Source organism: Magnolia sinica, chromosome 2, assembly GCF_029962835.1.
Source record: "Magnolia sinica isolate HGM2019 chromosome 2, MsV1, whole genome shotgun sequence".
NCBI classification, from domain to species: Eukaryota; Viridiplantae; Streptophyta; class Magnoliopsida; order Magnoliales; family Magnoliaceae; genus Magnolia; species Magnolia sinica.
The window spans coordinates 118,134,118-118,206,206 of NC_080574.1; the positions used below are offsets into that span (position 1 = coordinate 118,134,118).

A 72,089-nucleotide genomic window follows, 5' to 3' on the forward strand; every position below is an offset into this window, starting at 1 on the left:
CATGTAGATTAGGGTTTCCATCTGTGGCATAACAAAACAACAGTTGGTTTTCTCTCTTACTAGCCATATTCGAAGTTGTGGCAAACCATAACATCCGGGCCATTGATTTTCCATCCAACGGTTGTGAGGGTAGGTTATGTTATAAGAGATCAAAATCAGGCAGCAAGGGAGTTCCTTCTGTTTTCTTTATAAGAACCTTAGAAATTCGGCAGCCATCCTCCAAGCTCGAACCCATCGAGGGAACGACAATGGAGCTTCACTCCCTCACTCATACAAGCTCCCTTAGACCGGTCCTGACCACTTAAAAGCAACATTTTGAAAAACGATCATCGGGGGTGAATCTGCCATTAAAGCTTAGAGCATCTTCGTCGTATGCTTATGCCGTACTGAACGATTGTCGGGGATGCTGCTTGGGCTGAGAGGAGAGGTTTTGAAGAGAGGAAGAAGATAGAGAAGGAGAGAGAGAGAGAGAGAGAGAGAGAGAGAGAGAGAGTGTGTGTGTGTGTGTGTGTACGCGGTGGGTTGTCGCACTGACTGAAGCTGGATCGAGTCACTGGATCAAGTCGGGCTGAGTTTTGCCGAGTCAGGTTGAGCTTTGTCTGAGTCCAGAACTTGTGAAAATCCAAAGAGAGAGAGAGAGGGAAGAGAAGCAGAAGGAAGAAGAAAGAAAAAAAGGGAAGAGAGGGATTGAGAGTCGGGTCTTTACACCCTTCGAGTCAGCTTGACTCATTGTCGAGTCTTTAGGTCAGGTCGAGTTTGGCTGAGTCTAGGAAGGTGTTGGACACTCCAGCAAGAAGGAAAAGAGAACATGAGAGAAGGAGTTAGGAAAGTAGAAAAAGGAGAAGAAGAAGGAGAAAGAAAGAAAGAAAGTTGAGGGCGAGTCGAATTAGGGTATGTTGTCAAGTTTTGGGATTGGTTCAGTGGGGAGTGAGTTAGTTGGTGTAACATCCCGTACTTTTAGTACTTAGGTGTTACCATGAAGATCTAAGTTAATTTGCATGTGTGTGGGAACACACATGATTTACCTTTCACATCATCAACCAATGGTCCTCAAATCTCTCCATCTAGACCATCATACTGCCAATCCAAACGTTGATTTTTCATCCAAGTAGACTCTAGGACCGTTATTATCGTTGGAAAAAATCTCCATCCTTAAATCAAATGATTCATTCGTTGGTTCTCAAGATAGATCATCAAGTCATTCATCTTGTGAAACTATCTAAGGACATTAATTACCAACTTAAAACAAGTCAATCGTTGGTCCTTGAAATCGTCTATTAAATCTTGAGATTAGCTATTGGTTTAGATGATAAACCTATTTAGCCACAAAATTAACCATCTAATTGTCTGTTGTGGACTAGGAAGCGTCCTGATCACCCGAACAATCTCCAAAACTATTGAAGACCAAGCTAGAATCAATTTGACCACTGTATCAATATGAACTAACAAAATAGATAAAGAATCGCTTGATGTGGCCCACCTAAGCTTTGGATCTACCACATCTTCAATTCCATGTCCTAACAGGGTCTTGCAAAACGAGTTGATGGATTGGGTCATCCATATAATCCTCAGTACACCCCACCTAAGATCCATGATAATGTGAATATTGTTTGCAAAGAAATTTGACCACAAAACTCAATTAGTAGGGCCCACTCTAGTAATGGATCTACATTTAAATCGGCCTGGGGTCCTAATTTGAGCAAATGAAATGAATGAATGGATTGGATTTGTCTATTGCATCACGGTGGACCCCACATTAGTATGCATGTGAACCAAGGGTAGTACAACCATGGTGCACGTTCACAACCCCAAGTGCAGGGTCATGATGTAGTAATAACTCATGAGAACGAGGTCGAATCCACTGGGACTAACTTGTACATATTCTAAAGAGAACTAGAACTAGAAGATCTAAATTTGAATTTTGGAATAAAAGAGAGTAATTATGAATAATATTTAAACCATCAATTAAAGGTAGGAACTAGGGTGCCAAGGATCTACTTGTAGCTATCAAGATGCAACTTTACTTGATTCAAGGAACATAATTGGAATTGGAATCATATCCTATCCAAGTGAAAGATAAAACGATTTAAATCAAATCTAATCTTTTTATTGACCTAATTCTTAACGGAAGAGAATTTTGATGATTAGAAGGGATTCCACCACCCTACCATGCCCAGGAGATGACGGTGAACAACGGGATTTACCAATCTCACTATCTCAAAACAGGAAAAGAAGATATCCAAAGCTATCACAATATCTATTGTAATTTGAGTCACAATAGATCACAGAAAATTGAAAATATTCCCTTAATATCAAACTAAAAATCAATTAAGTTCAATAAGAACAAGAATCAAAGCAAAATAAACATCCAAACATGTTACAAGCTTCACCTCTTAGCCCTAGCCAAGATGTTTAGCCAACCATAGACATGGTTGAAAGCAAATCTCTTAAATAAAGCATGAAAAATATACTAGGGAAGAAGAAAAACTCTTTGGTGGCTTCTCCACCCTTGTGTATACTCCTTGAGACCTTTCCAAACCCTAGAAGATGTTTTGGAGCATCGTAGGGAGTCCTATTTATAGTTGTGGAACTCCAACTTTTACACAAAGTTGGAAAATTTTAAAAACCGCCTCAAATTTATGCACTCTACGCAGTTTTTGAAAATAAACTCGGAGTTTCAGAATATGCATTTTTATGACAATTTCAGGAATATGTTTGTTTTCAGGATAATCTCAAGATTCATTTTCTTCAGTTTAAATCTTTGATTCTCTTTATTCTTCACTTGGTTTTCTTGGATCTTTGGCATGTGAATTCTTCATTAATGACTTTCAAATCTCATAATCTTCATTTAGTAATCTTTTAAGTATAAATCTTCTTTTTGGCATCGATTTCACATTTAAGTTCTCAAAATCACCTCGCACATGAAAACATGCATAATTAAATCGATTAAGCATTATCATGTTTATAAAACCAAGGTATAAATAAGAAAAAATATGTAGTATTTCACACTCAACATACCCCCCAACCAGCATTTTTTTAGTCCTGAGCAAAACATGTGTGAAGTAATCTTCAATCTTCAATGTTCAAATCACTTTTAGAAAATAATATTTTATGCAATCAAGTATGAATGAGTACAATCTAAAGAAGCAAGAGTGCAATTTTGAAAAGCTAGAGCCGAATCACATGAGCAATCAGTCAAAATGTTTCTTTATCATTCATTTAAGAGAATAAGTTCATATATTAAAATTTTCCAATGTACTTAATGAATTCTATTTACTTTCTATAACATACTACTATTTCATAATGTTAGTCATGCTCATCACCTCAAGTTTTATTGAATAATCCAATACTGATTCTGAACTTGTAACGTCTTGGATTTTTGCCATTTTGAATTTTCAAAAACTCTTAAAAATTTTCATTATAATTAACCTACTTTGTCACTTACTGAACTTTGATGCTCAAGGTAAGCCTACATGTGGGTGGTACCATTAAAGAACTATACAAATTCAATTAATCAATTGTAGGAAGCCAATGAATCTGCCAAATCACTTAAACGTCGAGTTTAGCCTTGTAATTTGTTTATCTAGGGCCTAAATCTAGCTAACCTACCATTGACTAATCAAGACAATCGCAACTAAATAAATACCTACCAAAAGCAAAGACAATTAGGGTTCAGATCTTAATTAACAAACCAAATCAATTCAATTACTCTTTTAGCCTCAGAACCAATAATTTAGGGCGATTATGATTGAATCGTCATTTTCGCTAGTTACGAATAAGCCACACTGTGAAGTTACCTAATCCAAACTCTAATCATTGCATACAAGAAATCTCGATACACAAGTCATTTCAGAAATGCTCTAATTATCCAAACAGACTCTAGACCACTCATTAGTGGACCACTAAACCCGATGCTATAGAAATATATTTATCTTAGTGGGCTTAACGTCCATCGTGGGATATTGTGCCGAGATCGCGTCTTGAATTGTTCAACTTGGACTCGTAAGGGGAGTACTTGAGTTGTGCGAATACCTTAGATAAAAATCTAAAACTTAAGTGAAACTAACCTGTTGCCCTTTTGTGAAATTGTAACTTTCAAACTGTCAGTTCATAGCCAAAGTCGACGTACCGACTAAAGATATTTCTCCAAACATATCCATATAGCCGTGGCCCTGATCGACCATTGATGACCATTGAATAAACTTCTAATCATATCCGTCGATTGATGCATCCAAATGGTGGACCGATCATATCCATACATAGATCATCATTATGGCTAACTGTCATTATGTGTATATCGACATGTACACCCCATAATGAGCCTTAGAGGTTAGAAACACTCTCTCATAGGACTAGTATAATGAAAACCTAGCCCTTGAGGCCATTTGCATAACTTCTGGAACTATATAAGGGCTTCATTTGGGCACCCCATCTCTCCATACGAATTTTGCCCAAGAATGAAAGAAAGAAAGAGAGAAAGAGAGAAAGGGAGAAGGATGGAGATCTTGTGGGGGAGATCTTGGAGTGTTCTTGATGGATTCCCTTCGATCAAGCCTAGCTTTTATGTTCTACTCTATCGAATCCATCTCACTCACGATCGAGAGGTAAGAAACGAACCCTACTTCCAAGCCTAAGCTTTTCTAGATTAAATGCATGAATCTTACCTTATTATTTCTAAATAGGTCTAGGAATCATTTCCCCCAAATTCCTAATCCTAGAAGCGCTTTGAGTCAGGTGAATCATTACAAAGGTGTGGACCATTATTTCTAGGTTGCTTTTTATCGATCCTTGAGAGTCTTAGTTAATGATGTTTTGTGGTGAACGGTTTGTAAATAGTTAACATGTCTATATTTCGAGTTTAATTGTAATATATGTTATTGGCTGTTTATGGATGCTTACATGTTTGATAAAATGCCCAGGTGATTAAATGCATTATTCTAATGATGCTCACATGTTTGGTTGAATGCTTGATTGGATGTGTTGATTCGTCAATATTTACATGTTTGATTAAATGCTCTAGTGAATGTATTATTCCATAGAGGCTCACATGTTTGATAAAATGCCTAAGTGATTAGATAAGCGTTCGATATATGCTCTCATGTTTGATAAAATGCCTATGTGGTTGTATCGTTGAATCTATGTTGACAGCATGACGGATTACTAAGTTTGTAGTGATGCTTAGGTTGCTTATAATGTTGGGTCAGTCGGTAAATCACCCAAATCAAGGGGTGACCCTAGTTACGCCGGTCCTATACTTGTTTGATCGACCCGGGTGAACACAGACGACTGAAAGTAGCTGGACTATATGGGATGCTTACACCTAATGCCGGTTGCGTATAGGTTCTCCAAGGTCAATCAAATTAGTCTACTAGTCAACTGATCATATATGTTCACAATGTATGATACGATTAAATTGAATCTAGGATACCATGTTCCCAATGGATGGTTCATTCATAACTGTTAGTGCGATACGATCCCCCGAAGACTTATGAGCCGAGTATGGTATATGAGACACTATGTTCGAGCCGTTGGCCTACGCTGGGGTGGTGAGCCTCCCCGTAGTGACCAATGGGCACTAATGGAGGTGATAGGTTAATGTTCGAACGACCCCCGTTAAAGTACTCGGTAGATGGTTTCATGTCAGAGTACCGTTCGAAGGACCCAGGCGTGAATAGAATTGGGTGACGAGCCCTTTATGTGTTTTTGGTTTTCTGTGACAAGCACGCACCTCAGAACTGAGTGATCATACTCGGTGTTTGAGTGACGACCCATACCGGGTTGATCCTCATACCTTTGGGTATCATGCCATACCTTTAAAATTGTTGATTGGTGAGATAAACGGGCGATACCTAAAGTTAGATCAAGGGACACTGGTAAGGAACCGCTACGTGCGGCAACAAGCCACGTGATCCAGATAAGAACTCATGATATAACGTCAGTATCCTAACTTCGCCAATATGCTGAATGAATGGAACTTAATAATTACTCAGCTAACATACGCATCAATTACATTGCATTAGATAGGATGAGGTGCTTTGGCATTGGAGTCGCGTGATGAGAAAGTGTTAGCATTTGTGAAATAGGTGTTGAAGTCGCGTGTGAGGGAGTGATGGATTGAAAGGTGCATGTATCATTTCATAATCTCATTCATACATCTAATCAGAGTACTTAGGAAATGCTTAATGTCTCGTTTATCATTAACTGTGCTAATTGAGTCGATAACATGTGTAACTTAAAACTAATGGAACCACTAAGTTAGCTACTCACTCCCACTTGGGACGGTGTTTTAAAACACCAACCAGGCAATATTATTGATGCAGATACTAGCGAGGCCTCTGGTAGATAGGCTTGGATCGACTTACACTTTCGTCGTGATGCTTTGGGAGCATCGAACGAAGTTGGAAGTCCTTTCGTTTACTTAACTTTGTGCATGTATATGTTAAATCGTGCTTTATGTGTAAGTTCTATTGGATATTCATTATGGCTTGTATAATCCCCATTTGGGCGATCACCAGTATTGGAATTGTATTTTTGACCATTAGCCTTATATTTATGGATTTTTGTTATCTTTGCCTCGCTTTGGTTTCGTTAAGATGAATTGCACAATTCTAATTATCTATGTGTGAAATAAATTTGAGTCTGAATGAGGATACATGTGCATTTTATTATGTTAACTCCTTGAAACTCAGGACCAGAGTCTATGTAGTCAGGTCTGATTTTCAGGGCGTTACAGAACTTATTACCTTTTCCTTCTTTTTTCATTTTTTGATTTTATATCAACAGCCCCTTTTATTTATTCATTCTTTTCATACTTTTCATTCATTTCCAGTCTTTTCATCATATATGACCTTTTTGTCAATCTCTCTATTTTTTAACTGGTTTTTTTCATCTTTTTAAGGTGGATAAAATTCTCTAGACTTAATTCTCGATATCTTTCAATGATATACATACTAACAATCCAACATTCTAGTACTATTCATAGAAAGCAAATTGAACGTGTCATGTGACTTAGATTAACATGATATTTAAACTTTCTCTTAATCAATTAAATGCAAGAATTTATACGATAGTCTACTCGGTCAATCAAACTCCAACAATTCAAAGTTCAATCTCCATCTTATCATCATATTCAAAGCATTCTTAATTCCACAAATTATCATTTCCCAAACATGTTTTTAGCTTGAAAAATTGAAAATTTTCACATTTTTTCTCAAAACTAAGAAAACACTGATTAGTTTACCTAATCCACACCTTCCAAACTAAAACCTACATTGCCCTCAATGTAAAAGATATGAGCATACAATGCACATGAGACAATAAAAAGAAATGAAAAGTGATGGGAAGATAATACCTGAAGAAGGAGAATCGAAGCTTTTCCAAAGTTCTTAACATATAAATGAGTTAGCACAAAGACTAAACAAACTGAAATCAAACTATTCTAATCCTAAATCCTATGAAAACAATAAACCTAACTACACCTTCATCAAACTAGGAGGTTAATCCTGGTACACTGGATCAATTAAAGGCATGGGCATGTCCTTTGAATCAAACTTCTCAACAAATGGCTTGAGACGATGTCCATTCACTTTGAGAACATTTCCATTTGTCGAATTCTTTATCTCGATGGCCCCGTAAGGATAGACATCAGTAATAATGAAGGGACTAGTCCAACGAGATCGAAGTTTACCTGAAAAAAGATGTAACCGAGAATTGCACAAAATGACTTTTTAACCAGTTATGGATGATTTCCTAAGGATGTTCCTTTGATGGAATACTTTCATCCTGTCCTTGTAATTCTCGAGTTCTCATAAGGGTCATTCCGAATTTCTTCGAGTTCATTCAATTGAAGTTTGCGCAGTGAGCCAACATTGTCCAAATTAAAGTTCAAATTTTTGATAGCCCAGTAGGCTCTATGCTCTAGCGCCACAGATAGGTGGCAAGCTTTCCCAAAGACAAGTCTAAAGGGAGACATTCCAAAGAGGGTCTTAAAAGTTGTATGGTAAGCCCATAAGGCATCAATCAAGCAAATCGACTAATCCTTACTGTTAGAGTTAACCATTTTTTCCAGAATTTGTTTAATTTTCCTATTGAAAATCTTGGCTTGCCTGCTTGTCTATGGGTGGTATGGAGTGCTCACTTTATGAGAGATCCTATATTTTTTCATTAAGTTCTTAAATGGCCTATTACAAAAATGTGAACCTCCATCACCAATGATGGCTCGAGGCGTTCTGAACTGGAAAATGATATATTTTTTTTAAGAATCGGATGACCGTTTTATGATCATTATTCCGGCATGGGATCGTTTCGACCCACTTAGTCGCATAGTCTAATGTTAACAAGATGTAAATATTTCCAACGGATTGGGGGAATGGTCCTATGAAATCGATGCCCTAGTAATCAAATACTTCAATGATAAGAATGGGGTTCAAAGGCATCATATTTCGACGAGACAACCCTCCTAATTTCTGACAACACTCACAAGCTTTAATGTCACGCCCCAAACTCGAAAACCGGGCTCACAAAATTTTCGATCGTCAAATTCGGGGCTAACAGCCTCCGTAGTATCCCATTCTCGGATCTCGACACCCATATGCCATATTTCGATCCTAAGATCCTACAATGAGGATTTTTCAGTGTGAATTTTTTTAACGATTAATTTGTTCAAGCAGTTACACATTTTGTACATGTGATCAACGCATATCGAAGAGACAAACATGTTCGACATGTCACACATGATATGATGCACTAGCTCAATAGTAATGAAGGAAACAATAGCAAACTCCAACAACTCTTGTATGCATCTTAAAAAGTGTAAGTCATACGTATGAGCAAACTACAGCTCGTGAGTCTACTGCGTGCCGGGAGTAAAACACATCTTATTAGGGCTCTCCCGTAAAGACATCCAAAATGATCATAGGCATGTTATCAACCAATCATGTTATCATAGGTGAGTAAGTTATCTATCATGCATGTCGTATAACTATATAGGTTATCATGAACATGACATCAATAATAGGCATGTCACTCAACAAGCGACCATGAATCATTAAAATAGCCAATCATCATGAACAAGATAATCAAACTTAATTTTCTACTACATGGCATACGATAGAAAGGCAATGGCAAGGTTGACGTGTAATCGCTCGAGTACAAGGACATAATAAATTAAATGTCATATGCTAAGGATGCAATGCAATATGCAAATCCTGATGACGAATATGTGGGACAAGGTCTTACCTTCACTGTGTGCACAGTAGCCTGCCAACTACTGGTCTCTCGCCCAGGCCCGCTAGGCCCTGCCCACATCAGCGTCTACCTATGTGTGCCCACCCACACGTGACCACAATGACAGGGCGTCACAATATGTCATATGTAGAGGATATAATGCAGTATGTAATGCAAAAGAAATGACAAGGCTGGAGTGTTTAGTTGGGATGATAGTACGTGGTATCGCAAGCTGTAGGTTCATCACAAGGGACTTCTATCCAAATCAGTCTCATACTTAAATTTGTATAGCTAGACTCGATGTGGTAAACTCTTGATCTCAGGTTGGTCACACACCCTAACCAAAATCCTGGCCATTGGGAAGGTACACATAATGATTTAGTTGCGCACCACCAGCCTGAGTGGATAGTAAATGAATGAATGAATGAATCAAATGTTGAGTATGCAACTCCTACTCAGTAAGTCCACATATCAGTACCGTATATCTCTGGGATCATCATCGGGGTTTAGTATAATGCTGTCAGCCATACCAAGGCTATGCGACGCAAGGCCTACGTGGCTAATATCATATGCAAGGTGTAATCACAAGTCATATCGGTCCTCATATGAATCCACATATCAGTACAGTTCCTCTCTGGACAATCATTGGGGTCTAGTACGCTCCAAATGGCATTGCCCCTCCCCCAAGCGCGCAATCTAAGTGAGAGTAAGAGACCTCACTATCCACCTGACTAATAGTCTACCAATACCTATCCGGGACGTCGATAGTGGACCCATTTATGAGCTGGTCAGACTCAGCTTAGCATTGTCCCCTACCCTCAGGTAGGTAGAGCCACACCCCCTTCCAACCAACCATGATACAGTGGGAGACATAGCCTAATGGTATTAGACACTCGTGCGTTCATATATCCACTCAGTCTCGACGTTGGAGCATCCTCTTGGTACCATAAGAGTTTAAGGACTTTCACCCAGAGACATTTATGGCTCCCCATATAGAACCAAAACATTTTCGGTGTCCAATCATGTCATCCACAATATGCTTTTAGAGGCCTCAGCCCTGATGTCGCTAGGGCCAACAGAAATCATATCACACAAATGTAAGATGCATGAGTCATATAATCTAGTCATACATCAATCCTGCACGTACTGCGCGCTCATGTGGGGCAACTCCGTCTCTCAGGGAGTCCCAAAAACAACCAGCCCAATGGCATATGTTATGGTCAATCACTCCTCATAACAAGCATGCAAATGATGTGTATGGGCATGAATCATGGTGTATGACATGCACGATTTTCAATCATAACAATGATCGGCCTCACATAATCACAATGGGCCTCATCATATAGGCCTTATATACATCACAATGGGCCTCATCCCATAGGCCTCATATACATTACAGTGGGTCTCATCACAGGGGACTTATATACATCACAATGGGCCTCATATACATTACAGTGGGTCTCATCACAGGGGACTTATATACATCGCAATGGGCCTCACCACATAGGCCTTATACACATCATAATGGGCCTCATACAAGGGCCTCACATACATCACATTAGGCCTCATCACATGGGCCTCATATACATCATAGTGGACCTCGTATAAGGGCCTCACATACATCTCATTGGGCCTCATCATATGGAAGGTAAGGCCTATACAAGATATCCCATACTAGATGCCCCACTTAAGGTTTTGAGCCCAACAATACCTGAGAGTTTTTTTTTCAGAGTTTAAATACTACATTAAATGCTTTGGGAAGGTGGCGGACCCCACTGACGTGGCCCCACATAAATTTTACTTCAAATAGATTTTTGTGTAATGTTGGTTCTGGGCCATTTTAGTTTCAGATTCATGATCATGTGGGGCTTACATATGGTGAAAGAGAATAACTACCTAGTAGCTCTATGTATGGGATTTACAAATTATAAGGCAAGCCTCATTGGTTGGGTAAATACAATTTACGGTGATGGCCCAAATATAGGTACTTAGAGAAACTATGTAGGAAATATAGTACAAAATTAGTTTTGGCCCAATTTCAAGTATATCCCATGATCACAAGGGACCACATTTCAGTGTGCCGTCAGGTGCTCTTGGTTATACTATATATGCACTTCAAAAATTATAAGTTGGGACTAACTGGTTATACACACGTAATATTTGGTATAGGGCCAAATATAGGCACTTTGATTTTCTGCACATAATTTTCTACACAACCATGCCTGACCACATTTTGGGATCCACTCCCTGATCATGTGGGGCTGATTTGGCCCAATTAAAATATTATTTATCTATTCATTAGTGTAGGTTAAAGGTTCCAAGTGGTGGCCTACTCAAACTTCCAGCGTGTGGTCTACTATAGAGGCCCAAAGTTGGTACAAAACACAAATAATTAGACAATTTTCAGAAATGGGGTATGTCATAACTTAGGGCCTAATTTTCAAATACTTAGGGATCATTCCTGACAAAAAGGTGGGACATCTTAGCTCATTTATATAAGGATTATACATCCCCCAAAGTGGGACCCTTAACTAAAGAGTGTGGGGCCCACTACAAGGTGTTAAAGAGGCCTACTTGCAATACAATTAAGTACTTAAAAAATTTTCAGCAAACAAAAAGTGTAAAGGGAATGAAATAGATCCAATGGCAAGTGGGGCCCACATACAAGCAAACCATAAATAAGAGACACAAAATATACATGGGTTCCCCGATTGGATGAACTAATAAAATGCATAAATCACAAGCGATCCCACACCCAAGTCGGTTAATGAGAGGATAATTGTTATGTATAACATAGATCCAACATATTCATCAAGTAACAAATGAAATATATATTAATGAAATCTCTATGATTAGATTCTTTGTTGGAAGATTTGATCCAATGGATGGTTTGGAAACAAGTCATTCAGGCCGTTCATAGGTTTCCAACCATACAGAGCCTTGGATCCATCTGGACCACATATAGAAATTCAAGATTTGTCCTTATAGAAGTATCTATTGGTCTAGAATTTTCTAAATTTTATCATGAAAGAATCTAACCATAGGGACCATACATATGATTAATAACTATCTCAAGTAAGTTAAGAACAAATATCAAATACATCTGACTGTTGGAATCATAGATATGGCCCAAACAAGAATGGTCACAATAAGCTCCCAAATACATCTTTCGTAAAAGGCCAAGATCTCAGCCGTCCGAACTCCGATTGAGGCTTATTATATACCTTTTGAAAGCTAGTTCGATTTTCTACGAATCTGACAAAACATATATTTTAATACATTCATTAAAAGAGTTAAAAATGGGTCCATTTAGGCAAATCGGAATCCTGCATGTGCTGCTGGACAACAGCTAAGTAAACTTGATGTTACGGATGATTGGACTGTTGGATGGCTACAAAATTTGGTCCAGAGTTAGTTAATATTATGATTCATAATATTTCCAAGTTTTAACTCCGATCTTATTATGGTTAATTTTATATGATTTTTAGAACTTCTTGTCTAGAAACAAAAATAGGATTACAAATGAAGGATGTAGATATGATGTTCATCATGGTGGACCATACTGACATCTGCCACTTTGCTAACCACCATAGATATAAATATATGCACATAAGAACTCCACACTAGTGGGGCCCAAACATATCAAGAAAATAAAAAGGGGGAGAAAGAGGAGGATGAGGAAGATGGAAGGAGAGGTGTAGACTCACTTCAATGTATAGATGGTTGGATGATGATGTGTGGTCCACTCCCTCTTGATCAATGGTGGGGCACACCTTGGCCCCACTCTCTCTCACTCTTTCTTAAAATCTTAGAATTTTTCTAAGTATAGGAAAAGAATAAGTGCAAGGTGCTCCTACTCTTATATAAGGAATTGGGCGTTGAGATGGCAAAATGATGTGACAAGTTCATGGGATCTCATTGGTGCTAAAAGTAAGGTGTAATGTGATGTATGGTATGGGTAGTAGATGGATGAGGTGGATGGTGTTAAGCATGCATTGGCTAAGGTGGAAAAAATCTAGACATGCATTGGCTAATGGATGGATAAGGGTTATGAGTTGTAGGTGATGCATGGTAAATGATGAAGTGGAGTGTTGCAATTGGTTGTTTGAAGTGATGAGGCACAAATCAAGACATGCATTGGATGCATGTATAGGATGAGGTGGACATGAGTCGTGATTAGTTTCTAAGGCATGGGAAGAGAGCTAATGATGAGTTTTGGGATAGAATCCAATTTTGTCTTATAGTGCTTGTCTTATATGTGCTAGGTTCTAATTTTGTCATGTAGCGATTGTCCTATTTGTTGGTAATTTTCATGTTTTAAAAGTGGGCTTTAGGCTAACATGGGCTCAAGTCTAATGTCCCTAACATAATAAAGGTTGATTGTGTTACTGGATACATAATTTGGGCCATACATACAATGGGTCATATCTCACTAACGGAGTGTTGGATTGACATACGGTTTTCACTATTGCGATGGCAACGACGACGTGGTCCACATGATATAGGTCTCAAGGTCATCCAGAACAAATCACTTTGGTGAGTTTTCTAGGTGCACTAGGGTGCAGTGTATGGTCTATTAATGGTGCGAGTTGGGACACGTGTGCACACGAGCAATGTTGCAAAAGATCGGGATCCCACATTTACAAAACTCATGAGTATCTCTGAACATCGTGGGCCAGTAAAAGCCGCACTGTGGAATTTTGGCCATGGTCTTTTTTACAAAAAAGTGACCACTATAGGCCTGAGAATGATAAAAGGAGATGACACTCTGATGTTCATTGTTTGGCACATGTTTCCTTAGAATTTGGTCTATACAATATTTAAACAAATAAGGATCATCTCAGAAAAACTTACGTACCTCGGTGAAGAATTTTTTCTTATCTTACACAGTCTAATATGTTGGTTTGAAACCTATAGCAAGATAATTTGTAATGTCAGCAAACCAAGGTAATTGGAAGAGTTTAAATAATTGTTCGTCATGGAACATATCATTTATCAGTGTCGGCTTAAGGGAATTAGGGAGGTCAAGTCAAGAAAGGTGATCGGCCACTACGTTTTCTACTCCTTTTTTGTCTTGTATTTCAATATCAAATTTTTAGAGTAAGAGGATCCATGTTATCAGGCGGGGCTTGACATCCATCTTAGAAAGAAGATACTTTAGTGTTGCATGGTCCATGTAGATGATGATCTTAGATCCGATCAGGTAGAACCTAAATTTATCCAAAGCGAACATTATGACTAGGAGTTCTTTCTTCGTAGTAGAGTAGTTCACTTGGGTAGAATTTAGAGTTCTACTTGCATAGTGAATAATGTTGGGCTTCTTTTCTTTTCTCTGGCCTAACACCGCCCTAATAGTATAATTAGATGCATCACACATAATCTCAAAAGAGATGCTCCAATCAGGTGGCCGCATGATAGGTGCGATAGTTAACATGCCCTTGAGCTTAGTGAAAGCTTCCTAGCATTGTTCAGTCCACTCGTATGGTACATCCTTTTGAAGTATATTGCATAAAGGATGAGAGAAATGACTAAAGTTCCTTATGAATCATCTATAAAATTTGACATGTCCTAGGAAGGATCGCACGTCACATACGCTCTTGGGTGGAGGTAGGTTAGAGATATGATCAATTTTTACCTTATCTACCTCAATTCCCTTGAATGAAATTATTTGTCTAAGCATAATTCCCTTAAGAACCATGAAATGACATTTCTCTCAATTCAGAACCAAATTCTTTTCCTCGCATCGCTTCAGTAGACATTTAAGATTTTCTAAACACTCGTTGAAGGATGGACCAAAGATAGAGAAGTCGTCCATGAAGGCCTCTAAATATTGCCCCACCATGTCAAAAAAATACTCAACATGCATCGCTGGAAAGTGGCGGGAGCATTACATAGTCCGAATGGCATCCTTCGGTAAGCAAAGGTGCCAAAGAGACATGTGAATGTTGTCTTCTCTTAATCTTCAAGGGCTATCTCTATTTGATTATAGCCCGAATCTCCATTAAGGAAGTAATAGTAAGAGTAACTAACTAGCCTTTCCAAAATTTGATTAATGAAGGGCAAAGAAAAGTGGTCCTTATGACGGTATTCAACTTTCGATAGTAAATGCACATTCTCCGACCAGTAGTAACTCTAGTTTGCATGAGTTCATTGTCGGCATTGGCTATGATGGTGATTCCAAATTTCTTAAGAACTACCTTAGTTGGACTCACCCATTGACTGTCGGATATAGGGTATATGATACCCATATCCAACAACTTAATTACCTCAGCCTTAACCACTTCTTTCATATTTGGATTGAGTCGATGTTGTGGTTGTTGGGAGGTTTTCACATTATCCTCAAGATAGATGCAGTGAGTACAAATTAAAAGGTCAATTCCCTTGAGGTCCGCAATCGACCATCTAAGAGCTCCTTTATGCTCAATGAGAGTGGAAATGAGCATACTCTCTTATTCTTTCTCAAGGTGGGAAGAGATCACCATCAGGTATGTCTCATCTTAACCTAAATAGGCATATTTAAGATCAGTGGGCAAAGGTTTTAGGTCAAGCTTCGATGCTATGAAGCTAGACGGTAGAGGCACTATATCAGTTTGGGGCAATTTCTCAAATTATGGCCTCCACCAGTTAACTACAAGTACCGGCATAGCATCAAGCAAGGCATCCATCTCCTTAATTATGTCATCATCTAAATCAGGGGAGCGGGCCAAGCATATCTCTAAAGTGTCAGAGTGTAGAGTCAAAAGTGTTCTATCTTCCATGAAAGAATCGATCATGTTAATGTGATGGGTATCATCAACATCCTCTAACTGTTTGTTCATATTGAAAAAGATGTTGAGCTCCAATGTCATATTTCTGAAAGATAAATTCATAATTTCATTCCTATAATTAATAATAGCATTTAATGTAGCAAGGAATGAGTGACCAAGAATGAAGGGTATTTGAGTGCTCATATCTATGATGGGTTGAGTATCCAGGACAATAAAATCTACTGGATAGTAGAATTTATTAACTTGGACCAATACATCCTCAGTCATCTCTCTCGGTATACAAACTAAGCGGTCGACAAGTTGTAATGTGGTCTGAGTAGGTTTTAATTCACCTAGACCTAATGCTCGTAAATAAAGTAAAGGATCAGATTTACACTCGCCCCCAAGTCAAGAAGTGCGTGCTCAATCCGGTGGTTTCTAATTACGCAAGTGATGATTGGGCTACCGGATCTTTGTATTTTTGTGGCACATCTTACTTGAGTATGACACTCACTTTTTCTGTTAAAAAGATTTTCTTTTATATGTTTTGTCGTCTTTTGGCCATACATAAATCTTTAGAAATTTGGTATATGAAGGGATTTGTTTAACAACATTCAATAGAGGGATGTTGACCTTCACTTACTTAAGCACCTCTAGAATATCCTGAGAGCTAAAGAGAAGTTTTGGTGTAATCAACCGTTGAGGGAATGACGCAATCAGCTTGCTTTAAGGTTCCGGTTCTAACGAATGTGGAACATTACTAGGTCTATCATTCTCATCTATTTTTGAGTCCTTAGGCTTTTCAGCCCACACCAAAATAAATTTGTCAATTGTCTTTCCACTCTTAAGAGTGATAATAGACTTAGCCTGCTCCATCTATTTTGAAGAGCTTAGGTAACTGACTTCATATTGTTGTTTTGGGTTGGGGAGAGGCTGAGCTGGAAGGATCCCTTTCTCTCCAATCAAATTTTTTGTTTCAAGCCCTTGTATGGCCTTTGTAAGGTCTTGAAAGGCTTGCAACATACCCTAATTAAAAAGCTCTTGATTTTGTATATGTTTTAAGACCGAATCCTCTTAAGGTTTCATTTGATTCAAAAATTGGTTAAAGATACCTTGAGGAGTAGCCATTTTTCTGTTCCTCCAACTGAAGTTTGGATGGTTCCTCCAGCTTGAGTTATATGTATTTGAGGTGAGTCCACTAAAAGGTTTTTGGTAGTTGTTTAAGACATTTGATTGCTCATTTAATATCTCTTGAAAAGCAAGAATTGTTAGGCAATTCTAAGTTGTATGTATGTTACAAGCACAAATACCATAAACAACTTCCGCAGTCTTTTCGGGTTCTACCTTCTTAAGTTCTATGGCCTTGACTTTTCTTGTGAGTTTGGCCACTCTTGCATGTATATCATATTCCTCTTTTAGAACATAAATTTCTCCCCTTTCATTTGATTGAGTATGCTTTGAAGTGGTAATTCTTAAAGAGGTATCCCATGATTGCATGTTTTCAAAAGTTTATCAAAATAATCCCACGCATCATCGACTTTCTTATTCATGAATTTCCCATTACACATCATCTCCACAAATTTGTGCATCGGTGAGGTCAATCCCTCATAGAAAAAGCTTATTATACATCATGTTTTGTAGCCATGTTGTGGACATGAATATATGAGAACCTTAAATCGCTCCCAACATTTAAAGAAGGTCTTATCCTCTTTTTGCACAGAATTCATGATTGCTTTCCTTAAGGTATTTATTTTATGATAGGAAAAGAATTTTTTAAGGAACTCCCTTGTCATCTCAACCGACGTGCCAATGGACCTTGGTCTTAAGGAATGTAACCACAACTTAGCCTTTTCTTTTAAAGAGAAAGGAAATAATTTCAATCTAACTGTATCCTCAAACACGTTTGGGAAGTGTAATGTACATATAATTTCATCAAACTCTTTCATATGCAAGTATGGACTTTTAGATTATAGTCCATGAAACCTAGGAAGGAGTTGAATTACCTCTGAATGAATATCCAAAGTTCCTGCATTCAATGGAAATATCATGCAGGAAGGTATACTCACCCCCGCTGGTTGTAAATAATCTCATAGAGTATGAGGCTGGGGTGCATTATGCACCTCGTTTTCATCTTGAATTTCCTTAACTGGTGATTGAGGTTGATTTGCAGCCATTACTTCAATTAATTGAGAGGATCTCAAGTGGTGTCTAATCCTTTGATGGAAAGGCAACCCTTCGACTAATCCTCCTTCACTCAAGAAACATTTAGTGTTTTCACAAACCCACTTGGGCATGAAATACACACAACCCTTAAGCATCGAACAACAAAAACCTAGAAGAAAGAAAACTAAAGCAAATAAGAAATCTAAAAAAGAAAGAGAGAATTGGAAAGAGGTTACTGGATTAGAATTGCTATGTTAAGATCCTATAAAATAGAAAATAATGCTAGTTTTTAAAAACAATTTCAGAAAAAAATCATAGAAAAAAAAAAGATGCAAAATGTTAACCCTAATCATAATCTAATACCAATTAATTCTAGAAAAATGTAGCCATAGTGCCCGGCAACGGCACCAAAAACTTCTTCACAACCCCAAGTGTAGGGTCACGATGTAGTAATAACTCATGAGAACGAGGTCAAATCCACAGGGACTAAACTTGTACGTATTCAGAAAAAAGCTAGAACTAGAACTAGAAGAAGATCTAAATCTGAATTTTGGAATAAAAGAGAGTAATTGTGAATATGTTTAAACTATCAATTAAATGTGGGAATTAGGGTGCCAAGGATTCACTTATAGCTATTAAGATGCAACCTCATGTGATTCAAGGAATACAATTGGAATTGGAGTCTTATCCTATCCATTTGGAAGATAAAGCAATTTAAATCAAATTTGAACTTTTCATTGACCTAATTCTCAATGGAGGAGAATTTTGATGATTGGAAGGGATTCCATCACCCTACCATGCCCAGGAGACGATGGTGAACAATGAGATTTACCAACATCACTATCTCAAAACAGGAAAAGAAGATGTCCAAAACTATTATAACATCTATTGTAATTTGAGTCACAATAAATCATAAAAAAATGAAAATATTTGCTTAATATCAAACGAGAAATCAGTGAAGTTCAATAAGAACAAGAATCAAAGTAAAATAAACATCTAAATATACTACAAACTTCACCTCTTAACCCTAGCTAAGAGGTTTAGCCAACCATAAACATGATTAAAACCAAAGCTCTTAAATAAAGCATGAACATAAAACTAGGGAAGAAGAAAAATTCTTTGGTGGCTTTTCCACTCTTGTGTATGCTCCTTGAGACCTTTCCAAACCCTAAAAGATGCTTTGGAGCATCATAGGGAATCCTATTTATAGTTGTGGAACTCAACTTTTACACTAAGTTAGAAAATTCTAAAACTGCCTCAAATTTATGCACTCTACGCAGTTTTCCAAAATATGCTCAGAGTTTAAACCGCCTCGAATTTACGTACTCTGCACAGTTTCCAAAAATAGAGTCAAAGTTTCAGAATATGCCTTTTCAGGACAATTTCAAGAATATTTTTGTTTTCAGGACAATTTCAGGATTCTTTTTCTTCACTTCAAATCTTTGATTCTCTTTATTCCTCACTTGATTTTCTTGGATCTTTGGCATGTGAATTCTTCATTAATGATTTTCAAATCTTCAAATCTTCATTTAGTAATCTTTTAAGTATAAATCTTCCTTTTGGCATCAATTTCACCTTTAATCTCTCGAAATCATCTCGCACATGAAAACATGCCCAATTAAATTGATTAAGCACTATCATGTTTATAAAACTAACGTATAAATAGGGAGAAATATACAATATTTCACACTCAACAATGCACTAGACCGTTAACACGGTCAAATGGGTGTTGACCTGTGACTGTTTCAAAAAGAGAAAAATCACTCTCTTCCAACGTTTTTTCTAACCACGGACGGTGTCCGTTTGATTGAATTATGCCCCACCATCATGGACCGTTGCTATGATCTAAACCATTCATCTTGATAAGCTCTCAAAATTGACCAAAACCCAACTCTTCACTCCCGTCTCTATGCATCCATGTGCACATGAGATCCAGCGCAAATTGAGTTATGCGCACAACTCATTTCCAAAAACGAAAACCTTCCACAGCTGCCAGGCTGTTTAACCACATGCAGGATTTTCTCTCAATCCTAGTCCTCCATTACCATTAATCTCAGCCCTCTATGCAACCTCGAAGTAGTTTTCTTTAGGGCATGTATAGAGGCGAAAGGAATCTCGCCTTGCTACGAGCTAATGTGTTGGCACTATCCCAACTGTTCTTTGGCTTCTAGGAACTTCCTTGGAGCATACAGAACGTCGGATTTCGGACTTCTTAAAGCCCTTTTAGAGGTGGTTTGGTTATCTCGTAGCCACACGAGATGCCGCATGAAATACCACCATAGCTGAAAATCTCACAAACCACTAAGATTTCATCATAGCCTTCCAAAATATGGGTCTCACAGTCTCCAGTGGCGCAATCAGAATCGTCCATGTGCAGCAGATCACAAGTTTAACTATTGAACAGTGATCTGCCATTTACGGCTGAATCTTCTTTCACGTTAAGCAGAACGACCCATCTTCTCTTAGTGGGTCTCACCTCCTGATTTGCATCGTTAATCTGGTGGTCATGTTACTAGAACATCATTTGTAATGTTAGATTATAGCCAGGCAAGCTAATTTAAGCTACATTTGAACTAAGATGGGTGTGTTGTCTGTTAATCATTCAGACCTAACTGCAACTAATCCAAAGATTAGTTAGCATTCAAATCCTCTAGAAGAGGATTAATACACTATAAAAGGTTGCCATTTAGGCCAACCTTTTCTAAGAAAGGAAAGCCAGAAAGAGAGGAAAGAAAGCGCCATTTTTCTTGCCAAATTGCGTTGGGTTGCAACTCGAAGCGAGTTGTGCATTCGGACTGAGTTTAGCCCAAGTCCAGGACCCCACCTGGTCGTTTCAATAGAGAAAGAAGAAGGAGAAGAAAAGAAGTAAGAGAAAGAGGAAAAAGAAAGCAAGGGGAAATGAGAGAGGGAGATAAGGATGCAGACCGAGTTGAAAACTTGCTGACTCATTCAATTTAGGAGTCCTAGTGAGTCCTGAAACCTTGCTGGATGGGGGATTGTTGAGAAGAAAGAAGGAAGAAGGAAAACAATGAGAGAGAGGGTGAGAGGATGTGCCATTGCACCAACTCGAATCGAGCTGAGTCTGCGTCAAGTCCAGTTGGGTTGTGAGTGGAGTCATACATGGCCACACCAGCTCAAATCGAGTTGAGTCTAGACCGAGTTAAGTCAATTTGGAGTTTATTGTCGGTCATTCTCTAGTAAGAAGAATAAAGAGAAGTAGAAGGGAGAAGAAAGAAAGAGAGAAAGGTCATAAGGAAGAGAAGAGAAAGAAACAAGAGAAGAATGGTGGCAAGTCGGAGCAACGACCCAACTAGCCCGACTAAGTTAGCCCTGGTGGAGCTTGGGTCAGGTTCCGAGTTGATAATTTCCAGCAAGGATCTTGGAAGAACAAAAAACAAAAAAAAAAATATAAAGAGAAGGAGAGGTATTGCTTGTTATTTTATTTAGAATAATATTTATCAGTATTTTTTTATTTTTTTTATTTTTGGGTATTATTGTTATCATTAAAATTGTCATTATTAGGAATTCGTACTGAATTATTACTATTCACCATCTTTATCATTAAAATTAATTTTAATATTTTTAATTCGACTATTATGATAATAATAAATATCATTGGTATTTTAATTTTAAATTCTTGAAACATTATTACTATTGATCTATATTTCGATTTCAAATCCTCAAATTCTAAATGGTACATCAAAAATCCTAAATCTATTGATCGAAATACCCAGTTTTAACCCTAATTATATAAATTGAGTAATGTTATGATCTAGCCACACTAATTGTATTAATCATGTTAGATTGATGTTGAAGTGCCAACATTCAACTCTAGTTACATTGAGAGATAATTCAACACTAAGGTGAGGATTACCTTGAAGCTTTTCTACATCTTGATAGTTAGCTTGTTCATTTATCTTCGTTCATTTATCTTATTGATTTCTTAATGTGGTTCATGGCTCTTATTGATTTTGACTTCTTATGATGATTGATAAATTGGATTTAAATTCAGTATTTGAACATGTAGTAAGATTTAAATACCTTTATTCTGACTTGAAATGAACACTTTAGATATGCATGTGCTATATCGATATTATGCATGATTTAATTTGTCATTTATGATCACTTGATGGAATGCTTGGAGGTCCTCGAACTAGTGGCCACTTTGTCTAATAAATTAAATGGAATATTTGATGTGTACTTATCATCTTATGGATCATTTGTCGCCCAAGTGGCTTTTGGGATAATCTCTTTTTATTACATCCTTGAGATGGACTGTTTGCCCCATGCGGCTTGATGGAATATTTACCTCATGTGTCTTTAATGGATCGTCTTCATATAACCTTACAATGGTAAGTCTCACTTGTAGAACTATAATTGGCCACTAGTTGAGGAGATTACATTTAAACATCGTATTTGTTAGAGTCTCATAAGCCGAGGATGATGGTATGGGACATTAAGCTCAAGCCGTCGGCCTATGTTGGGTGATGAGCCCCCCATAGTGAGCTTTGAGCTTTCTTAAAATGGTTGTTTGAAATTAGAATAATAATGGTTGGGCTAATCATGCATTTTCATGGCATACGAACTTTACCGAGTGGTCGATGTAAGACACGGAGTTTCTTCAGTCACTATGGGTTGTACTATAGAGTATTTTACCGGGTGATCCTAAGTTAATATTATGTGCATTCTTACTATTATGGGTTGTCCTTTTCGCATGAACTTTTTCGGGTGCCTAGTCCTCCTTAGCGCATACCTTTGAGTACCTTTCCGGGAGACTAATTCACCTTTGGTGTCCTCGTTGTATAGTCTTTTTCGGGTGGCTAGTTCTCCTTGGGGAGTACCTTTATGTACCTTTTTGGGTCGCTAGTTCTCCTTGGGCGACCTTTTTGCCAGCTAGATGTGCATCCCCAGGTCTATGAGCATGTCCATGCATCCATGCATTTAAACAAAAATATCTTTGTGAGATTTATTTAATAAATGTGTATCTGATGGACCTTATCTAATTACTATGATAGTTATTGTGAAATATTTGTTAAAGACTATTCCTAAAATAACTATGCTTAATTATCTTGATGAAACGATAAATCTTGGGGTTATACCTCATTGCGATAGCCATTGACACTCTCAAACCATATTCAGTGTGTAGGAGATGTAGATGATGCGCATGCTGGTGTTCATATGGAATAGAAGGAGCCAGATGATCTTGTGACTCTCTATTGTTGATTCATTTGTATTTAATTTGTACCAACATGTATTGTAAAAACTTAATACATTGACTTGTATAAGTTTTCGAGTAACTACTCGAATATTTGGTTCTGTATATTTAGACTCTCTCTTATACTTGATTTGTTTCTATTCCGCTAAATTACTAACTCTGATAAAGAAAAAAATTTACGTGAAATTTGAGCCACCTTAAAAGGTTAACACTCAGGTTTTTGGAAAACGAGTAGCGTACTTAGGTTCCAGGAACCAGGGTGTTACAATTGGGTCTGGTCTAATCCAGCCACCTTATAGGACACTAAAACAGGCATATCTCGCAAACCGGAATGAGTTATTCGACGTACCATATATGATTTGGGGTAAGAGAAGCTACTTTAGCCACCCAACCTATTATGCTAGGCTGTCCACGTCGAATTTGTGAGATTCCATCAGATCGACAGTCAAAAATCCATTTTATTTTCATTTTTACTATTTATAGTGACTTTTGTTTGATCATAACTCTTCATCCTTTGAGCTTTAGGAGTTGAGTCCAACATAAAAAAAGGCTTAGAAAATTTAGGAGAACAACGTGGTTAGGCCAAATGAGACACTTACTATTTTGGCTTAACAGCATGAAGTCTAGTGGAAATAATGATAGTCTATAAATTGTAAGTTTACTATTTATAGTAAGTCACGAATTTTAGGGAGCTTGAGTTGGATTTTGATTATAAAACTTCTTCCTAGGTTTGGTACCATTGCTTAAAGGATTATAAATTCATTTTTATCATCAATCAATTCATTCCAATTTTATTAGAATTTATTTCTATTTTCTCTCTACTCATGGATTCGAGGAATCTCTATGAGGAGTCCAAAGAAGCTCCGTAGATTCATAGTAATTATCCCCTGAGGAAGACAGTGCTCGACCTCATCACATCCATCCCCGTGTCAGTTTGGTATCAGAGCAAGGATTCCTCTTGGACCGATGGCAAATAACGATGGCATGGAGCAAAATCCAGTGGACGGTGATCTAGGGATTCGTTATCTTTTTGAAAGAATGGAAGCTTTCCACTGGTAGAGTCAGTTGACCATGCAAGGACTGTAGGCAACTCTCGACCATCTCGTGGATACGCTAATTCTACCCCAAGCCCAAGGCAATGCTCAACCACCCGTGGTTGTTGTACATCATAACCTAGACTTCCATAGGGCACTACTAGTGGTGAATTATAGGGCTACATCAGATGATTAGAGCTTTAGCGACGGGGACATGAATGATGGCTTTGTCCGACAACTAGTCTATGCAGGTGATCGACTAGATTGTGTTAAAAGAGATTATCAAGGTAAAGCCGAACTTCTTAGCTTTAATGACTTATTATGTATAGAAGATTCTCTCAACTAGTTAGTCGAAATAGAATAATATTTTGATTACATGGACGTGCCGAAATACAAAAGGTGAAATTAGTAGTGTTTAAATTAAAATCCAATGCTTCTACATGGTGGGAGCAATTACAACTCTCATGTGCCCGATAGAACAAGGTGCCCATCTCATCATGCCCATGGATCAGATGCCTTCTTCGATCATGATCCTCCCTAGTGATTATGAGCAGGTATTGTTCAAGCAATACCAAAATTATCAACATGGGAATCGAACCGTCAAAGATTACACCAAAGAACTCTAGCAGTTGGCAACGCATAATGACCTGTCAGAAAATAAATCATAGAAGGTAGCACGATTCATAGGTGGATTACAATCGACAATTCAGGATTGAGTTCAAATGCACCCGATCAGGACCATGGATGAAGCGGTTCAGTTGGCAGGTAGGGTGGAAACACAGCTTGCAAGGGTCCCTACTCAGCCTTATCCTTCAACTTACCCCCTTATGACGGGTCCCACATAGAATTCAGTGTTGGCATGAGGAAAAGAACCAATAGGAGGACATCCTCTTACAACTGCAAACCGTGACATAGGGAGAGGCCCATCTAGGCCTTAATGTGTAGCACCCACAATAGCAGGCTCGAGTAAGATCTCAAATCCTTATGGTCAGCAAAGGCCGAACACTTGTTATCGTTGTGGCCAACCGGGCCACTTATCAAACACATGCCCTCAATGCCCCACAAGCCGCTTGACCATTAACGAAGGGGGCACTAAAGATGATGCAGTGGAAGAAAATCCTGTATTTGATGAATATGAACAAGCCACTGAGGAATGAGTGGGTGATGATGAATGATTGGCCGAGGATTATGGCGAATCCTTGGTCGTGAGGCGATTATTTTACGCTTCATGGAAGGAGTTGCATCCACAACGACATAATATATTATGTATGCAGTGTACCATTAACGGCAAGGTCTGTGATGTAATCATAGACAGTGACAACAACGAGAACATTGTCTTGAAAGTGATGATGGCAAGTTATAGCTACCTATAACAAAACATTCTTCCCCTTACTCGATTGGCTAGACAAAAAAGGTGAACGGGACCATGGTAACCGAACAATGCACTGTCTTGTTCTTAATTGGTAAAAATTATAAGAATCAAGTGCTTTATAACGTGGTCAACATGGAAGCATGCCATATGTTACTTGGTCGACCATGGTAGTCAGACCATGATGCACCCACCAAGGATGAGACAATATTTACGTCTTTGTCAAGGATGGTCAAAAGATGGTCCTTGCCCCTATCGCATCAAAGAACCACCCTAAAGCTCCTAAAGTCATGTCTAACCCGATCCGGTGGATCTAACCCTATCAGACTCGACCCGACCCATTCCGAACCGAACCGAACCGACGACTTAAATCAGTGCAGATCGAGTAGGGCCATTAAGATCCAACAATTTTTTGGATCAAGATCGAGTCGTGGTCAATCCGGACCGATCCGATCCGAAAACCTGATTCAAATAGATCCGGACCGATCTGATCTAACTCGATCCAGAGTGATTCTTATCAATACTTCTTCTTTTTCTTATGGCATGGTCCACTTGAGCTTTGGATATGCATCAATTTTGGGTTCAACCACTAAAATGATATGGAAAAACGAATGGACGGCATGGATAAACCACATGCATTCATGATGGGCCCCAATAGAGTTTATTTAGTATGATAAAAGAGCCCAGCTATATAGCTGTTTTAGGTCTATGTCGTGCGAAGATGAAAGATGAGTACTGACACTCCTCGAGCTCTGAGTTGTACAAGTTCAAAGGAGATCAAAGTTATATGGGCCCCACAGTGATGTATTTATTATATCTATACCGTTCATATATTTTTAGAGATCATAATAGAGCATTATCCAAAAAATAAATCATATCCAAAGATCATCAAGACCACACCACAAATAGCAGCAAAGATAATGATTTTCACCATTAAACAATTCATAGGGCCCACCATAACATTTATTTTTCATCCAATCCGTTCATAAGGTCACAAAGACCTAAATTAAGAGGAAAAACAAATTTTAAATTGATCCAAAACTTCTGTGACCCTAAAATGGGTTTCAATGGTAGGCGTTCAATCTCCCACTGCTTTTTTCAGTGTGGTCTACTTGATAGTTAGATCTGTTTTATTTTTTGTCTCAAGCTTTAAGATGAGCTCGCCAAATGGATGGATGATTTAGATATAATACATACCCCATGATCAGACCCAAAGAACTTATTGACGTCAATACAGTAATGTACGTCAATTACACAGCCACACTTTCGTCTTTCGTGCACAGCACGTCAACTACACAGCTACACCTTCGTGCATAGCATGTCAACACAGCTGTGCATAGAATGAATTCAAAGAAATTTGGCTCGAAGAGATACTCGATGGATTGCCTCCCATGTGAGATATTCGGCACCATATTGGCCTTTTCCTCAGGTGCAATTTACCTAATCGTTCTCACTATCAGATGAGTTCGAAGGAATGTGATATTTTGCAATGATAAGTGGAGGAATTGATCTATAAGGGTCTAATCCGAGAAAGCATGAGCTCATGTGTCGAACTGGCCCTATTAACTCCAAAGAAGGATGAGAGTTGGCACATGTGTGTTGATAGCTAGGCGATCAACAAGATTACCATAAAATACAGATTTTTCATACCATGGCTAAATGATATGTTGGACATGCTTGAGGATATGAAATAATTTTCTAAATTGGATGTAAGGAGCGGCTACCATTAAATTTGAATACGGCTCGATGATGAGTCGAAAACAGCTTTTAAGACCAAGGGTTGTATAAATGGTTGGTTATACCCTTCAGTCTTTTGAATGTGCCTAGTACATTCAAGAGGTTAATGAACCAAGTTCTAAAGCCATTCATTGGATGTTTCATAGTAGTCTATTTTAGTGACATTTTAATATACAATCAGTACGAAGCAAGTCATATGGAACACCTCAAACAAGTCATTCAAGTGCTCACCGAAAACAAGTTGTATCTCAATTTTTTTTTTTAAAAATGTAGCTTTTTTACTGATAGCTTGTTGTTTTGGGGCTTTATTGTGACATCCACGGGCATCCTTGTGGATGATGAAAAAGTGCGAGCCATCAGCGAATGGTCGATCCCAACGAACATTCATGAAGTGAGGAGTTTCCACAGATTGGTAACCTTCTATCGTCGATTCGTGAGGAATTTCAGCATGATAGTCGTACCCATTACAAATTGCATGAAGAAGGGGCCGTTTCAGTGGACTGATGAGCCTGACAAGAGATTTGCTAAAATTAAACATAGGTTGTCCACAACACCGGTCTTGGTTCTTCTTACTTTCGACAAGCTATTTTAGGTCCAATGTGATGCTTCATATGTTAGAATTGGGGGAGTTTTAACTCAAGAAGGCAGGTCGGTAGCCTTTTACAGTGAAAAGCTTAGTGATGCATGTAAAAAGTAGTTGACTTGCAAGCTCGAATTGTACACAGTGGTCTAGGGACTGTGGCATTGACGACATTACTTAATTCATAGGGAGTTCATTCTTTACACAGACCATCAATCTCTCAAATTCATTAATAGTTAGGCTAACGTGAATCCCGTGCATGCTAGATGGGTTACATTTTTGTAGGAATTCACATTTGTTCTGAAGCACAAGTCAAGGCAACAAAACAACGTGGCTGATGCACTTAACCACCGTGCTTCACTACTTGTTACAATAAGCAATGAGGTAGTCGACTTCGATTGTCTGAAGAAGTTGTACGCTGAAGATGAGAGCTTCAAAGATGCATTTATGAGGTGCTAAGAAGGTCATCCCAGTGCCCTACATATGCAAGACGGTTTTCTCTTTAAAGGGAATCGACTATGCATCCTCTAAAGTTCTTTAAGGGAATAGATTATTCAAGAGTTACATGGAGGTGGCCTTGGTGGACACCTTGGGTGAGACAAGACGTGGGCTCATGTAGAGGAGCAGTATTATTAGCCGCAATTGGTACATGATGTATGAAAAACAATGCAATGCTGTCATATTTGTCAAACCTTCAAAGAGCAGTCTCAGAATACGGGCCTCTACACCCCATTACCTATGCCTGACAGCCCTTGGGAGGATTTATCTATGAACTTCATGCTTGGTCTCCCACGAACACAGCGCGGCATGAATTCAGTGTTCGCGATGGTAGATCATTTATCAAAGATAGTGCACTTTATCCCATGCAAGAAGATCCTCGATGCAACACACATGAAAAATCTATTCTTCAGAGATGTCATGCAACTATACGGGGTTCCCAAGACCATTACTTCAGACCATGATACGAAGTTCATTAGCCACTTCTGGCAAACTTTGTGGAATCAATTCAATATATAACTTCAATTCAACAGTGCTTATCACCCATAGACCGATGTACAAACTGAAGTTGTGAATCGCACATTGGAAACCTTCTTCAATGTATTTTAAGTGAAAAATCGAAATAGTAGGATTTGGCCTTGTCTCATGTGGAGTTCACATTAAACAGCATGGTGAACTGCTCGACAAGGAAGTCCCAATTCCAGATTGTTTATGGTCGAGGGCCTGACACACACTTGACTTGGTCCCTTTGCCTAAGCTCCCGGGCATGAGTATTGCAGCAGAACATATGGTAGACTGAATTGTGGGCATTCATGCGGATGTGCAAGCCAAGTTACATGCCTTAAACGACAAGTATAAAGAGCAAGCCGACAAGCATCAGCGACAAATGTGTTCAAAGTGGGCAACCATGTTATGGTCCGTCTATGCAAGGACAGATTTTTGACTGGGACCTACAACAAGTTGAAGAACAAGAAGATTGGACTGGTACCGATCCTCTGAAAGATCAGTGACAATGCTTACATTGTTGATCTTCCAGATAACATTGAGATCTCACATACTATTGAAGTGGAGGGGTCTAATGTAGAGCGGGTTGCAGAAACTTTCATGTCCAAGATGAACCAGTGAAGGCCCGATCGAAGGCAGAAGTGATTAGGACCGTCAGGACACTAAAATTGGAATGAATTATTTGACGTACCATATATGATTTTAGGGTAAGAGAAGAAACTTTACTGACCCAACCTCGCTATGTTGGCTTGCTTATTACAGATTTTGAGATTCCATCAGTTCGACGGTCGAAAATCCATTCTATTTTCATTTTTACTATTTATAGTAAGTTTTAATTCGATCATAACTCTTCATCCTTTGAGCTTTAGGAGTTGTGTCCAACATAAAAAAGGCTTAGAAAATTTAGGAGAACAATGTGGTTAGGATAAATAGGACACTTACTATTTTTGGCCAAAAACAATGAATTCTAGTGGAAATCATGATCGTCTATAAATAGTAAGTTTGTTATTTATAGGAAGTCATGAATTTTAGGTACTTCGAGTTGGAGTTTGATTATGAAACTTCTTCCTAGGTTTGGTATCACTATTTAAAGGATTGGAATTATTTTTTTATCATCAATCAATTATTATTATTATTATTATTAGAAGAATTTATTTATATTTTCTATCTCTCTTCATGGATTCGAGGAATCTCTATGAGGAGTCCAGAGAAGCTCCATGAATTCAGAGTAATTATCCCCCTGAGGAAGACGGCGATCGACCACATCACGTCTAACACAAGGATGTTTGTGATGAGGTCAAGCACCGTCTTCCTCGAGGGATAATTACTCCGAATTCATGGAGCTTTTCTAGACTCCTCACAGAGATTCCTCAAATCCACGAGGGAAAAGAAATAAATTCTAATAAAATAGAAAATAACTTGATTAATGATAAAAATGAATTTAGTATGCTTTAAATAGTGATATTAAACCTTGAAAGAAGTCTCAGAATCAAACTCCAACTCAAACTCTCTAAAATTCGCGACTTACTATAAATAGTAAACTTACTATTTATAGACTGTCATGATTTTTACTAAACTTCATGGTTTTAGGCCAAAAATTGTAAGTGTCCAATTTGGCCTAACCATGTTATTCTCCAAAATTTTCTAAGCCATTTTCATGTTGGGGACGACTCCTAAAGCTTAAAGGATCAAAAGTTATGATCGAACTAAAACTTATTATAAATAGTAAAAATGAAATTAAAAAGGAATTTCGACCATTGATTTGATGAAATCTCACAAATTCGGTATGGAAAACCTGACATAGCAAGTTGGGTGGCTAAAGTAGCTTCTCCTACCCCAAAATCATATATGGCACGTTGAATAGCTCATTCCGGTTTGCGAGATACACCCGTTTTAAGGTTCTGACGGTTCGGATCATTTCTACCTCCGATCGCGTCTTCTCTAGTCCATCTTCACCATGAAAGTATTTGCGATCCACTCTACATCAATCAATAAACTCTTTTCCTTAAAAAAATCAATGTTTTCAGTCTTGACAATTTCGGCTAAGAAATCCCATGGTATATCTTGTATCCCACTTGTATGATAAGAAACGCACAGGTAGTGTTTAAAATTTTTGTATTACAGAATATATCACAACATATAGCATGTTATCGTGAAATACCATAAGGTATTATGACCAGTCTTTCATAAATTTTTAAAAAAAAAAAAAACTTCATATCAATGATATCTGTCAATATCGACAGATATCTCATGAACCTGTGGAAAGTCTGGGTCTAAGGCCAGAAAATAAAAAACCATCCAAACCTGTTTGATTATTAGCCAATTCGCCCCTATTTTAGAGTATTTAGAAGTGTTTGATGAAATCATCATCACATACACTCTAATTTTGGGATTTGGGGAAGATTGGCCAATTTGCAATAGAAATCCCATAGTATCTTTTGTTGGGATTGGATGGTATGATACTTAGATTAATCCAATCCTTCTAGTCGTTTCCAAAGGCCAGATGAAATTTGCATTGGACTAAATGCAAATCCATAACACCTAATCGACCTTCTAAACATGCCCAAAAGGAAGTGTGTCAAAGCCACATACTTTTAGACTAGTGAATACAAACCTAAATTGGAATCGCAAAAACAAGAGATCTTATACTTCGTGTGTAGTATCACCCTCATGACAAGAGTAGAGGATATCACCATGGATGATTTTCAGTCTCATCTGCCAACATTTAAAATGCATCTTAAAGGTCAAAACGCAATCATTGATAGCTCCAGGTATGAGAGCTATGAGGGGGCGCATGTAAAATCGTGCCTCCTCCCGAAGGAGATCGAGATCCAACAACGGCGTTTGCAAGAAATTAATCCCAGATCCAAAATGCCTCTTTATCAGAAATCTACCATTCAGCTGCTCTACAAAAGATGTGCTTAAGATCTTTCAAAAATACAGTAGTGTTTCTGAGGTTTTTCTTCCCCTTTCCCAGGATTGGTCAAACCAAGAGGCTATGGTTTCGTGCGATATTTCTATGAAGACGATGCTTGAGCTACTAGGGGCGTGTGGTCTCTATTAAGGAAGCTTGTCCAAGATCTAACCATTGGCCGAGATCCTCCAACGAGATACATCCAGATTCGGAGCAGGATTTAAATCCAGATTCTGCCTCATTCGGAGAGGTACCTTCGCCCAAGAGAAGATGGGAAAAAATAGGGGCTACCCCCATTCCAGAAAAACATGGATATGACAGAGCGTTTGTGAACCCTTTGCAAGTCGCTCGGAAGCTAAACGAGCTAGACCTAGGATTGGTGGATTCCATAGGTAACAAAGTGATATCCATCCTTCAGATTATTGATGGTATTAGGTCCTCCAAATTCAAAGCATCAACTATTGATATAGCCAGGAACTCCCCCTACCAATTTCTCATTTCCTTTAAAACCAAAAAGTAACTCTCAGATTTCATAATAGACTCTCCTCTTTGGCATAACCTAGCTCTGGTGGAGATGTCCCCGTGGTCTCCAGCGATACAAATGGAAGGAGAAGAGACATGGATTCGCCTTTTCGGGATCACGGCCCATGCATGGTTTGAATCAGTTATCCATGATTTGGGGAGTTATTTCGGAGAAGTAATTCACATAGACACATTATCCAGATTTGGTATTTTCCAGATGTTCGCGAGAGTAGAGGTGATCAAATTGAAGGGGTCATCTTTCCTTTCTCCAATTCAACTCCATGTGGCAGGTAATTCATATAACATCTGGGCCAAAATCGAAGGAAAGAAGGGAGAATGCCATCCCGGAGAAAAGGCGCTCCTAAACTCGGATAAGAATATAGAGTCAGACCTCGATTGCATTCGCCCAAGAGAGAAAACAAATCCAGAAGTCGACATTGTTGTGAATGTTGCTAGACAGGCTTGTGGAAATGCTTCATCCAATCACACAGACAAGGGTTGTGGAATCGCTTCTTCAAGCCACAATCTACCTACTCGTGAAAATGCCGCAAAGACTTGTGTCTCCTCTTCAGATAATCCAGCAGCTCCCCAGCTAACTCCAAGACTCCAGGATACTTCAGTGGAGGGAAATCTCAACAGGTAGCTTCAACTGATGTTAAGCTCTCAAGTCCCTCAGTCCATTCCCATGGAAGACCTCCCAGCGGTTGATCAACAACAAGAACTCGAAGGTTCGATTCATTCCACCCCCCGCAACGATAGAACATACTAGCCATCTATGTCCCGATGATCCATCCTCCTCTCTGACTTCCCCTTTCACCCAAGGCAACCATCATCTCTCTTAGGTGCACAATTCTAACCAACGCCAGCTAGTAGATTCTCTTACCCCAGGCTATCAGGCCAGAGGTTCCAAACTATACTCCACTTTCCAGCAGAATTCCTCTGCTGAGAGACAGATCCTAGAACAGAGTCCATTCAAATCGGCAGGCAACTCTCCAATTAGTCCATTGATAAAAAGGAATGAGGACTCGCTACATGATGCAAATTCTCCTCCTAATATCACCCCTTGGCCTCAATTAGACGCTGAGACGAATTCTCCAACACTCAAGGGTCTATCTGACAGCTGTATAACAGTGTACAGACAGTTAGATCTCACTATCAATCTATCTCATATAAGATAGCCCACACTGATGGTGGACATCGGTTCAACTCCCGGGCAGGCTCAGAAGGCAAGAAGAAAAGGTTAATACAATTGAAGAAACAGGCTTGCTTATCATGCAATGTTTCTAATGGATAACATCATTATTTGGACTGACCGCGGTATGGCCAATGCGGCCACGATTCGTATCACAAAAAGGCTCATTCGGGCCCACAAGCCCTCTATTGTTGCAATTCTTGAACCAATGGCCAGAGATAGCAAAAGAGTGGGGATCGGTCTTAAGCTTGAATTCCACTCCTATCTCCAACGACATCAAAGGCGGTAAAATCTGGATCTTCCACAGGAATGATCATCTTATTTCCATCATAGGTAAATCTAATCAAATGGTTTCTATAGATGTTTGTATGAAGAACTAAATGACTAGTCACTGGCTCTCCTTTGTCTATGCTAAATGCTCCATATTTAGCAGGAGACTCCTCTGGGATTCCATGGAGACCCTAGCATCAGGTTCATCCAGGTTGTGGGTAGTATGTGGCGATTTCAATGCGGTTCTCGATTCTTTAGAAAGGCTTAGCTATAGGAATCAATATCTGGATAGTGCTCAGGAATTCAGAGAAGCCATCAATAAGGTCAGCTTGTTTGATGCTGGTTTTGTAGGCAACAAATTTACCTGGTGCAACAACCATGCTGGTAACTCTCACGCCTAGGCAAGGCTAGATAGGATCCTCTACAATGCTAATTGGTTGCATAGCTTCCCTGGCTTCCTTGTAAAACACCTCTCCACGTTAAATTCAAATCATGCCCCCTCTCTTAATGACTTTTCCTAGGGCTACTCCCTCGGTTCCCAGGTCCTTCCGCTTCTAGAGGATGTAGCTACTTGACGAGTCCTCCCACGTTATTGAGAACGCTTGGGCCGAAGACCTATCTCCTCAGCCCATGGTAAACCTTTTGTTGAAACTGAAGAAAGTTAAAAGGAACCTAAGAATATGGAACCATGACGTTTTTGGAAACATCTTCCAAAATATCAAAAAAGCTGAGCAATCATTGTCCCTTTTGGAAGCCAGCGCCCAGTCCAACTCTACGGTTACCTCAGCCGATCTAGTAGAAGTAAAGCTCTATCAGGCCAAAATGGAGCACGCCGAAGAAATATTTTAGAATCAGAAATCCCACAATTCCTGGTTAGAAGAAGGAGATAGAAACACGAGATTTTTCCACCTCTCGGCTTCGGAAAAAGTCAGAAGATTGGGGATCCAAGAAATCCATTTGGGTGAAGCAGGGACAATATCAGATCCACCTTCCATCTAAAGAGAAGTAGTCAATTTTTTGCAATCCCTGTTGTCCTCTGAGTTAGCCCCTATCTCTTCTTCAACCACGGATGACCTTCTGGACTGCATCCCTCCCCTCATCTTTGAAGAAGACAACAAAATGTTGCTTCAAGTTCCTTCCATTGTCGAAAACTCTCCAAGGATGGTGCTCCCAGGCTTGATGGTCTTTCTAGCATGTTCTTTGCGGGCTGCTGGAATATCATCAGAAAGGATATCCACTCGGCCATTGTGAAATTTTTCCATGGGGGCAATTTGCCAAGGTCTTTCTCCTCCACTCTCATCTGGCTGGTGCCAAAAAATTCGGGGGCAAAATCCTTTACGGATTATTGGCCAATCAGCCTGTACAATGTAGTATATAAGATATTCACCAATATCTTTGATAACAGGCCGAGTACTCTCCTCCCAAAACTGGTCTCCATAGAGCAAGATGCCTTTGTTAGAGGCCGCTCTATAGTAGAAAACATCGCCCTTGGTCAAGAAATCTTTAGAGATTTACACAGAAATGTCCACGGAGGAAATATAGTTCTAAAACTCGACATGGAGAAAGCTTATGACAAGGTTAAGTCACTATGCGAAAAGCACAAATTTGCAACGGACCAAATCCGTCGTAAAACCAAATAAATGACGGATTTCATGTCTCTTAGTCCGTCATTGTTTACTAGGTTGTTTTTTTTCCGACGGATAAAATCCTTCGTTTAATCTACGATGGATAAGTTCCGTCGCAGATTACCAACGGATAAGATCCATCGCAAAAAATAAAAAATTCGTTGCTGAAATTTTGAAAAAACCACCCGAATTATTCATCATTAAAAATATTAGCAACAGATAAGGTTCGTCGCTAATATGAGGAGCGACGGACTCAAATCCGTCGTTGATTTTCAACTTGTTTAGAAATTAGTGACAGTTTGGTCCGTCACTAAAATATCTGTAAATTAAATATATATATATATATATCATCATATTTTATTTATTTATTTATTTATTTGAATCTTACACCTGATAGTCATTCAAAAAATAATTCACATGATTTTTTAATAAGAATCCCATTCACAAAATTTGTCACGCCCCGAACTCGGAAACCGGGCTCACAAAATTCCCGATCGCCGAACCCGGCGCCGACAGCCTCCGTAGAACCCCATTCTCGGATCCCGGCACCCATTCACCAGGTTCCGATCCTGGGATACTACAAGGAGGGTTTCAAATCATCAGTCTGATTTATAATGAGCATAACAAAAGCATAACCCACAAACAATAACCACAAGAACACCACAAAATCCACTATGATCAAAAACTTTCTAGTACAATGCGACAGAAAGAGGAAATACAATGTAGTGCAAAAGATAGAAACTCCAAAGCTCGTCTGCACAGTCCAACTACGGCGAGACTATGGCTGCGACTGCGTCCTGGCGTCACCTGCACGCATCAATCGTGCATAAGCTTATAGAAAGCTTAGAGGGTGGTGTAAGTATGTGCGCAATATAAGCGTGCTTAAAATGCAAGGTAAGAGTAATGTGGAATCATGGTAATGAGCACATGAATGCAATCAGCCGTACCAAGGCTATGCGGTGCAAGATATGAATGCTATCGGCCATAACATAGCCATGCGATGCAAGATGCAACTCAAGCATGCCAATCCTCATCATGTATCAGTACAGTTCTCATTCTGGATAATCACCGAGGTTCAATACACTCCAAATGGCACTGTCGCTCTCCTAACCACACAGTCCAAGTGAGCGTAAGAAACCTCACTATCCGCCTAGCCAATAGTCTGTCAATACCTATCCGGCACGTCGATAGCGAACCCATTCGTGAGCTGGTTAAACTCAGCCTAGTATTACCCCCTACCCTCGAGCGAGTAAGGCCACACTCCTTTCCAACCGACCACGACACAGTGGGAGACACGGCCTCCTGGTATTCGGCCCTCATGCGCTCATATATCCACTCGGTCTCGACGTTGGAGTCATCCTCTGGTACCATCGGGTTTAGGGATTTTCACCCAGGGACTTTCACCTAGGGACATCTATAACGCCCATATATTCGGTATCCAACCCAGCCATCCACGATGTGTCTATGGAGGCTATGGCCCTGATGTCGCTAGGGCATACAATAACTACAATCACACAAATGCAAGTGTATAAGTCACACTATCAGTCATGCAATAGTCCTGTATGTACCATGCACTTATATGGGGCAACTCCGCCTATCAGGGAGCCCATAAATAGTCTGCCCAAAGGCATATGCTATAATCGGTCACTCCTCACATCAGGCATACATATGATGCGAATGATCATGAATCATGGATCTATACTAAACATGTATAAAGAGATGGGCTCTGGGTATAACGGAGATGGGCCTAGACGGCCCACTTACCACAAGTATGGACCTATCCGTGGGCCTTAGGGAGAGTTATAATACGAACATTTAACCAACATTATCCATTCAATGTGGACGTCAAACCATCATTGCTCCCAAGGCGTAGCCCACTACAAAATCAATACATATACCATGGTGGAATTACACTACATTGGGCCTTATGTACATCCTATTGGGCCTTGACCCATGGGCCTCCAATACATCAAATGGGCCTCATAATATGGGCCTAATATAAATCAAGGTGGGCCTCAACAAAGACCACCAATACATGAAGATGGGCCTCCACAATGGGCCTTAAATTATCTCCAAAACAGTTGGACAGTTGGATGAAACACATACATCATGATGGAGCCCACACTAATAGAGGGCGTGGTTTACAATACATACATAGGTGAGTTCTAAGTAGGGCTCACCATAATGCTAATTCTCCACCCAGCCTAGGGCCCAATATAATGTTTATTTTCCACCCAACTTAGGGCCCAACATAATGTTTATTTTCCACCCAACTTAGGGCCCAACATAATGTTTATTTTCATCCGACTATTCATAAGGTCAAGTGGACCAGGGTAGGGCCCACTGGACTGGGGCCCACTGGAATGTTTATTTTCCACCCAAAGTACCGTGGGTTGGGCCCACCATTTATTTACATCCGATCTGTAGGACGGTCAGGAGCCCACCGTGATGATTTTATTTTATTTTATTTATTTATATATATATTTATATATCACATGGACAGGGGGCCCACCGTGATGTGGTTCACAAATCCAGCCCGCTCATTGTGTGTGCCCCACTTGGCTGAGGGTACAGACCAAGTTTCAACCGCATCCAAATTTCAGGTAGGCCCCACCAAGTGTTTTTATATGTTTATACATGTCTTTACATGATTTTAGATGGTGTGGCCCACCTGAGTTTCGTTTACGGTTGATTTTTGGAGTGGACAGCCGGTACGTGGGGACCCAGCAAATGCACTGTGTTGATGGTCGAAACGCATCAAAGTGGGCCCCATAGCTGGGGCCGTGACCCCAGCCCGCCCGTCCGTCCGTGGCCAACGCTGTGGCAACAGCAGCGCTGCCTCCCTTGCTTTGTTTTTTTTTTTTTTTAAAACCATTTTTCTACGGATTTTCTATGGTAGGGCCCACATCAGCAACATCCACTCCAGCCATGGGTCCCTGTGGCTTGATACAAGCCCATAGAGTCCAATATTGGGCTATTTTTGATATACAGGAGCATCAGGGAGTAAATCGAAGGTAGGAACACTGTTTCCTATGGTATGGCCCGCCAAGGAAGGGGATCAACTTCATTTTTCGGCTCAACGCCTAAAATGAGATGGGGAACAAAATGGACGGCTTGGATTTTATATATACATCAAGGTGGGGCCTGCATGAGTGGCCCACCACTCCCTCCTCTTGGCTAGCTCGTTAGTACAGCCCATGACAGTTTACACTTAACTGTACGCCAACGTCCAGCGTCCAGGGACGCTGGACGGCATGCATAAATTCATTAATGTGGTGGGTCCCGCATGGATGTGGCCCACCAACATATATACAATAATAAATATATTTTATATTATATATATAATACATATAATATTATACATATTATATAAAATATAACATATAGAGAAAAAGAAATGCATTGGGCCCATCCAAACAGTGGATGGTGTAGATCATCACCTGTAATAGAGTGGGCCACACCGTCTGATGTAGATGGACGGGGTAGATGTAACACATATTGATGGGATCCACACCATTACAAAGAAAGAGAGAGAGAGAGAGAGAGAGAGCTACATGGTGAGATAGAGGAACCCCGCCACTATGGGCCCTCTTGATTAAATCACATACATCCAAATGGGTCCCACCAACAAGTGGGCCCTAAAGTTTAAAATAATGGCAAATCACCCACCTCGTTGGCCTCCTTCTTGATCCCTTGGCTTCAAATGCACCTTGCCTATGCCTTGGATGGTGGATGATGGGAGATTAATGGTGTGGATGAGAGATGGGAGGGTGTAGATGGAAGATGGAAGGTGGACCATACTTGTGGTTTGGGAGAGAAGTGTTGGACGTGAGAGGCTTGGGTTGCTTGGAGAGATTTGAGAAATGAGAGAGAAAATGAGAGGATGGGAGTGATATGAGGTGATGGAGTGATGGGTGTAATTAATGAAGCATGGGTTGGTTTGAAAAGTGAGTAAAAGAGGGATGGGTGAAGAGAGAAAGAGTTGACTTTGAGGAGAAAGAGGGATGGGTTGTTGTACTTGAGGTATGGTTGCATTTATGGTTGATTGATGGGACTAATTGTGTAGAGATTCCCTCGAAATCGCAACGCACGGTGTTTCTTGAATAAACGCAGATCGGCATCTTCTTGCAGGGTATCGATTCGGTGCGCAAGTCACGGCGTTGGAACCCGGCGACGACGCGCGGTCGCTATGATACAACGTTCGGATCAAGCCGGCGTCGATGCGTAGGACCTGGCTTAGGATCATGCGCAAACGCCGGATACGGTGTGAAGGTTGCCGAAATTTGGCCGGAAGGACCGCGGAAGCCAACGGACAGACGGACTAGGACACGGGTCTTATAGCCCGTGCCCCCCAAATAAAAATTTCGTCCTCGAAATTTACATAATCATCGCAAGAAAATATAAATCATAATAGAAGAGGAAGCAATGCATCGCCATATAAATATCGGAGACAACATACAACATACAATCAATCATTAAAGAGATGAGGATAGCGCTCTCGAATCTCGGCCTCGCGCTCCCAAGATGCCTCATCCACGAGAATGGTGACCCCACCGAACCTTCACCAAGGGGATGACCTTGGTTCGGAGGACTGCTCCTTCCGATCAAGGATACGAACGCCGCTCGATGTAAGAAGCGTCCTCACGAACCTCCAACGGCGCCAATCAATAACGAGAACGATGTCGACCCACACTTCCTTAACATAGAGACGTGGAAAATGTTGTGGGCGCTACAACCGAGATGGTAAGGCAAGCCGATAGGCCACGGCGCCAATGCGCCTAGCGATCTCGAAAGGTCCCATAAATCTTGGGGCAAGCTTGTCATTCGCTCCAAATCGAACTACGCCCTTCATGGGCGAGACTTTGAGATATACTCTGTCTCCAACAGCGAACTCCAAAGGACGACACCGGTGATCAGTAAAACTCTTCTTCTACATCTGAACTGTGCATATCCTCTGCTTGATGATATTGATAGCCTCTGAAGTCTGTTGTACAAGTTTGGGACCTAAGAGACGCTGCTCTCCGACCTCGGTCTAACAACTCAGAGATCTGCACGGTCTGCCATATAATGCCTCAAAAGGAGCCATGCTAATGGTCACCTGATAGGTATTGTTGTATGTGAACTCAGCTAATCATAGATGCTCATCCTAGCTACCCTCGAAGCCAATCACGTAAGCCCAAAGCATATCCTCAAGGATCTGATTGACCCTCTCGGTTTGGCCATCGGTCTGCGGATGATACGCGGTCCTGAGCTGTAAATCAGTGCCCATCGCTCTCTGAAAGCTCTTCCAAAATTGAGACGTAAACCTCGGGTCTCGGTCAGAAACGATCGAGACTGGAACGCCGTGCAGTCTCACAATCTCCTCAAGGAATAACCTCGCAAGCCGGTCCAAAGGCCAAGTCGCACGAATCGCAAGAAAATGTGCCGACTTCGTCAGACGATCCACGACAACCCAGATGGCGTCATGACCGCGCTGAGTCCTCGGCAAACCCATAATAAAATCTGTAGATACGTGCTCCCACTTCCACATCGGGACGCTCAACGGCTGCAATAGACCAGGGGGTCTCTGATGATCGGCCTTGACACGCTGGCATGTGTCACACTCGGCCACAAAACTAGCAATCTGGCGCTTCATCCCTGCCCAGTAATACTGTCGCCTCATATCACGGTACATCTTCGTCGAGCCAAGGTGGATAGAAAACCGTGATCGATGTGCCTCGGTCATAAGATCTCTACGCAACTCAGGAATATCCGGGACACACAATCGGCCTCTAAAGCGAAGTCCACCATCAGCACCAATCTGCCAATCTGTCTGACTCTCAGATGCTGCCTCTGCTCGGTAATCCCGTAACGACTCATCTGTCTGCTGAGCCTCGATCACCCTTGCGACAAGAGAGGGTTGAATCGACAGGCTCGATAACTGAACGATAGAAGACTGCAGACCAAAATCAAAGTCGTACTCTGCTATATCCTCGAGCATCTTCCACTCCTGAATCATCATATGTGCCACCAGGCCTCGTGGCTGACGGCTAAGGGCATCCGCCACCACATTCGCCTTGCCTGGGTGGTACTGGAGGTCAAAATCATAATCCTTCAGAAGCTCCATCCAGCGTCTCTGTCTCATGTTCAGCTCAGACTGAGAAAATAGATACTTCAAGCTCTTGTGGTCAGAGAAGAGCTCGAACCTAACCCCATAGAGATAGTGTCTCCACACCTTCAGTGCGAAGACGACTGCTGCCAGCTCTAAGTCATGCGTGGGGTAGTTCAGCTCATGAACCTTGAGCTGACGAGAACGAGACGCAAATGCTACAGGTCTACCGTGCTGCATCAGGACAACACCCAATCCAATACGCGAAGCATCAGTAAATACCACGAATCCATCACTCCCAGAGGGAAGAGTGAGGACAGGAGCGGACGTCAGACGGTCCTTCAGCTCCATAAATGCTCGCTCACAGGCGTCACTCCAAATAAACTCTGCGCCCTTCCGAGTCAACCTGGTCAACGGGGCTGCAATACGGGAGAAGCCCTCAATGAAATGCCGATAATATCCCGCTAAACCAAGGAAACTGCGGATCTCGGACGCAGTCGTGGGCTGGCCCCACTGACGCACTGCCTCAACCTTCGAGGGGTCCACTGCGACACCCTCCCTCGTCACCACGTGACCGAGGAATCTCACCTCCTCCTGCCAGAACTCACACTTCTCCAGCTTCGCATATAGCTGGTGGGCACGGAGGGTCTGCAAAGCGATCTCCAGATGCTGCATATGGTCCTCACGGGTCCTCGAATATATCAGAATGTCGTCGATGAAGACTACAACAAACTGATCGAGATATGGACGAAAGACCTCGTTCATCAACTGCATGAAGACCGCGGGTGCATTGGTCAGTCCAAAGGACATGACCTGAAACTCAAAATGACCGTAATGCATCCTGAAAGTCGTCTTCGAGATGTCCTCCTCTCGGACACGAATTTGATGATAACCAGAACGCAGGTCAATCTTGGAAAAGAACTGTGCACCCTGCAGTTGGTCAAATAAATCGTCTATCCTTGGGAGCGGGTACTTGTTCTTGATTGTGACCCGGTTGAGCTCGCGGTAATCCACACAGAGCCTCAACGAGCCATCCTTCTTCCTGACAAAGAGTACCGACACTCCCCAAGGCGAACTGCTCGGACAAATGAATCCCAACTCACGCAACTCGTCCAAGTGGTTCCTGCAACTCACGCAACTCCATCGGTGCCATACGAGCACGGGCCTTTGAGGTAGGCGCGATCGGGCACAAGGTCTATCTCGAAACTCAATATGACGGCGAGGAGGCAATCCAGAATCTCCTGGAACACGTCGGGAAGTCGCAGACAAGCAACCGATCAATACACAAGGCAATAGGCTCCTCAATTGGCGAGGACATCAAGCAAGACAACGTCTCTCCTCTGGGCTCGGCAATGAACTGAAGCTGCGGCAAGCCTGGTATGCAGAATGGACTATCCTCGCGGAGCAATCCAAGATAGCGTGGTACTCGGCAAGCCAATCCATGCCCAAGATAACGTTGAAATCTGACATCGGCAAGACAAACAAGTCGCGGGCAAAAAGATATCACCGACAAGAACCGAGCAAGATGGACAGAAACGGCCAACACTGTGGTCCTCCCCAAGGGCGTTGATACGGTCAATCCCTCACTAGTATACTCTGTCGGCAATCCAGTCGATCGGCGAAATTCTCGGACATGAATGAGTGAGAAGCGCCGGAATCAAATAATACTCGGGCGATGCATGAAGAGACAAGAAATATACCCTCGGCGACTCCTCCGGATGACTGAGGGTCCTGTTGAGCCACATAGAACCTAGCTGAGCGGGTGGGGAGGTGTCTGTCCCCTCCGAGGTCCCAGTGCTGCTGCGCCTCTGCGGTGGCCTATCTCTGCCTCTGCTGCTGGGTCTCGGGCCGAGGTGGCTGGTCGCTTGATGGGGCCGCTGTTGTCTTTGGAGCCCGCCGAGGTCTTGTCTTTGGAGGCCGTTGTCCTCTCGATGCTGCAGATGAGGGCGAGGGCACTCGGACAGGCGGTGCCCTGTCCCACCACATTCAAAATAAGTCCCTGCAAATGGCTCGGGGTGGCGCTGGAGGTGCTTCTAGGGCCCTAGCAAGTGGGTGGCTCCTATACCTCTGTGGTCGTCGCCGCTGTGGGAGCTACCTGGAGGGGGTGCCTCTTCGACCCCTCCTCCGATCTCTGTCGGCTGCGCCAGCCCACTGTCTCATAAATCTGAGCCCGCACTACAGCCTGAAAGGTCGGAAGCTTGTGCCCAATCACACGGCCTCGAAGACCGTAACGTAAGCCGTTCTCGAAACGGCGGGCCTTTCGCCCCTCATCATCAACCATATATGGCGCAAACCTCGATAGCGCCACGAAACGAGCCGCATCTGTGCCACGGTCATGTCCCCCTTCACTAGAGTCTCAAACTCCAGTGCCTCTGACGACGAATATGGTCGGGAAAGTACTGTTGTTCGAATCGGTCTATAAAATCATCCCATGTCCGGACATAGTCAGGTTCTGCGACGCGGGTAACCGAGGTCCACCGGTGCTCGGCCTCGCCCCTGAAAAAGAAACACCGCCAACCGAACTCGTTGCTGGTCGTTCATGACATGGTATCAAAAATCTTCTCCACATCGAGCGCCACCTCTCATCCTTTGTCGGATCCGGCTCGCCACGAAAGCGTGGAGGATCAAACTGTCGGAACTCTCGAAGTAGGGCACTCGCGCGCTCCTGCTCTGCCTGGGCCGGTGAAACAACCGGGTGTCTGCTCTGCCCCTGAAGTGCGGCCGTCACAGCCTGCAACATCTGCTGCAACTGAGAAGCACTCACGGATACGGTCGGATCCGCACCGGTCTCTGGTGGAGGAGCAGCATCCTCAGGATGGGCGGTATGAATCTCTGGTAGAGGAGCGACATCCTCAGGCTGGGCAGTAGGAATCTCTGGTGGTGGAGCAGGAATCGTAGGTGGTAGTGCGGGAGCCGCAGGTGGTGGAGCTGAAGTATCCGGTGGTGGTGCGGGAGTCGATCGGGTCACTCTCCTGCGCGCCATGTCCTACAGGAAAGAGCGAAGGCGCCTATCAACTTTGAAAACTCTCGAAGGCACGCTCGTTAAGGGTCGGTAATAAAAGATCGCTAGGCTATCCGAACTTAAGACTTAATCATTCATAGCAGACATGTAATGTTGTTCTTGGTTATTCCCGAGTTATGCTCTGATACCAACTTCTGTCACGCCCCGAACTCGGAAACCGGGCTCACAAAATTTTCGATCGCCGAATCCGGCGCCGACAGCCTCCGTAGAACCCCATTCTCGGATCCCGGCACCCATTCACCAGGTTCCGATCCTGGGATACTACAAGGAGGGTTTCAAATCATCAGTCTGATTCATAATGAGCATAACAAAAGCATAACCCACAAACAATAACCACAAGAACACCACCACAAAATCCACTATGATCAAAAACTTTTGAGTACAATGCGATAGAAAAGGAAAATACAATGTGATAAAAGAAACAAAACTCCAGAAGCTCATCTGCACGGTCCAACTACGGCGGCGAAGCTATGGCTGCGTCCACCTGCACGCATCAATCGTGCATAAGCTTATAGAAAGCTTAGAGGGTGGTGTAAGTATGTGCGCAATATAAGCGTGCTCAAAATGCAAGGTAAGAGTAATGCGGAATCATGGTAATGAGCACATGAATGCAATCAGCCGTACCAAGGCTATGCGGTGCAAGATATGAATGCTATCGGCCATAACACAGCCATGCGATGCAAGATGCAACTCAAGCATGCCAATCCTCATCATGTATCAGTACAGTTCTCATTCTGGATAATCACCGGGGTTCAATACACTCCAAATGGCACTGTCGCTCTCCTAGCCGCACAGTCCAAGTGAGCGTAAGAAACCTCATTATCCGCTGGCCAATAGTTTACCAATATCTATCCAGCACATAGATAGTAGACTCATTCATGAGCTGGTTAAACTCAGCTTAGTAATACCCCTACCCTCGGGCGAGTAAGGACACACCCCTTTTCAACCCACCACAACACAGTGGGAGACGCGACCTCTTGGTATTCGGCCCTCATGCGCTCATATATCCACTCGGTCTCGACGTTGGAGTCATCCTCTGGTACCATCGGGTTTAGGGATTTTCACCCAGGGACGTCTATGGCGCCCGTATGCTAGAACCAAACATTTTCGGTATCCAACCCAGCCATCCACGATGTGTCTATGGAGGCTATGGCCCTGATGTCGCTAGGGCATACAATAACTACAATCACACAAATGCAAGTGTATGAGTCACACTATCAGTCATGCAACAGTCCTGTATGTACCATGCACTTATATGGGGCAACTCCGCCTATCAGGGAGCCCATAAACAGTCTGCCCAAAGGCATATGCTATGATCGGTCACTCCTCACATCAGGCATACATATGATGCGAATGATCATGAATCATGGATCTATACTAAACATGTATAAAGAGATGGGCTCTGGGTATAACGGAGATGGGCCTAGACGGCCCACTTACCACAAGTATGGACCTATCCGTGAGCCTTAAGGAGAGTTATAATGCGAACATCTAACCAACATTATCCATTCAATGTGGACGTCAAACCATCATTGCTCCCAAGGCGTAGCCCACTACAAAATCAATACATATACCATGGTGGAATTACACTACATTGGGCCTTATGTACGTCCTATTGGGCCTTGACCCATGGGCCTCCAGTACATCAAATGGGCCTCATAATATGGGCCTAATAAAAATCAAGGTGGGCCTCAATAAGGACCACCAATACATGAAGATGGGCCTCCACAATGGGCCTTAAATTATCTCCAAAACGGTTGGACAGTTGGATGAAACACATGCATCATGATGGAGCCCACACTAATAGAGGGCGTGGTTTACAATACATACATAGGTGAGTTCTAAGTAGGGCTCACCATAATGCTTATTTTTCACCCAGCCTAGGGCCCGATATAATGTTTATTTTCCACCCAACTTAGGGCCCAACATAATGTTTATTTTCTACCCAGCTTAGGGCCTAACATAATGTTTATTTTCCACCCAGCTGTTCATAAGGTCACGTGGACCAGGGTAGGGCCCACTGGACTAGGGCCCCTTGGAATGTTTATTTTCCACCCAAAGTACCGTAATGTTTATTTTTCATACATCCCGTTCACAAGGGCCACGTGGTGGAGGAGCCCACCATGATGATTTTATTTTATTTTATTTTAATTTATTTTATTTTATTTATTTATATATATATTTATATATCACATGGACAGGGGGCCCACCGTGATGTGGTTCACAAATCCAGCCCGCTCATTGTGTGTGCCCCACTTGGCTGAGGGTACAGACCAAGTTTCAACCGCATCCAAATTTCAGGTAGGCCCCACCAAGTGTTTTTATATGTTTAGACATGTCTTTACATGATTTTAGATGGTGTGGCCCACCTGAGTTCCGTTTACGGTTGATTTTTGGAGTGGACGGCCGGTACGTGGGGACCCAGCAAATGCACGGTGTTGATGGTCGAAATGCATCAAAGTGGGGCCCACAGCTGGGGCCGTGACCCCAGCCCACCCGTCCGTCAGTCAGCGGCAGCGCAGCCGCAGGCGCTGCCTGCGTCTTCTGCCTGCGTTTCTGACAGGCGCTGCTTCTGCTTCCCTGTGGCTTGATACAAACCCATATAGTCCAATATTGGGCTATTTTTGATATACAGGAGCATCAGGGAGTAAATCGAAGGTAGGAACACTGTTTCCTATGGTATGGCCCGCCAAGGAAGGGGATCAACTTCATTTTTCGGCTCAACGCCTAAAATGAGATGGGGAACAAAATGGACGGCTTGGATTTTATATATACATCAAGGTGGGGCCTGCATGAGTGGCCCACCACTCCCTCCTCTTGGCTAGCTCGTTAGTACAGCCCATGACAGTTTACACTTAACTGTACGCCAACGTCCAGCGTCCAGGGACGCTGGACGGCATGCATAAATTCATTAATGTGGTGGGTCCCACGTGGATGTGGCCCACCGACATATATACAATAATAAATATATTTTATATTATATATATAATACATATAATATTATACATATTATATAAAATATAACATATAGAGAAAAAGAAATGCATTGGGCCCATCCAAACAGTGGATGGTGTAGATCATCACCTGTAATAGAGTGGGCCACACCGTCTGATGTAGATGGATGGGGTAGATGTAACACATATTGATGGGATCCACACCATTACAAAGAAAGAGAGAGAGAGAGAGAGAGAGAGAGAGAGAGAGAGAGACATACGGTGAAATAGAGAAACCCCGCCACTATGGGCCCTCTTGATTAAATCACATACATCCAAATGGGTCCCACCAACAAGTGGGCCCTAAAGTTTAAAATAATGGCAAATCACCCACCTCGTTGGCCTCCTTCTTGATCCCTTGGCTTCAAATGCACCTTGCCTATGCCTTGGATGGTGGATGATGGGAGATTAATGGTGTGGATGAGAGATGGGAGGGTGTAGATGGAAGATGGAAGGTGAACCATACTTGTGGTTTGGGAGAGAAGTGTTGGACGTGAGAGGCTTGGGTTGCTTGGAGAGATTTGAGAAATGAGAGAGAAAATGAGAGGATGGGAGTGATATGAGGTGATGGAGTGATGGGTGTAATTAATGAAGCATGGGTTGGTTTGAAAAGTGAGTAAAAGAGGGATGGGTGAAGAGAGAAAGAGTTGACTTTGAGGAGAAAGAGGGATGGGTTGTTGTACTTGAGGTATGGTTGCATTTATGGTTGATTGATGGGACTAATTGTGTAGAGATTTCCTCGAAATCCGCAAAGCGCGGTGTTTCTTCAGAATAAACGCAGATCGGCATCTTCTTGCCTGGGTATCGGTTCGGTGCGCAAGTCACGGCGTTGGAACCGCGGCGACGATGCGGTCGCTATGATACAACTTTCGAATCAAGCCAACGTCGGTGCGGGGACCTGGCTTAGGATCATGCGCAAACGCCGGATACGGTGCGAAGGTTGCCGAAATTTGACCGGAAGGACCGCAGAAGCCAATGGAACAGTACGGACTAGGACACGGGTCTTACAAAATTGGTAACAACTCAATTCACTAAAGAGGAAATGGCTAGGTGGTGCCATTTGAATGGACTACTATAGGTACACCTTTCTTTTCATTATTCTAAATTTGTCATTTGTTGAAAGGGGAGTGAGATTGGAAGGGGTGGAAGGGGCACCATGCCAACATGCCAACACTTACATGAGAAAGATTGATGGTTGGATAATATATGAGTAGTGGTCTATATTTAGCATATGTGTGGCCCACCCAATGAGTGGACTGGCTTGGACTTGACATAGGGCATGTTCATGTTTAGGAACCATTCAGCTAATAGGTTTAGATTGGCTGTTTTAAGACACTTATGATTGATTGATGATTCTTAACTGATCAGATAATTCAAATCAAACCATAATTAAGAAAAATTATAATAGACAGTATGTAACCTATAGGACAAACAAACCATCTTCAGCCAAAACGGATTCGCAACAACCGAAGAACTCTTCCATGTATTCATGGCCAACTCCTATCATCTCACTGCAATAAATAGAAAATCACCAGTTGGGGAATGCAATTTAATTTTGCCTGTTAAAAGCTGATGGTGTTTCAGCAGTTGCCGGGAAATCACCATGATATAATCCTGTCATATTTCTGAGAGCTTAGCAATTGGTGATAGTCACATGGAAGGAATTTATCTTGTCCTGAAAACACAATTAATTAAAATTAGAATGTTAACCAAACATGTCTTATAAAACCAACTTTTAAATATTTGGCAGTCTTGGAAGATTGATTTTCAAGAAAATAGTATCCATGAGTATTCTTCATCTCTAGATTCCACTTAAATACAACTAAAATAAAAATAAAAAATAAAGGGATCAATCAATCTTTTAGCATTTGATTAGTAATCCATTTTCACTGAGATCACAATTTTATAAATAGAATTTTGAATAAAATAAACTACCTGGAGGCCAGCTTCTTTCACTTTCCTTTCTGCATATTTCAACTGCTCCTAAGACAATGTGATGCTTATGTATTTACACCCAGTTCTCTTGACAACCTCTATATCTAGGCTTCCCCAACCACAACCAATCTCAAGAATTTCATACCTGACATTGATTCTAGCCTGGATCATTTTGAAATGTATAGACAAAGTCAGATAAGAAAGTACTAGATGGAAACCCATCCAAATACTATTTAAATAGAATAGTTGGTGATAAGGGCCTCACCTTTTCAATCAGGAGAGATTTTTCGTAGTTGTGTGACCTATTAAGACTCAATATTGCATAATTTTCCCCATTTACATCTTGGTTTTATGAACATGAATCAGCTTAATGTTCTATTTTACTCATGTATGTGTTGCAAGGTGAATTTAAGAGCTTGGATTGAAAAATGGTGCTAAAAAGCATGAATTTGATGCTCAAGAATCACCAAGGCAAGGGATGGATCTTAGGATACCAAAATTGAAGAATTCACATGCCAAAGATCTAAGAGAACCGAGTGAAGAATGAAGAAAACCGAAGATTTGAAGTAAAGAATCCTGAAATTGTCCTAAAAAAGTGTATTCTAAAGCTCTGAGGTCTATTTTGGAAAACTGCGCGGTAGGAAATCTATTTTAAACTAACTATGCAGCGAGAAGTCTATTTTGAGAAACTGTATATATTTGAGGCGGTTTCTATTTTCAACTTTGTACGAAAATTGGAGTTCCCTACTTATAAATAGGGCTTTCTAGGGCATTCTTAAGCATCATTCAAAGCATCCTAAAGCAAAATTTAGAGTTTTTAAAGAGTTTTTAATTTTATTAAAGTTTTATACATTATTTTTTTATATCTTTTCTATTTGCATTTATTTCTTTCTTCTTATTTTAATTATGTTTTTCTAAGTTCCTTCTAGCCCAAGCTAGAAGGGAAGCACATGGGTTTAATAATTCTTTAAGATTATGATGATTGATTATTTTAATGTTGAGAAGAATGGTGTATGCATGTTATCTATTATTTAGGTTTTATTTTTTATCCTCTTGTGAGATTTATATGTTTCCATCATATGAGATCCACATTGATGGATAGGCTTACCCTAGATCAATCAGATTTCCTAGATAGGAGAGGTTCTCAACCTGTTATATTTCTTTGATTTTCATTATCTCATTGATATTGAATTCTTAAAATCACTGACGCTTGAGAATATATATCAATGGTGCAAATCCATGATTTTCTAATATTTAACACAAAAACTAGATGAATTTTGTGAGAGGAATATGGTACTTCCACTTGCTACACAAATAAGAACTCAAGGTTGGAATCCATGTTTCAATGGTTCTTATGGAAATCATCATCGAATAATTATTTATTTAGTTTGCCCTTCTCTTGCCTTGGATTCCACTTATCCAAACATGGCCTAAATGAAAGACCCATGATACAATGCTCAAATTGTAGTATATGAGCAAACCATGAATCACTGGAATGATTCAACTTAGGTAATGTCAAAGAATGCACTAATGGAACTTGTATCCTATAGCTCTTATAGCGAGAATCCAATACAATATCTAAGTGACATTTTGCAAAAGTAGATAACACTACAATGAAATAAGCAAGGTGGATGGCAGATGAGCAACTTTTTACAACTGGATGAATAACTTTTTACATGTAATTGAATCACTTGCAGAGGAACCAGAGTAATAACTTTGGGCATACATGTTCGTTTTCAATGCTGCTCATCTGGTTGTCCTTATCTAAGTGACATTTTGCAAAAGTAGATGCCACTACAATGAAATAAGCAAGGTGGATAGCAGATGAGCAATTTTTTACAACTGGATGAATAACTTTTTACCTGCAAGTGAATCACTTGCAGAGGAACCAGAGTAATAACTTTGGGCAAACATGTTTGTATTCAATATTGCTCATCTAGTCCTATTATCTGATGGACCATGCTCTTATATCTAGGTGATCAGATGATCCTATCCATCTAATGATGAAAGATGGAGAACTACAACCGACAGTCAAAAGTTGAAGGGGCTTAATTGGATGGTAGGATCATCTGATGGGAAAAACCTCCAGGGCATATCCACCGACCATGGGGCCCACTATATGATGAACCTGGATCTCCACTACGCCAAAACTGTGAAAAAAGGATGGTCCAAAACCGTCTCAAATGACCAAAAAGGATGGTCATGGACTGTCGCATGGGCCGTTAAATTTTGACGTGTTGTATTACTTAAAGGAAGGTCGAAAACCATCATTCTAATTGACGAAAAAAGGACGTTCATGGACCGTCTCTTATGAGCCTTCAAAGGACGGCCATCGACCAACCTTTAAAAGGATGGTCATGGACCGTCCTTAAAAAGGACTGTCATGGACCGTCTCTGATGAGCCTTCAAAGGACGGCCATGGACCGTCCTTTAAAAGGACAGTCATGGACCGTCTCTTATGGGCCTTTAAAGGACGGTCGTGGACCGTCCTTTAAAAGGATGATCATGGACCATCCTTAAAAAGGACTGTCATGGACCGTCTCTTATGAGCCTTCAAAGGACGGCCACAGGCCGTCCTTAAAAAGGACTGTCATGGACCGTCCCTTATGAGCCTTCAAAGCACATTTTTAAAATTGAGAGGATCAATATACACCTGTTACAATATATTTCATCATATTCTTCCTAATATACACCTGTTATATAATATATTTCATCATATTCACATTCACATCCATCTAAACCCAAACTACGTAAATCCAACATAAACTACATTCATCCAAACATAAACTACATCCATCCAAACACAAACAATCTTATCCATATTACATTCATCTACGCATAAATACATATAAGTTTAACATCATAAAAATAAAAAAAAATAAAAATCAGCAACAATTTTCTTTTTGTCTTTCATCTGAAAAAAAATATTAAACCAACAAAACATTATAATTCAGAATCATGAAGAATTGCATAAACTTCTTCCAAAACAGTGAACACTTTTTTAAAATAAAATTGATCATTAAAATAAAACTAATGCAAGCGAATAATGCAAAAAAGTGTTTTAATTCAAGTTAATAGAAGCAACAACAAAAATGAAAGCTATGTAAAAAGGGGCATGTGTTAAAAGGGATACATTCTTGTTTCTTGCCATGTGATTGGGCTACAATTCAAGTTAATAGAAACAACAACAAAAATTAAAGTTTTGTAAAAAGGGGTATGTGTTAAAAGGGATACATTCTTGTTTCTTGCCATGTGATTAGGCTACATTATTACAGCAATTGGGTTCAGGTTCGGGATCGGGTTTAAGTTTGGGTTTTCAAGTTTAGGTTTAGGTTTAGGTTAGGGAGTTGAGATTAGGATTAGGTGTAGGTCTAGGTTTAGGAATTTGAGAATACATTTAGGTTTTAGGTTTTAGGTAATAGGTTTAGGTTTAGGATTAGGTTTTAGGTTATAGGTTATAAGTTTAAGTTATAGGTTATGGGTTATAGGTTAAGGTTTAGGTTATAGGTTTTGGTTTAGGTTTAAGTTAAGGTTTAGTTTTAGGTTATAGGTTTAGGTTAAGGTTTAGGTTTTAGTTATAGGTTATAGAATATAAGTTATAGCTTTAGGGAATTGAGAATAGGTTAAGGTTAAGGTTTAGTTTTAGGAAATCGGGTCTGGGTTCGGGATCGGGTTTAGGTTTGGGTTTTCAAGTTTAGGTATAAGTTTAGGTTAGGGAGTTGAGATTAGAATTAGGTGTAGGTTTAGGTTTAAGGATTTGAGAATACATTTCGATTTTAGGTTTAGGTTTAGGTTTTAGGCTTAGGTTTAGGTTATAGGTTTAGGTTATAAGTGCGGGTAATAGGTTTAGGTTTAGGTTAGGTTATAGATTAAGGTTTAGGAAATCGGGTTCGAGATCGGGTTTAAGTTTGGGTTTTCAAGTTTAGGTTTAGGTTTAAGTTAGGTAGGGAGTTGAGATTAGGATTAGGTGTAGGTTTAGGTTTAGGGATTTGAGAATACATTTAGGTTTTAGGTTTAGGTTTAGGTTTAGGTAAAGGTTTAGGTTTAGGTTTAGGTTATAAGCTATAGGTTTAGGGAATAGAGAATAGGTTAATGTTTAGGTTTAGGAAATCGGGTTCGGGTTCGGGATCGGGTTTAAGTTTGGGTTTTCAAGTTTAGGTTTAGGTTTAGGTTAGGGAGCTAAGATTAGGATTAGGTGTAGCTTTAGGTTTAGGGATTTGAGAATACATTTAGGTTTTAGATTTAGGTTTAGGTTATAGGTTAGTGGTTTAGGTTAAGGTTTAGGTTTAGGTTTAGGTTTAGGTTATAAGCTATAGGTTTAGGGAATTGAGAATAGGTTAAGTTTAGGTATAGGAAATCGGGTTCGGGTTCGGGATCGGGTTTAAGTTTGGGTTTTCAAGTTTAGGTTTAGGTTTAGGTTAGGGAGTTGAGATTAGGATTAGGTGTAGGTTTAGGTTTAGGGATTTGAGAATACATTAGGTTTTAGGTTTTGCTTTAGGTTATATGTTATAGGTTTAGGTTTAGGTTTAGGTTATAAGCTATAGGTTTAGGGAATTGAGAATAGGTTAAGGTTTAGGTTTAGGAAATCGGGTTCGGGTTCGAGATCGGGTTTAGGTTTGGGTTTTCAAGTTTAGGTTTAGGTTAGGGAGTTGAGATTAGGATTAGGTGTAGGTTTAGGTTTAGGGATTTGAGAATACATTTAGGTTTTAGGTTTTTGGTTTAGGTTTAGGTTTAGGTTAAGGTTTAGGTTTAGGTTTAGGTTATAAGCTATAGGTTTAGGGAATTGAGAATAGGTTAAGGTTTAGGTTTAGGAAATCGGGATCGGGTTTAGGTTTGGGTTTTCAAGTTTAGGTTTAGGTTTAGATTAGGGAGTTGAGATTAGGAATAGGTGTAGGTTTAGGTTTAGGGATTTGAGAATACATTAAGGTTTAGGTTTAGGATATCGGGTTCGGATTCGGGATCGGGTTTAGGTTTGGGTTTTCAAGTTTAGGTATAGGTTTAGGTTAGGGAGTTGAGATTAGGATTAGGTGTAGGTTTAGGTTTAGGGATTTGAGAATACATTTAGGTTTTGGGTTTATGCTTAGGTTTAGGTTTAGGTTTAGGTTAAGTATAGGTTTAGGTTTCGGTTTAGGTTATAAGCAATAGGTTTAGGGAATTGAGAATAGGTTAAGGTTTAGGTTTAGGAAATCGGGTTCGAGTTCGAGTTCGGGATCAGGTTTATGTTTTGGTTTTCAAGTTTAGGTTTAGGTTTAGGTTAGGGAGTTGAGATTAGGATTAGGTACAGGTTTAGGTTTAGAGATTTGAGAATACATTTAGGTTTTAGGTTTAGGTTTAGGTTATAGGTTACAGGTTTAGGTTTAGGTTTAGGTTAAGGCTTACGTTTAGGCTTAGGTTTAGGTTATAAGATATAGGTTTAGGGAATTGAGAATAGGTTAAGGTTTAGGTTTAGGAAATCGGGTTCGGGTTCGGGATCGGGTTTAGGTTTGGGTTTTCAAGTTTACGTTTAGGTTTAGGTTAAGGAGTTGAGATTGGGATTAGGTGTAGGTTTAGGTTTAAGGATTTCAGAATACATTTAGGTTTTAGGTTTAGGTTTAGGTTTAGGTTATAGGTTACAAGTTTAGGTTTAGGTTTAGGCTAAGGTTATAGGTTATAGGTTTAGGTTTAGGTTTAAGTTAAGGTTTAGGTTTAGGTTTAGGTTATAAGATATAGGTTTAGGGAATTGAGAATAGGTTAATGTTTAGGTTTAGGAAATGGGGTTCGGGTTCGGGATTGGGTTTCAGTTTGGATTTTCAAGTTTAGGTTTAGGTTTATGTTAGGGAATTGAGATTAGGATTAGGTGTAGGTTTAGGTTTAAGGATTTGAGAATACACTTAGGTTTTAGGTTTAGGTTTAGGTTAGGTTATAGGTTAAGGTTTAGGGAATTGAGATTAGGTTAAGGTTTAGGTTTAGGAAATCAGCTTCGGGTTCATGATCGGGTTTAGGTTTGTGTTTTCAAGTTTAGGTTAGGGAGTTGAGATTAGGATTAGGTGTAGGTTTAGGTTTAGGAATTTGAGTTTACATTTAGGTTTTAGGTTTATGTTTAGGTTATAGGTTTAGGTTTAAGTTTAGGTTAAGGTATAGGTTTAGGTTTCGGTTTAGGTTATAAGCAATAGGTTTAGGGAATTGAGAATAGGTTAAGGTTTAGGTTTAGGAAATCGGGTTCGGGTTCAGGATCGGGTTTAGGTTTTGGTTTTCAAGTTTAGGTTTAAGTTTAGGTTAGGGAGTTGAGATTAGGATTAGGTGTAGGTTTAGGTTTAGGGATTTGAGAATACATTTAGGTTTTAGGTTTAGGTTTAGGTTATAGGTTACAGGTTTAGGATTAGGTTTAGGTTTAGGTTAAGGTTTAGGTTTAAGCTTAGGTTTAGGTTTTAAGATATAGGTTTAGGAAATTGAGAATAGGTTAAGGTTTAAGTTTAGGAAATCGGGTTCGGGATCGGGTTTAGGTTTTGGTTTTCAAGTTTAAGTTTAGGTTTAGGTTAGGGAGTTGAGATTAGGATTAGGTGTAGGTTTAGGTTTAGGGATTTGAGAATACATTTAGGTTTTAGGTTTAGGTTTAAGTTATAGGTTACAAGTTTAGGTTTAGGTTTAGGTTAAGGTTTAGGTTTAGGCTTAGGTTTAGGTTAAAAGATATAGGTTTAGGAAATTGAGAATAGGTTAAGGTTTAAGTTTAGGAAATCGGGTTCGGGTTCGGGATCGGGTTTAGGTTTGGGTTTTCAAGTTTAAGTTTAGGTTTAGGTTAGGGAGTTGAGATTAGGCTTAGGTGTAGGTTTAGGTTTAAGGATTTGAGAATTCATTTAGGTTTTAGGTTTAGGTTTAGGTTATAGGTTACAGGTTTAGGTTTAGATTTAGGTTAAGGTTATAGGTTATAGGTTTAGGTTTAGGTTTAGGTTAAGGTTTAGGTTTAGGTTATAAGATATAGGTTTAGAGAATTGAGAATAGATTAATGTTTAGGTTTAGGAAATCGGGTTTGGGTTCGGGATCGGGTTTTGGTTTGGGATTTCAAGTTTAGGTTTAGGTTTAGGTTAGGGAATTGAGATTAGGATTAGGTGTAGGTTTAGGTTTAGGGATTTGAGTTTACATTTAGGTTTTAGGTTTAGGTTTAGGTTATAGGTTTCAGGTTTAGGTTTAGGTTTAGGTTTAAGTTAAGGTATAGGTTTAGGTTTCGGTTTAGGTTATAAGCATTAGGTTTAGGAAATTGAGAATAGGTTAAGGTTTAGGTTTAGGAAATCGGGTTCAGGTTCGGGATCCGGTTTAGGTTTTGGTTTAGGTTTAGGTTAGGGAGTTTAGATTAGGATTAGGTGTAGGTTTAGGTTTAGGGATTTGAGAATACATTTAGATTTTAGGTTTAGGTTTAGGTTATAGGTTACAGGTTTAGGTTTAGGTTTAAGTATAGGTTTAGGTTTAGGCTTAGGTTTAGGTTATAAGTTATAGGTTTAGGGAATTAAGAATAGGTTAAGGTTTAGTTTAGAAAATCGGGTTTGGGATCGGGTTTAGGTTTTGGTTTTTAAGTTTAGGTTTAGGTTTAGGTTAGGGAGTTAAGATTAGGATTAGGTGTAGGTTTTGGTTTAGGGATTTGAGAATACATTTAGGTTTTAGGTTTAGGTTTAGGTTATAGGTTACAGGTTTAGGTTAAGGTTTAGGTTTAGGCTTAGGTTTAGGTTATGAGATATAAGTTTAGGGAATTGAGAATAGGTTAAGGTTTAGGTTTAGGAAATCGGGTTCAGGTTCAGAATCGGGTTTAAGTTTGGGTTTTCAAGTTTAAGTTTAGGTTTAGGTTAAAGAGTTAAGATTAGGATTAGGTGTAGGTTTAGGTTTAGGGATTTGAGAATACATTAAGGTTTAGGTTTAGGAAATCGGTTTCGGGTTTGCGATCGGGTTTAGGTTTGGGTTTTCAAGTTTAGGTATAAGTTTAGGTTAGGGATTTGAGATTAGGATTGGGTGTAAGTTTAGGTTTAGGGATTTAAGAATACATTTAGGTTTTAGGTTTATGTTTAGGTTATAGGTTATAGGTTTAGGTTTAGGTTTAGGTTAAGGTATGGGTTTAGGTTTCGGTTTAGGTTATAAGCAATAGGTTTAGGTAATTGAGAATAGGTTAATGTTTAGGTTTAGGAAATTGGATTCGGGATCGGGATCGGGTTTAGGTTTGGGATTTCAAGTTTAGGTTTAGGTTTAGGTTAGGGAGTTGAGATTAGGATTAGGTGTAGGTTTAGGTTTAAGCATTTTAGAATACATTTAGGTTTTAGATTTAGGTTTAGGTTATAGCTTATAGGTTTAGGTTTAGGTTTAGGTTAAGGTATAGGTTTAGGTTTCAGTTTAGGTTATAAGCTATAGGTTTAGGGAATTGAGAATAGGTTAAGGTTTAGGTTTAGGAAGTCGGGTTCGGGATCGGGTTTAGGTTTGGGTTTTCGAGTTTAGGTTTAGGTTTAGGTTAGGGAGTTGAGATTATGATTAGGTGTAGGTGTAGGTTTAGGTTTAGGGATTTGAGAATACATTAAGGTTTAGGTTTAGGAAATTGGTTTCGGGTTCGAAATCGGGTTTATGTTTGGGTTTTAGGTTATAAGTTTAGGTTATAGGTTATAAGTGTAGGTTTAGGTTTAGGTTTTAGGTTTAGGTTATAGGTTTAGTTTTAGGTTGTAGGTTATAGATTTAGGTTATAGGTTAAAGGTTTAGGGATTTAAGAATAGGTTTAGGTTATAGGTTTAGGTTTAGATTTAGGTTTAGGGATTTGAGAATAGGTTTAGGTTATAGGTTTAGATTTAGGTTTAGGTTTAGGTTAAGGTTATATGTTAAGGTTAAGGTTATAGGTTTAGGTTTAAGTTATGGTTATAGGTTTAGGTTTAGGTTTAGGTTAGGTTATTGGTTTTTGGTTAAGGTTTAGGTTATAGTTCTAGGTTTTGGGATTTGAAAATAGGTTTAGGTTATAAGCTATAGGTTTAGGTTAGGTTATAGGTTAAGGTTTAGGGAATTGAGTTTAGGTTATAGGTTCAGGTTATAAGTTATAGGTTATAGGTTTAGGTTATGGTTTAGGTTATAAGTATAGGTTTACGTTAGGTTATAGGTTAAGGTTTAGGGAATTGAGTTTAGATTATAGGTTTAGGTTATAGGTTATAGGTTTAGGTTAAGGTTTAAGTTATAAGTTTTGGGATTTGAGAATAGGTTTGGGTTATAAGTATATGTTTAGGTTAGGTTGTAGGTTAAAGTTTAGGAAATTGAGTTTAGGTTATAGGTTTAGGTTAAGGTTTAGGTTATAGATTTTGGGATTTGAGAACAGGTTTATGTTATAAGTATAGGTATAGGTTAGGTTATAGGTTAAAGTTTAGGGAATTGAGTTTAGGTTATAGGTTTAGGTTATAGGTTTAGGTTGTAGTTATAAGTTTTAGGATTTGAGAATAGGTTTAGGTTATAGGTTAAGGGTGTGGTCCCTGCAAATACAGATATAAACACGGCCTGCTCCAATTGGCCCGGCCCTTCCAATGCTGTCCATAGGAAATGGACAGCTTCATCATGGTCATAACAGCGGTTCCCATCTTCCAGGGACTCTTGCTCAACATTCGGATAGCTCCGACGCACATCCGGGTCTGTTCCATCAATTTCGAGTAAATACATAAACATGGCCTGTCTAAATGGCCAGGCCACTCCAATGTTGTCCATAAGAAATGGACAGCTTCATCATGGTCATAACAGCGGTTCCCACCTTCCAGGGACCCCCACTCAACATTCAGATAGCTCCGACACACATCCGGGTCTACTCCATCAATTTCAAGCTAATACATTTAAAAACAACATAATTATATCTAAAAGCCTCTGAATACCTGGGGAAGGCCTCCCATATTCGTATTGTTGGTTACTCATCCCTTTGTCTATAAGCCACAATCGACCAACACTTTCTATTACTACCTGTACTTTGAAACCAACATAAATATAACTGGAAAACAATATAAGGAATAAGAAAAAATGAATTTACCTGTACACATCATTAAATGTTTCCCTATAAGGAGGTGATATTATATCTCTGATAGCCACAACCTGTATGACAGAGAAAAATACAACCGATACAATGGCTGAAGTTATAAGAAGTCTCCCTAACCAAATCTTTGTGCAATCCCTCCATTTGAAGCAGTGGCTGAAGTTACAAGAAGTAGGACTGATTAGTCTTTACATGTTTTGAAAAAAATCAAATTCTTTATTTTTGGCTGTAAGTCTACTTATAATTATCATCGGCTCTTAATCTATTTATAATGAAAATCTTAAATATCACCTGATAGTGCTCCTTTGATAAATGTCATGTTTGGAACAAATAATTTGTTTTTATCATAAATGTCCTATTTGAAACAAATAATTTGTTTTATACATACGTGTTTTATCATAAAACCATGTATGATGCATCCATACAAAAAAAATCAAATGGAATTTTTTTTTATATAAACTGATTTTTTTAATATTATTATAAACATCCCATCTCTCTCTTTCTTGTATGTATGTTTGGACAGCTGAATGATGAAATAAAGGAACAAATGGCTATTTATAAAGATAAAAGGTCCACTAATTTAGAAATGAATGGTTGTTTTTTCATTTAAAGTACTTAAAAATAGATGGGGTGGTTAGTTTTTCTTGGATGATAGATTTAAAAGGCTACTAAATAGGTGGAGTTTCTAAGTTTGAGAAATGATTCAATGCTCTTTTGGAGCACTGTGAATTACACGGTTTTCGTTCCATTAGGTAACTTAGACAATTTAAGAGATAGATCTAGACCGTCTATTAAGTTTAGAACATATTTAAAGGGATACCATGAAAAAATAAGACCCTTCAAAATCCTACCTATACCCTGCAATCAACTAAAATGGACACTTCAACTAAATGAACTAAAGAAACTGACATCACTGCTATGGATCATAAACAATGTGGCTCAGGAAAGGGGAAAAAAAAAAAGACATTAAAAAATACAACAATTCTTGATCAATTGAATATGAAAGATTTTCAGTGCATGGGCCATATAGGGTGAGAACCCATCCTGTCAATTACACTTGTATGAACTGAAAACCCAAACTGTTGAATGGAGAACAAGAGCTGTAGTTTAGGAAAAAATAATGGTTAAGAAAAAAAATACAGTAATGGTTCATATTCAACTGGAAAAAAAGGTCAAAAAACTTATTACTATGATTTTCCAATCTGACGAATTTTAGTGCATTGACCATTCAGGGTAAGGTTCATCATGTCTATGGTTTCAGTGGTTTGGGCTTTGGATCATTGAACCATGATCCCACTTGTACAAACTGTAATCCAAATCAGTTGAACCCTCCAACCATGCACTCAGAGCATTGTGTGTATATTGTATCTCCAACCAAAAAGTAAAAAAGAAAATAGAAACAAAGAAGAATAGAAGATGATGGCATTGAATTCATTATACAACAGCTAAAAGAAGAAAAGGAAGAAAATGCATACCGAATAGAAGATGATAGTCCCTAGGGAAGATGCTTTTTATGACATCAAATTGGTTATTTTCCCAGATGCAAACTTTCTATGACCCTCATGTGTAAGCCTCAGGGATTTACGGAACACAGCAACAACCTGAATGACAAAATAAGCATTATAGTAATTACTGATGTTGGAGTATCAACAAGTAAAAACTAAAAAAACATAGTTCGAATATGGGGAAGTATTCATCAAGAAAAATTTGGCAATAGATAATATATAGAAGCTTGCATGATAAAAAGGAATAATGTTTTGATGATATAGTCCAAACGGAAATCAATGGATAATAGGCAATATCAAGAGAATATAAGTTTCTAAATTAACCCCACCACATCTCCTGATATTAGCATGTGGAGAATAGGCAATGGTCATGCGTCAAAGGAGAAGATATTCTGTGGGGAGTTTTGTCAAACACCTTGTGGGTGTAATGAATATGACCAAATTTACAATACATAGAAACTAGCTTTGAGATGAGGAAGTTGTTGGGGAGATGCCTCTAGAACAACAGTCCAGGTCAATGAACCATGGACAACACTTATGGAGTATGGCTAAATCAGGACATATTCACATCTAATGCATCAGACTCTTAATGATTCAACCTCAACAGAATATCATCATGCTATAAAAATAAAATTAAAATCCAAGAACAGCCGAAAATCATTCAAATTCATATATCTATGATCACTCACATTTTATATATATTAAATCTCTAAAACCCAAATTAAAATCAACAAAGAAAAAGAAAGAAAGAAAACAAAAGTCCTTTTCCAAAGCAGAAGTGTTCTTCTTTCTCTCTTTTCATTGAAAGTTCGAACCTGGTGTGTAGATAGCTAGATCAGGCCACCCACTTCCACCACCCCAACACCCCATACGCAGATTTGGCACAATTGTGCAAGATCCAAGTTGTCCATCAAGCCAACGACTCTGATTAGATCCAAGCTTTCCATCAGGCCAACGACTTTGATTCTCAAATCCCCAAATCTGTAAGCCCTAAAATCCCTAAAATCTGTAAGCCCTAAAATCTCCAAATCTATAAGCCCTAAAATCCGCAAATCTGGAAGCCCTAAAATCCCCAAATCTGTAAGCCCTAAAATTCTTAAAATTTGTAAGCCCTAAAATCCCCAAATCTGTAAGCCCTAAAATCCCCAAATCTGTAAGCCCTAAAATCCCCAAATCGAAAGGGGAAGTGAGATAGACAGAGATGAAGGAAGAGAGATTGAGAGAAAGTACCTTTGATTTGACGGTAGCTGTTGTTGATGGAGGTTGGGCGGCCATGCATTGGGACTTGACCCGCTGCTACCGCCGATGGGGAAGACTATGGACATCGTCGGTGGATGATGGGTTAGGGTTTGGAGTAGAAAGAGGAGGGCAAGAGAGAAAGAGAGAGAAGAGAGGGGGACGCGGATAAGCTACTGATAAGTTGAGAGAGGGGGACCCGGATTAGCTATTGACAGGTTGAGAGAGAGAGAGAGGGGGAGGGAGGGAGAAGAGGAGGGCGAGAGAGAGGAGAGGGGGACGCGGATTAGCTACCGATGAGAGAGAGAGAGAGAGAGGGAGAGCGGATTGCAGAGAGAGAGAAAGAGGGACATAGGGCAAGAGGGAGAGATTTAGGGATTTGGGGTGGGCGCGTGCGGGATGGTTTTTGGGTGGAACAGATTGGCTACTCCCCCTGAAACCAGCCCAGTGGCTGGTGTTCGGTGGTCTGTGGGCCCCACCATGATGTATGTGTTTTATCCAATCCGTTCATCCATTTTTAAAGATCATTTTAGGCCTTCATCTTAAAATTAAGAGGGATATAAATCTTAGGTGGACCACACCACAGGAAAACAATAGTGATTGGATATCCATCATTTAAATCCTCCTAAGGCCCACTGTACTGTTTATCTGACATCCAATCTGTTGATTTGGTCATAAAGGCCTAGATGAAGGGAAAAAACAAAGATCAGCTTGATCCAATACTTTTATGGCTCCTAAAAAGTTTTTAATCGTCGACATTCATTCAACACTTTTTCCTGTAATGTGGTCCACTCGAGATTGGGATATAACTCTTTTTTTTTGTAATATCATAAAATGATCTATAAAAATAGATGGACGGCATGGATGAAACACATACATCATGGTGGGGCCCACAGACCACCGAACACAAAAATTGAGAGGGGTTACCCTCCATTAAAACATTCATAACCATTTTTTGGGCTCACAGAGATGTGGTTCACAAATCTAGCCCATCCATTATGGTGTGCCACTTGGATGAGGGGTCATACCAAGTTTCAGACGCATCCAAATTTCAGGTGGGGCCCCACCAAGTGCTTTTATATGTTTTAGGCATGTCTTCACATGATTATAAATGGTATGGCCCACCAGAGTTCTGTATACGGCTGATTTTTGGGATATCCCATAATTTAAAGGGGACCCATCAAATGCACGGTGTTGATTTATGACACACGTCATGGTTGGGCCCACACAGCTCGACCTCATGGGGAGTTCCCATGAGCTCCACGTATAGAACCTTTTCCATATATATATGTATATATAATATTTTTAAAATATAAAAACTTATGATGCATTTGTTATATCCACACTGTCCGTCCATTATGAGATATCATTTTAAGTCACAAGCCAAAGAATGAGACAGATAAAAATCTGTAGTGGACCCCACCACAGAAAACAACGGGAGGGTGATTCCCACCGTTGAAACTATCCTAAGGCCCATCGTAATGTTTATTTGAAATCCAATTGGTTCAAAAGTAAAAAAAAAAAATGGTCGTGGGGCCATAAATCATGGTGGGGCCCACACAGCACCAACCACTAGTCATTGAATGGTGTAGGGAGAGTAGCCAATATGTTCCCCTTATTTGTGGTGTGGTCCATTTAATCTTTGAATATGATTCATTTTTTAGATAATTCTATAAAATGATCCCGAAAAATGGATGAACCAAATCCCAAATTTTCGATAAATCCAAAATCAAGTAGACCATACCACACAAAACAGTGTGGAATAATGATTTCCACTGTTGATACCTTCCTTGGGCCCATAGTAATGTTTGTCATCCAACATGTTCATAATATCAAAAAGATATGAATGAAGGGAAAACACAAACATCAGCTTGATCCAAAACTTCTATTAAATGCACAGTGTTAATGTTCGACACACATCATGATGAGCCCTACAAAACTTACTAACATTAATTCTTAGAGTCTCAGGGTGTTAATAAGTTGGGTCACAATTTTGACTAGAATATCTGACCCATTTTACATGTTTGGTCCATTCACTCTATTTTACTAATCAATATAGTTACTCGCCCCGATCATGCTACATATGAGAAAGATATTGGGCAAACAAGATTGATCAACAATTTGAGTGAATTTTGACTTAAACATCTGAAGTTATTTACTCTTCAATCTGGACTGATCAGGTTGTCCAAAAACGGTTAAAGGTTGTTCATAATATCAAAAATATATGAATGAATAGAAAACACAAACATTAGCTTGATCCAAAACTTTTATGGCGCCTCCAAGAAATTTTAAACGGTAGAGGTTCAATCACACTATTTCCTGTGGTGTAGTCCACCTAAGCTTTGGATATGCTTCCTTTTTGTTCTTTAGACCTCAAATTATCTGTTAACATGGATGAATGGAGTGAATAAAATAAATAGATAACGGTGAACCCCACAGAGTTTACTCTGGTAAGGGTAACGAGTAACTCACTTAAATGTAGTGGAGAAAGGTTTCCTTAAAACATTCATAATCATATATTGGGTCTGCCTAAATGTGATTCACATATCCAACCCATTCATTATGTGTGTCCCACTTGGATGAGGGGTTAGACCAAGTTTTGATAACATCCAAAACTCATGTGGGCCCCACCAAGTGCTTTTATATTTTTTAGGATATCTTCACATAGTTTTAAATGGTATGGCCCACTTGAGTTTCATTTACCGATGATTTTTGAGATATCTCATAACCTAAAAGGGACACATCAAATCCACGGTGTTGATGTTCGACACACATCATGATGGGGCCCACAAAACTTACTAACATCAATTCTTAGGTTCTCACGAGGTCAATAAGTTGGATCACAATTTTAAACAGAATATTTGGCCCATTTTACATGTCTAGTCCATTCACTCTATTTTACTGATCAATACTCTCAATTTGACTAGTTACTCGCCTCAATCATGCTACATATGAGAAAGATATTGGGCATACAAGATTGATTGACAATTTCAGTGAAATTTGATTTAAACATCTGAAGTTATTTACTCTTCAATTTGAACTGATTAGATTGTCCAAAAACGATTAAGGTTCAATTAGTGGATGTGCCTAATAATTTAGTAATTTTATTTTTCACAAATAAATTTAACATTTTTTTTTCAAAATGTATATTTTTTTTACTCTTTTAACTAAATATCATTTTCATTATAAATAAATTTAACATTTTTTTTTACAAAATTTAGTTTTCTGTTTTAAAATTAATATTTTTTTACAATTTGTCAATTTTTTCACAATTTTGTTTAATTTTTTAAATTTTCTTTTTCAAAATATCATTTTTTTTAATCTCACTTTTGTCATCTAACTTTTCAATTTTTCTTTTCAAAATACAAAATTTAGTTTTCTTTTTTAAAAATATATCTTTTTTTTTACAATTTGTCAATTTTTTCACAGTTTTATTTAATTTTTTAAATTTTCTTTTTCAAAATATCATTTTTTAAATCTCACTTTTGTTATATAACTTTTTAATTTTTCTTGTCAAAATACAAAATCTAGTTTTCTTTTTAAAAAATATATTTTTTTTTTTACAATTTATCAATTTTTTCACAATTTTGTTTAATTTTTTATTTTTTTTTTAAATACCATTTTTTTATCGATTTTTTTTTCAAAATTATCAACATTGAAAAGTTCTTAATTTTTTTTTCAAAATCTAGATTTTTATAAAATTACAGTTTTTTTTTTCAAAATTTAAAATTTTCTTAAACATTGTTAAATATTTTTCTAAGCTTCTCAACTAATTTTTTTTCGAAATTCATAATTTTTTTAAGCTTCTTAAATTTTGACCCGAGTATTAGAGACAGTCTTTGACAGAGGTATAAGACGGTTTAGGACCATCTCTATTAGAGACGGTCGTTGACAGTCTCCAATAGAGACGGTTTAGGACCGTCTCTAATAGAGACGGTCCTTGACCGTCTTCAATAGAGACGGTTTAGGACAGTCTCTAATAGAGACTGTCTTTGCCAGGGCTATAAGACGGCTGAGGACCGTCTCTAATAGAGACGGTCTTTGACAGTCTCAGATTACAAGTAAAAGACGGTTAATGACCGTCTCTAATAGAGACGGCGAATGACTGTCTCAGATGACTGCATATAGGACGATCAAGGACCGTCTCAAATGCGAACGACCAATGACCATCTCAGATGACCCATATAAGATGGTCAACGACCGTCTTAGATGATTTGTGGACGTTCAAATTTTTAAGACAATATTAAGAACGCTCAGGGGCCGTCTAAAATTTTAGAGACGGTTTACGGCCATCTCTACGCGTCTTTAAACCAAGCAATTTTAGAGACGGTCCAGAACCGTCTCTAAATCCGTCATTTTTTTCCATTTTTCACGTAGTGCACTAAAAGTGGGCACAATGACAAAAGATCCCATACCATGCCTGCATTGAAATTTCCATATAATGATCTTATAACCCGTCAAGACGAGTGCAATCTTGGGAAAACAAGAAGGGGCCTGATCCAATTCAAACAATTCTAAATTGAGATTTAGATACAAATTGATATGTGAGGCCCACCATGATGTTTTACTGACAATGCTTAATATAAAATCATACCTAAGACCTTTAAGTAGCAAACATGAGTTTTGGAATGGCCTCATTTTTATCATCCTATAAGGATACATCTTTTAAATGGATTTAAATGTAAATGTATGAAAGAACTTAGGCCCCACATACAGTCTGGAATTTGTTTAAGGGGGGACGTCCCCATCGCAACTATTCCCTGCGGTATGGACCACTTGAGTTTTGGTTCAGCTTGATTTTTTGGAACCAACTAGCAAAATAGGAGGCACTAATGATGGATGGACATTGAAACATTATGGTGGGCCCCACACGCCAATTTGTACCTTGAGCTTAATGTAGAAAGGTTTGTAGATGATCCCACAAACAAGAAAAGTGGAGCTTTGAGAAATTCCATACACATAACAACATTTTCCATGAGAATTGACCACCTATAGCTGGCTCTATGCCAAGCATGCAACCCCATCTCTCACCAAAAAGTATCACTTCTATGGGAAATCCAAGCCATGTGAATGGTGGGACCCACCATCAAAATCACAAACCCTAAAGCATGCCCATTTTGCAAATTTATATTACCATCTAATTCATTCAAAGGAGTCTTCACACCAAGGTGAACCTAGTATTATCTACTACATACTAGTAACATACAACCAATATTGGGGTACCATACCATAAGCTACAAAATTTCATGTCCCCCTAAACAAGGTATCCTCTCTCTCTCTCTCTCTCTCTCTCTCTCTCTCTCTCTCTCTCTCTCTCTCTCTCTCTCTCTCTCTCTCTCTCTATATATATATATATATATATATATATATATATATATATATATATTATAAGTTCTTTATTTTTATTTACATTCGCAAATACATTCATCATCCATCCAACTATTAACAACACTTATAAAAAAATAAAAGATATCCAACCAACTCTTAATAATAATTTGTAACTTAACCTACTGGGAACCGTCATGCACTGTAATGTCTTACGGCAGAGCGGGTTCTAAGGAATTATAAGTTGACCCTAACGACAGCATATAAATGAATAGATAAAGATATAAATGATTCAAGATTAATTTAAGGTTTCGAAAAGTTACATCCACCTCACTCTTACTGCCAAGTAGTATTGACAAAAATGCATCTACACTACAAGAAGGGGAAAAAAAAGAATTTGTGGCCGCACTGATACAGTCTAGTATGAACGGCTGCCTACGTACCCAATGTTCAGAAGATTGGGATCAAGCCACTACATAGTTCTTAATATTTAAATCAGAACATTTTACGCATAAGCAGAGAAAAAATCAAAACAAATCATAATAGAAATATGTGTACCTTCTGTTACACATAAGAAGATGAAAAACAGAAATAAATCACTAGATTAGTCAAGCAAAACTACTAAATAATTCAAGATAAAGAATTAGTCAAATAATATCCAAAATAACCTCAACACAATCCACCTGTCCTGACCAAATTACAAAAGTATGTCTTAACTTAAGAAAAGTTTTAACTCCTTTAATATCTATGTTTTCGTCAACACTCTAGGCTAAACGAGAACATCACCCACGTCACAATTGGCCAACGTCTTCTCCCCAACGTCACCAAACACATCCGCATTGGGAACTTCAACAATATCCAATATAACTTTAATGCAATCTGGAGGGATGCCTGCATTATCTCTAATCAAACGCCCATGTGCAACAACTCGACTACGAATATCTGTCAAATGACAAATTTGTTCCACCCGTAGAGGTGGAGGTGGAGGTGGAGCTGACTCATCACGATGACTTGAGGTCTTGCTAGATTGAAAAAATGCCTTCAACAAATAATTTTTATTAGTTTCATGGATAAAATAGTAACTATATATTATTCTTTAATTGTTAAAATACCTAAGAACTAGCAGTGCCAAGAGAGCATTGTATTGGTTGAAGTAGACTATTTATTTGATTCTGAAAATCAGCCAAATGTTCTCCAATGCTGGATATCATGTTCTGGCACATGTTAAATTTCTCGTTCATCTTGTTTTCCATTTGTTGTTTTAATTCATTCAATGATGCTTTAACCTCAGTAATTTTGCCCTTTCCTTCTCTAATTTCTTTTGATGTAAGGGGTTGAAGCAATAATGGTAGTTTCTGAAATATGACCCAACCCCCTACACGTCCTCTTTTATCATGACCACAAACCTAAATGATAATCCCCCATTATTAGTAATGCATATATATTAGTAACAGAAAAGGTTCAAAAAGCTAAGTATGTCAAAGTGAAGAGAATGAATGAAAAATTTGTGCAACTAGGTCATGATTTAATTCATTATGTATACTAGTCAGGTCATTGGCAACTATTTCTTTTATTTTTTCCATTGTGATGCTCAGTTCCTGTGAAGGGAGAGACCCATCGGATCTAGTATGAGTTGCTAGAAACAATTTTGTTCTTGTGATTTGAGTATCTGGATATTTTTTTTGTTATAATTTACAATGAGAAATCATGTTAATTATTATATATTATTAAATTGGATTAAAAGAAATTAAAGTTATGTTAAAAACTTACAATCAACTCTGTCGTCCTAGCATATCTATCTCTCTTCTGGATACCTTTCCCTTTCCACAACGAGACTTCGCCTCTTCTATAGATTCGTAATCAACGAATTTGACCCAATCTTCTAACTTCACACCATTAGGACAATTTTTTTCCTGTCTGCATCATGATCATACTTATCCAAGACACATACTCGCAATCTGTTCTTCTAGTCCTTCCACATATCATTAGAATGCTTAATTATACATTTTTTACATCTCTGATTATCGTTGACATCATATTTGGCCTACGTATTTCATTACATAGGGCAATTAGTTAACAATAATTATATTATAAACACTAGAAAGTAAAACTTATATATTTCAATGCTTACCAAAATGGTTGCCCAAACATTATCCTTAATGGTATTTGGTAGAAGCTGCCAGTCTTTGTGTGAAATTGGACAATGTGTCCTGACCAAATTTCTCAAAAATGAGGTGAATTGATTTTTATTTTCTCTAATAATCTCTCTAGTTGAATTGATTGAAACTTTTATTTTTGTGGTGCTTCCTGGGGCAGAACTAGAAGAAGGCCCTGCATACGACATAATTCCTTAAAAAAATTAAGATTATTAGTCATTTGATATGTTGCTATACATTATAAAGAGATGACGCTATACACATGCATAAGTTTTTGCTGAATTTGAAAAAAAAAAATTGAAAAGAAAAATAATCTCATATAGTAAATGTAATTAAATTTACTTCAACCTGATATGAAACTTGATTAGTTTCTTATCCACTTCTGAATACGTGGGTTACTTGATTCAATTTCTACATATGACCCTTCTCGTATATCTTCACTAGTTGGGTCATACAGATCATCTATTAAGAAACCGCTTGAGGAACCTATAGTCAACCTGGCCTCAAACACTAGCAGATCCTCAAATGCATAGGCATCTTTTGTCAATCGCTTCGAAACATCTAATACAACATGCCAGTCATCTCTTGTCGGATCCATACAATAAAAGACCTGAGCCGCCTGAGATGCATGGATAAATGGCTTATCCTCTTCTTTAATATTCCTTTTAAACCCTCCTAGGTTAACAAATATCAGATTTGTTTCAGGATCTACATAACATCCATTTGAAGTATCTTCAATATGCACCCAATCATCGTAGAACAGTGTTATCTTGAAAGTAAAGTAGTTTAATTCAAGAATTTGTCTAATGATGTCATAGTACCAAGTTCTTATCCCTAGCACTCGCCTTGAACATAGTTAAGCTTTCATAGAGACCCCGCTGTTTTGTGTTGTCAAGTTTTTTTCAGAGTCTGATGTGCAAAAAACATATCCCATTTACTGAGTATGTACTGTATGATGTGGCATCATAGCTAGGACCAGTAGTGATTCTCTTAAATTGTGACATTTCTTCATTCTCTAATTGTTCTCTTAACCAAGCATTGTAGTCTACTTCTTTTTATACCGACGGATTGCCCCTCTGATTTTGTCCCCTACGTGTTTGGCCATGAATGTATGCATTGTACTTCCTACAAGTCACATATAATATAATATGAAAATTAAAATTTTACTTTACATGGTACAATCTAAAAACATTAATGATAGAAACATAGACTTTTGTCAACATATCCTAGCCATTGAGCATTTTCAGCATGATGTTGTAATACCCATCTGCGTGCTTGTTGATATTGACATTAGTAAGAAGATAACTTTTCCCTTTCTTATCGATTTGGAAATTATCGGCATTATCATCACCCTCATCATAAAATATCTTTTTTACTCTCTTATGGCTTCCTAACATCCTATCAGGCATGTAGTTCATGCAGTACATCATGGACTCTTCTAGTATGTAACGTTCAACAATACAACCCTTTGGATAAGTTTGATTCGTCACATACTTTTTGTATGTTCTCATAATCCTGTACACTTTAAAATCAAACATCGATATAAATAGAAAAAATTCAAAAAAGAAAGTTGATAAATTCTGATAAATAATGTTACCTCTCAAAAGGATACATCCACCGTTATCTGACAGGTCCACAAAGTTGTATTTCCTCTGCTAAGTGCACCACTAGGTGTGTCATAGGAAAAAAAAAATGGGGGGAAATATTTTTCGAATATACATAATGTTTCCACTATTTTATTTTTTTATTTTAAATCTCTTCATGATTAATAACTTTTGAACATATGACGTTGAAGAATCTTGACATTTCACAAATGGCGGTGTGCAATGTCTTCTTCTTTCCTAAAAATGAGTACATCAACAAAACTGGTAGCAATTGTTGCATCACAATGTGATAATCATGCGACTTAAGGGCCTTTAGCTGACAATCCTCCAAATTGACACGATGTGTCTAGTTTGCAAAGCATCCTCTCAGGACTTTCAAATTGTTTAGTGTCAGACAAAACAAGTTTCTTTCAGATGTGGACAACAAGAAAGGAGCTTTGGGTAAAAATAACCTGTCATTCCTTTCTTCAGGCCACATAGACTTTCTTATCTTCATAGCCTAAAGATCTTGACGAGCTTGTAAACCATCCTTAGTCTTATCTTTTGTATCCATGATTGTAGCAATGAGGTTCTCGGTGACATTTTTCTCAACATGCATCACATCCAGATTGTAACGAATGGGCAA

At 39.3% G+C, this 72,089-nt stretch overlaps 1 non-coding gene across 1 annotated transcript; it reads left to right on the forward strand.

Moving 5' to 3' along the window:
- The first annotated feature begins 17,609 nt into the window (after window positions 1-17,609).
- On the forward strand, window positions 17,610-17,717 carry LOC131238345 (small nucleolar RNA R71). Its single transcript, XR_009167746.1, has one exon. It is a non-coding gene; the product is annotated as a small nucleolar RNA R71 (small nucleolar RNA).
- Window positions 17,718-72,089: the final 54,372 nt, after the last annotated feature.